The following is a 62,259-nucleotide window of genomic DNA, read 5'->3' as shown; positions in this document are numbered from 1 at the left end:
ATCCCCATTTCACCCTGCTCTTGGTCAGGACCCCCCAGGACCCCCACAGAGCAGGTGTGATGTGGTGGTGGATCATTCTCAGTGCTGCAGTGACACTGACATGGCGGTGGTGGTGTGTTAGAGTGTGTTGTAATGGTACGAGTGGATAAGACACAGCAGTGCTGCTCGAGTTTTTAAACCCATGGACCATGGTGTTATCCACTATGCAACGTAACAAATGTACCAGTGTTTTATCAACACTATTAGTGTTAAATGAACACAGAGAGGGGGACTTGCTTTGTACAGATGGTTCTGAACAGACGTCATATTTCTTGTTGCCTGTTTAATAGTTTTTATTCATACATTCATTCATTCATTCATTCATTATCTGTAAGTGCTTATCCAATTCAGGGTCGCTGTGGGTCCAGAGCCTACCTGGAATCATTGGGCGCAAGGCGGGAATACACCCTGGAGGGGGCGCCAGTCCTTCACAGGGCAACACAGACACACACACTCACACCTACGGACACTTTTGAGTCACCAATCCACCTACCAATGTGTGGTTTTGGACTGTGGGAGGAAACCGGAGCACCCGGAGGAAACCCACGCAGACACAGGGAGAACACACCACACTCCTCACAGACAGTCACCCGGAGGAAACCCACGCAGACACAGGGAGAACACACCACACTCCTCACAGACAGTCACCCGCAGGAAACCCACGCAGACACAGGGAGAACACACCACACTCCTCACAGACAGTCACCCGGAGGAAACCCATGCCGACACAGGGAGAACACACCACACTCCTCACAGACAGTCACCTGGAGGAAACCCATGCCGACACAGGGAGAACACACCACACTCCTCACAGACAGTCACCCGGAGGAAACCCACACAGACACAGGGAGAACACACCAACTCCTCACAGACAGTCACCCAGAGGAAACCCACGCAGACACAGAGAGAACACACCACACTCCTCACAGACAGTCACCCGGAGGAAACCCACGCAGACACAGGGAGAACACACCACACTCCTCACAGACAGTCACCCGGAGGAAACCCATGCCGACATAGGGAGAACACACCACACTCCTCAGGACTCGAACCCACAACCTCCAGGTTCCCTGGAGCTGTGTGACTGCGAGACTACCAGCTGCGCCACCGTGCCGCCCCTAATAGTTTTTAATAATATTTTATTATTCAGTTCAGGTTTCTGTTTGTGATGTGGTTTAGACTTAGCATGCGACAACATCATGTTCTGGGGAGTGTGTGTTAAATGTATCTTCTTCTCCAGGTCCGAGACACTGACAGGAGCCAGGAGAGTGAGTGATGGAAGCTGAGGCAGATGTTCAAGCCTCTGCTCACTCAGGCCTGAGACGGGGGTCCGAAAGCACTTTTTAAACATGAAGCGATGGTCTCAGGTGGTATTTACCATCCCCTCCTGCGCGGCCCCATTCTCCTCCTCACGGGTGGCAGAGAGAGATGGAACACTTCCTATGAGCACATACACACACACACACACTCACACATGGAGGTCTGTAATAACCCATTACTTCCATCTCCAGCAAAAGATACACACACATTTAAACGACAATTACACCCCCTGCTACCCCTTCCACTGCATTCCATCCCATTCCCCATGTAGCTGTCTCTTCTGCAATTCAGTGCTGCCCCATCACACTGCAATGCTCTCTCTCTCTCTCTCTCTCTCTCTCTCTCTCTCTTCTCTCTCTCTATTTCTTCTTTCTGCTTTCTCTATTTCTTTCTCCTTCTCTATGAATCTCTCTCAAATCTTTCTCACTTTAATTCACATTCCTCCTCTATTCTCTCTCTTTCTATCCTCTGTCCTCACTCTGTCTTACTTTCCTCTCTCTTTCTCTATCACTCTGTCTCTTTCCTCCTCTCCTCTTTCAATCTCTCTCTCTTTAAAATTACACTTTTACTCTCTCTCTCTCTCTCTCTCTCTCTCTCTCTCTCTCTGTGTGTGTGCGTGTGTGTAATTTTCTTACAGAGCCTCCACTTTAAAGAATTTAAAATATTTTGTTGCTCTACAATCATCTGCTTCATTCAAATTCACAGACTTGCATTATTTATTTTTGCTGAAATGAATGAACTTAGTGCTACAGCAGATGGTGTGATCAGTACAAATATGAGATCCACACAAAACCTGGAGAAACAGTGAGAGAATTTTAACAACCATTTCCATAAGTCATTTTCTTTAAGTGCGGCCATTTACAGTAACCCAAACTGAGGGAAGCATTTTAAATGGGAAAAGCCACTCATATTCAAACACAACGCAGTCCAGGGGAAAGCCTCCTGCTCCTATATGAGGAAATTGCTTTTCTATATATCTAAAGTGCAGGTTATAGGCAAGAAATATAAAGGAGAAAGGGTATCATGGCCTAGTGGAGGCTGTGGGAAGCCGTTTTTCCTTTCATTTCTGAGCAGCACGGTCCAATTTCACAGCCCGGGGAAGAGAGGGACTGGGGAAAACGCAGGTGAAATCGATTGCGTAGATTGCAGCTGTGTTTTATTGGACTCCTTTTGTGTCATTTTACAGTGTTGGGCAGCGGGAGAATGGATTTGCTGTCGGCGTAGGTCTGATATCAACACCAAGCCTGGGACAGGAGCCATGCTTTTTAAAACGGGAGAGCCCAACCTTGCTGAGGCTGAGAAAGAAAATGTGATACCGGTGAGATTAAAAATACATCTGCATGCAAAAATTGCATGTCCCTGGTCAAATACGATGCTCAGTTTCTAAACGCATTAGTGCACATCCTCTACAGAGATCACACGCTGGCATATTTAAATTTAGCATTATTGTTTTCCGGGGCGGCACAGTGGCGCAGCAGGTAGTGTCGCAGTCACACAGCTCAGGGGGGTGTTCTCCCTGTGTCTGAGTGGCTTTCCTCCGGGTGACTGTCTGTGAGGAGTGTGATGTGTTATCTCTGTGTCTGCGTGGGTTTCCTCTGGGTGACTGTCTGTGAGGAGTTTGGTGTGTTCTCTCTGTGTCTGCGTGGGTTTCCTCTGGGTGACTGTCTGTGAGGAGTTGGTGTGTTCTCCCTGTGTCTGTGTGGGTTTCCTCCGGGTGACTGTCTGTGAGGAGTTGGTGTGTTCTCCCTGTGTCTGTGTGGGTTTCCTCCGGGTGACTGTCTGTGAGGAGTGTGGTGTGTTCTCCCTGTGTCTGTGTGGGTTTCCTCCGGGTGACTGTCTGTGAGGAGTGTGGTGTGTTCTCCCTGTGTCCGTGTGGGTTTCCTCCGGGTGCTCTGGTTTCCTCTCACGGTCCAAAACCACACATTGATAGGTGAATTGGTGACTCAAAAGTGTCAGTAGGTGTGATTGTGTGAGTGTGTGTCGCCCCATGAAGGGCTGGCGCATCTCCAGGGTGTATTCCTGCCTTGCGCCCAATGATTCCAGGTAGGCTCTGGACCCACCGCGACCCTGAATTGGAAAAGCGGTTACAGATAATGAATGAATTAATTATTGTTTTCCTGATGGATGTAGGATATTAGAGAAAAAAGAGGCCTGTAGAAAAGTTACAGCACCTTGTATTGTTACATTTTACCCAACTCACACATACATACTGAACGTATATTTTTTCACTGGTTTGAATGGATCAGACAGAGCAGTTTTTAAACCTTGTTCCCACTTACTTTCCGCCCTATTAGACACACCTACCTTGATGGTCCACCTTAAAGCTGCAAACTCAGTGATAATAGCTTGTTTCTTGCTGGGCCGTTTGTGACTAAAGTCATGCTCTGGTCACAAGATGCTGTTGGCTGGATGTATTTGGTAGGTTGGCTATTCTGAATCCAGCAGTGAGATAATGATGTGTCTAGACCACTGTCTGAGCCACTTGTGCCAGCACAACACACACTAACACACCACCACCACCACGTCAGAATCACTATGGCACTGAGGATGATCAACCACCCAAATAATACCTGCTCTGAGGAGGTCCTTTGGGATTCTGACCAATGAAAAGAGAGAAAAACAGAGTGATCATTGTAACTGATGAAATGGACAGTGAGTGTTAGAAGCAAGGAGGTGGCTTTAATGTTGTGGCTGATTGGTTTATGTCGACATGACAATGTGAATAATACTAATATCAAGTGATTTGAGTGTGAGTGAGAGGTTTTGACGGACTAACGCGAATTAAATTAACACTTCACCCGAAGTGCTGTTAGTATTTCGCATGCTCATGTGCCTGTATTGTTGCTAGGGTTTAATTAAGCTGCATCTGTGAATGCACCATGACAAATTATGCACCCCCGTGTTTCTATTGGTCGCCGGGAGACCGAGGACGACGCTGATTGGCTGCGGCTTGTTTCGGGGGCTCAGATTCGCCCGTGATTCGCTCGTGACGTTTTCTCCCCCAGCAGTGAGACTGACGGGGCGAGAATGGCTGCCGGTGGAGGTTAGAGATTCACGACTGTTTTTCTCTTTAAGATTAAAACATACTTCACCGCGTTTTGGGGCTTATTTTGATGCCACGTTTTAGAGATACTCATCTCCGATAATCCATGGTCTTTTACGGCCCGAGGAGGTTCTGTTTTCTCGCGGAAATGGGCGAGATTTTGACAGTGTCGCCGGAAAAAGTGCGGCTTTAGCTTTAGCTGTGGGGTTAGCTTTGGCTTTAGCTGCTAGGTCAGCATTCCTGTAAACACAGTGGCTCTGTTGGATTACAAAAGTGCTTGCAGGCAGAAAACGTTTATTTGGATATTAAAAACGATATAAGGCGGTAATATGTATGACAACGAATTTGGCTTCTTATTTAAACCGTCATTTCCACCTTAAGTAGCACAACTTAAGGTGGACCGTAAACATTCGAGCAAGAAACTGGTAAACAAGAAGTAATCTTGGATTTCGTGTTAGTTGTTGTGTGTGTGGAAGACTGGAGTTTATGAACTCGTTGGTTTAATTTTATTACACGTTTTGTATGAGCTTTATGTAGAGTTTACTTAGTCAGCAAAATTCAGCTATTAGCGGTTGCTAGCTCTCTAGCATCTCTTGGTTGGCTCGCTTTTGTCTATTTATAAATACAAATTAAAAGTCATTGATTGCTGCAAACTAACATCTTGCGTTTCTTCACTTGGGTCATAGTGGATTTGGAAGTGCTTTGGTTAATTGTCTTAAAAGTTGTACTGTTTCAGATAAATTTTCCTCTGTTACAAATTTTTTTTTATATATTTATTAAAAACAATTATTTCATATAGCTTTAAATGTTCAAGTGTTCCCTGTTTGCAACATGCCTCTACCCCCATGCTTCACAGTTCTCTCTCCAAACATATCTTTGGAGATTGTAGGGAGAGTTCCTTATTATATCAAAATTATTCCTCAGCATTTTTGCAGCCCTCAGTGTTACGACAAAAATAGCACAGCTGACACAGTATGGTTTACTCAGCTTTTCTTCACATATTTAGCTCAAATTTGAATAGGTTACATTTGTGTTTCCCATAAAACAAATTAAGCGCCCTTTTCCAACCTGACTCTGCGAGGTTTACTGTAACATCCTATGGTTGTGTTGACTGGCATGTGTTTTCCTCCGCTGCCAAGCCTTGTGCACAAAGTGGTCTTTTTAAGTAAATTCCTAAAGCTTGATTTGTGTTCTGGCATCACTGGAGACATTTCAGCATACACAGAGAATTGGAAAAATATTGGAAATTAAAAACTGCTGACAATTCCCACGTTTCCAGTGTTTGCATGTGCTAATGAGACTGTTATCATGGACTAAATGACTTGGGTTTCATGTCAGTTTTTTGGTTTGTCTCATAGTTTGCAAATCTGTTGTTTACATCTCACTGCAGACGTTGGAAAGCTGTTACAAGTACAGAATGGGACTCCTGCAAGCACAAGCTTTAATGGAGTAGATGCCCTACACGCCTGCACCATCCTCCAGCAGCTCAAAGCCCTGTATGACGAAGCGCAGCTGACAGACATTGTAGTGGAAGTGGATCATGGCAAGACATTCTCCTGTCACAGAAACGTGTTGGCTGCCATCAGCCCTTATTTCAGGTACAGCTCGTTCACGAAACTATAGGTTGGAGGTGTAAAGGAAAGCATAAACTCTTCTCTTGATTTCAAAAAATAATTCTGGTGATGTATTCACAGTATAGACACACTGTCTTACACCATTCGTATTTTCCAGTGACTTAAGTTGAACAAACAAGACATAGGTCAAATAAGCCCTTTTTAAAATGACCTAGAAACCCCCAAAACCCTATAAGCGACCCCATAATATTGCTAATATGTTTAGTTTGAGATCATGTAAGTTTAAGACATTTTTACTTCCGTTTGGAAAAGGAGGAGCATGCTATGGGTTTTTAATATTTGTCTTACTAGTGTAAATTTGCATGACCTGACATCTTTTAAACATAAAACCCTTAAGTTAAAAGTGATTGAGTCGAAATGACGTGGACATGTATCTATATCAAATATTTGAAAAATATTTCATTTTTTTAATATTTCAAAAGCCTCAGAGCCAATCTGAGCTGTGAAACCCCTCAAAGTTTCAGCTCCTGAATGAACCAGTGAGACTCTCCGTTCTCCTTTCTGGTGAAAGTGTATTGGAGTTCTGTTGTGGGCAAATCCGTAAACTCTGGAAGCAACACAGACACTTCTGTAAAGGTCAAACCTTTACTATGTTCAAGTTGTGTTTGCAGCTTGAAAGTTCTTTGCTTTGGGACTGTAGACCAATAACAGAAAATATGCCACAACCGTTAAAATATTTGCAAAAAAAAATTGTGAATCTTCTCGCAGCAGGTTAGTGTCACAGTCACACAGCTCCAGGGACCTGGAGGTTGTGGGCTCGAGTCCCGCTCCGGGTGACTGTCTGTGAGGAGTGTGGTGTGTTCTCCCTGTGTCTGTGTGGGTTTCCTCCGGGTGACTGTCTGTGAGGAGTGTGGTGTGTTCTCCCTGTGTCTGTGTGGGTTTCCTCCGGGTGCCCCAGTTTCCTCCCACAGTTCAAAAACACACGTTGGTAGGTGGATTGGCGACTCAAGTGTCCGTAGGTGTTAGTGTGTGAGTGAATGTGTGTTGCCCTGTGAAGGACTGGCGCCCCCTCCAGGGTGTATTCTCGCCTTGCGCCCAATGATTCCAGGTAGGCTCTGGACCAACCAGCGACCCTGAACTGGATAAGGGTTACAGATAATGATTGAATGAATGAATGAAATCTTCTATTAGATTTTTAAGTCAAACTATTGTATAATTTAATAGATATTTCCTCTTAGCTCTTTACAGATCAGAAATAATTGGTTAATAATATGGTAGCATATATATTTTATGGTAGCAATCTGAATTTACCTAAATAACCTAAATTAAATTTGTAGTTGAAACTAAGTAATAATTCTGGGATTGCACTTTTAAATCTTTTGCAATAATAGTGGTATTAAATAATGTATTATGTCTTTTAAATAAAGAGTGTAAGATACAGTTGTAGACTGAAACTACGTTACTTAGTTACTGCATCTCAAATCCAGTAATGACATCAGGTTTTCAGTATAATTGTGTCTTTAGTGTGGCGTGTAGTGGGTAAATCTGCAGTCTTCAGAATGATGCTGTTCAAATCCTTGGATAAGCACAGATTAGTAAGAACTGAAGATACACTGCTCTGCTCAAGCACAGTTCAGTTTGAACATAGGAAAGAAATGCTGGTGTGTTGTGCAGTGATGTCAGTTAGAAATATGTCACATTGTACTTGATCATTTATTATTAAAAATAATAAATAAAAAAAGGAGTGAATTTAATTTTTATTAATTTATTTATTTAATTATAATTTAATTACACACAGTTTTAGCAGAGCTGCCTTAGTGTGTTGAGGGTTATCACCCTAATATTAGGAAGTTTGTTACAGGTACAACCACATAATTATTATTTGGTAACATCTAGGAAATTGTAATTTATTTTACAGGTAAATGTTAGTGATTTCTCATTTCATCTTTTTGAGTTTTTCATTTTCTTTTTTTGTTCCCCTTCCTGACCTCCTATGATGTTAGATCCATGTTCACGAGTGGCCTTACGGAGAGCAGCCAGCGCGAGGTGCGAATTGTGGGCGTCGAGTCCGAGTCCATGCGCCTGGTTCTGGACTATGCCTACACCTCCCGTGTCACTCTGTCCGAGTGCAACGTTCAGGCCCTTTTCACAGCGGCCAGCATCTTCCAGATCCCAGCGCTGCAGGACCAGTGCGCACACTTCATGATCAGCCGGCTGGACCCCCAGAACTGCATAGGGGTGTTCATGTTTGCCGATGCTTACGGACACCAGGAGCTGCGCGAGCGCTCACAGGACTACATCCGCAAGAAGTTCCTGTGTGTGATGGGCGAGCAGGAATTCCTGCAGCTGACCAAGGAGCAGCTGGTCAGCATCCTCAACAGCGATGACCTCAACGTGGAGAAGGAGGAACACGTGTACGAAAGCATCGTGCGCTGGCTGGAGCACGACCGGACGAGACGTGAGGCCGATCTGCCAGAGGTGTTCGCAGAGTGCATCCGGCTGCCGTTGCTGGACGAGGCCTTCATGAGCCGCATCCCCCCCGCCTTCGCCGTGGCCCTGTCCAAAGAGCCTTCGGATAAGGGTCGCTTGAACGGCACCAGCGGCTGCCCGCAGCGCCTCGGCATGACCGCATCCGAGATGGTCATCTGCTTCGACGCAGCGCACAAACACTCAGGGAAGAAGCAGACGGTGCTTTGCCTGGACACTGCCACGGGGAAAGTCTACAAACTCTGCAAACCGCCCAATGACCTCCGAGAGGTTGGCATCGTTGTCACGTCAGAGAACGACATCTTCATTGCTGGGGGTTACAGGCCCAGCAACAGCGAGGTGTCTATCGATCATCGGGCAGAGAGCGATTTCTGGCAGTATGAACATGCAGGGAACCGCTGGTTACCACGCTCTCCAATGCTAAGAGCGAGAATTGGCTGCAGACTGGTGCACTGCTGCGGAAAACTGTACGCCCTCGGCGGCCGCGTGTATGAAGGGGATGGACGAAATGCGCTGAAATCGGTCGAGTGCTATGACGCCAGGGACAACTGCTGGACAGCTGTTAGCCCTATGCCTGTTGCCATGGAGTTTCACAGTGCCATAGAGTATAAAGATCGTATCTATGTGCTCCAAGGTTGGTATATATTTTTTAAAGTTTTGTATTTAAAACTTTAGTTCCAGGGGCTTGGAGGTTGTGGGTTTGATTCCCGCTCTGGGTGACTGTCTGTGAGGAGTTGGTGTGTTCTCCCTGTGTCTGCGTGGGTTTCCTCCGGGTGCTCCGGTTTCCTCCCACAGTCCAAAAACGCACGTTGGTAGGTGGATTGGCGACTCAAAAGTGTCTGTAGGTGTGAGTGAGTGTGTGTGAGTGAATGTGTGTTGCCCTGTGAAGGACTGGCGCCCCCTCCAGGGTGTATTCTCGCCTTGCGCCCAATGATTCCAGGTAGGCTCTGGACCCCCTGTGACCCTGAACTGGATAAGCGCTTACAGATAATGAATGAATGAATAAATACATATTTGTGATTAACACAGAAATGGCCGAAAGACTTTTGTATAATGCGGTAACTGTAAGATGCTGACTTGTTTCGGACATGTTGAGAGGTCCTGGATGCCTCCGCATCAACATTGTCTAACTTTCCCCTCTTTCCCCAGGCGAATACTTCTTCTGTTTTGACCCTCGTAAGGACTACTGGGGCCACATGGCCCCCATGAGCGTCCCTCGCAGCCAGGGCCTGGCAGCGCTGCACAGGAACAACATTTACTACATCGCAGGCATCTGCCGCAACCACCAGCGCACCTTTACCGTGGAGGTTTACGACATTGAGCAGAACAGCTGGAGCCGGTGTCGGGACCTTCCCTTCGAGCAGGCCGCAAGCCCATACATTAAGGCCCTGCTACTGGGGGGCCGGCTGCACCTGTTCGTGCGCGCCACGCAGGTGATGGTAGAGGAGCACGTGTTCCGCACCAGCCGCAAGAACTCCCTCTATCAATACGATGAGGAAGCAGACCGCTGGACCAAAGTCTATGAGACCCCAGATCGCCTCTGGGACCTCGGCCGCCATTTTGAGTGTGTGGTGGCCAAGCTGTACCCTCAGTGTCTTCAGAAAGTGCTTTGATTGAGGCGTCAGGGGAGCAGGGAGCTATTATTTTGAATTGTTCTGTTTATTTTATTATTATTATAGTTTTTTTTGCTTTTGTTTTTGTTTAGTTATTGTTTTGTATGAAAAGGGGTAGCTACTTGTGCCCCCCCTTTTGTATATGGTGCTGTCCAAACACGCAAGAACCCACTGGAGGGGGGGGGATAGTCTTAAACAATTGCGGCGATGCTTTCAATTGAGGGCTAGTCAGAAAGGCGGCAGTATTCTAACCTTCGAGAGACGAGCACAAAGTGCCCTCGCCATTGCTTGTTTTACGGGCTAAACAAAAATGAAACATAAGTGCAATTATCATATCGTTCGCGTGTGTTGAGCCATTTATTATTATTATTATTTTTTTTTTTTCCTTACATCTTTAAGGCGCGAGTTAGAGATTTGGTTTGTTGTTGCTGTTCTGTATTTCCTCTTAGTTTTTCTATGGTTTATTGGCATGCAGTGTTGGGACAGTAACTGATGTTGACGTCCTTTTTCGTCAAAGGGACAAGCAGTGTGTCAGCATCAGAAGTATGGAAATAAATATATAAATAGCTATATATTCATACGGGTATGGTGGGCTGTGGTGCTCATCGTTGGGTAGCTAGGTCTGAATAGAGTTTTCATTTCTTAGGTTTAAAATATCCTTCATGCCACAAAATGAGGGATTTTTCTTCTTTGTTTGTCTCTGAATCTTTAGTAGCTAGGTCTTTATTAATTTAGGTTAGATTATTTGCCATGATATTAAGGTGGTTCTTTTTTTGATAGAATATTGATAACATAATTTAGTAGTTTGCTTTATAATGTGTCAACACAAAATGCTTTTTGAGGCCACTGCAGTTTTTGTTTTTAAATTCTGATTTTTTTTTTTTTTATATATATAAATACCTTTTCCTCCTTCTCCCCTCCGCTGCACTCAGCTGTCCACTCGTTAGTCTTTAAGCTGTATTTGTGTTGCAGATGTTTCAGTTTTTTTTCCTCGTTGCATCGACATGCTAAAACAACTCACCAGCTAACCCTTTCTTGAGTTGAATCAGGTGTGTTGAAAAGAACAGTGCTGCTCAGTTCAGCGTTTCTGTTATCCAAGTGTAGGCTTTGAATGGAAACATGGCTATAACTCGCATCTGTATCTTTGCAATTTGTGTCACCAGCTACACCTTCAGTGAGGCCGTGATGTTCTACTCAGTCTCCATATTGGAGAGAAGAACGAGCCGACCAGCGTTGTTTACCACAGAGCCGAGTTCATGGGTTTGGAGCTAAACTTAAGTTTGATTTAAAGGGGGGGTAAAGTGGGGGTTTTCATTTGAGATCCTGGGGCAACACTGGTCTTAAAGCTGTCCAATCTGTAGGAGCAACACTAGGGAGTACTTTTACATTAAAATTGCAGTTTCAAACTCATTTTGATGCTCCACTAACCTGTAATATGGAGAATAGAGTCTGTGACGTTGCTTCTCCAGGCTCAGCACTGCAGGAACTGCACTATGTAACTTTTGGAGGTAGGCAGGAAACCACCCCCTTCCTCTTGATTTCAGAAAAGTGCTGTAAAACTGAAGTACAGGGGAGCCCATGAGCACAATTACAAACTATTACATAGTGGTGCTTTAAAAAATCTTGTCTTTACCGTGAAGTTGACCCACGTCTTTTGCCATGGGTGAAAGCACTGTCAATCAAAACTACACTAGAAGCGCTGTTTGTCTGATCCCACCCTAGATGTACTTTAATACTGCTTGTGTAGCAATACCTTTTTGGAAAGCGTCTTTTAAACACAACAAGTGCGCTTAATGCTGCAAGGAATGCTAATATGAATTGACTACTGTGGTAGGGCCAGTTTAAATTTGGTGCTGAGTGAGAGTCTTGTAAAGTTATTTGAGCGATGTGATATGAAAGTATTCCCCATACTTTAAAACAAACAGAAAGTGAAACTGAAAACCTACAGTTGAAGATGCGTCCACAGACTTGTCAACATTTTTTTTTTAACAGTCATTCAGTGGTCCTCAGCCCAGCTATGGCCATTTTGTTTTTTTATCCTATCACCACAATTGAGAACAGTATTAAATCAGCAGTTACCTTCAGGACAGAACCATTCCAAATGGAATCGCTGACTTGCTGCACGTTTTAACCATTAAATTACGCAGAAATGAGAAAAAAAGTTTGCTGACCCATTAACCTGGCTTTTGTGGTGCACTGTGCTGGCTGCGCCCGTAGTTGAGATTCATGTGAAATGGAACCCATGCAATAGGTCTTTTGAGCTCCAGATGACGTCAGGTTGAGGCAGAGAGATTGCTCAGTGTCTGGTGATGTGTTCTACATCGGGATGGCCCACGTTTGGCTCCCAATAACCCAGACATCCTGTCCAAAACGTGACTCCTCTGTTTGCGTCAAACGGGACGGACGCCAATCTCAGCGGGAGCTTTACGCATTAAAGAAGTCACAGGCTTGCTCCTGTTAGCAATAAACGGATCCGCTTTCATGTCCTTCCTTTTGAAAACAGTTGCATTTAGTAGTTCTTGTGAGGTGTCTGGAGTTTTTACTGTTTTAGGGAGTGTGTTGTTGCTTTTTAATGGGGTCCATCTTTGAAGGTGCCATCACAAAACTTTGCTGGTCATTTTTGAAAGCTCCGGTTTAGATTTTATCGTTTTTTTTGGACTTCAGTGTGCCTCCTCTGAGAGATGAAAGGGCAGGAGCGCGTCCGAGTCTTATCTTCCTCTTCATGTTGCACTGAGATGCTTTAACAAGCCTTGCCACTTCTTCTGAAGAGTCTCGCGAGAAAAGGCAACGCCATCCCAGACTATCGGTTTCCATGCGTCCATCTTCTGATGTCATTAATATGGAGACAAATTTGAATAATCCTTTCTCGGTGCTGCTTTTTCTTTGACAATCTTGTACAGAAAAAACTAGTTTGTGTTTTTTAAAGACAGCCACTGGGTTAAGGTCCTGTTGTAGCTCTATCAGTTTGAGCATTATTGTGTTTGGTTTTGTCATTGGTTCTTGTGACTTTATTTACGTTTATCATATGCAGGTTCCCTGTGGTGTACTGATCTTGCACTACATCCTCCTCCTCCTCTTGCTCTTTCTCATTCTTTTTCTTTCAATCCTTTCACCTTCTCTTTCACTCTCTGTTTCTCTGGCATTTAGAGGCTTGGTGAAGCAATCTCAGAAAGCCAAATTTCTCATTTCCAGTGAGCATTACGCTCATCCTGAGGACTGAATGGACTCTGTTTGAGGAGGAGGCTTAAATACAGCAGACCCTGCCAAAGGAGGAGTCCAGTCAGCGATGACCCATGTCTCTGTGCCGTAAACTCTGACGTCCTCTGCCCTCTCTGACGGTAACAGAGGGCGGACTGAACAGGTGGATGGACTGTGCAGTGACCACAGTGCAATAGGTCGCCTTTGGCAGAGTCGCTCCAAAGCTCAGTAGCACGGGAACCAGGAAAACGGACCATTCTCAGGATTATTTAGTTACCCAGTACTGTATTGACTATGGTTTGATACATGTGTAATATACTGTAACATACATTTGCTGTACTTGCACAGTTTTTTGTTTTTCAGTTTTTTTTTTTTTTTGTTTTTTTTAAACAAGATTTGATTTTCCTTTCTCTTTTTCAACTTGAATAACAATAGATGTGATTATTTTTGGTTCCTGTCATTTTGTTTGTTTTGCAGATGGGTGTTTTCTATTTTAAATAGATGCGTGTAGGTTTCGTTAGGTTTATTTAGTTTAATCACCATGTAATGGAAATCAACACAAAGCTTTTTATTTTATTGAAATTAACACCTTACTCTAAAATAACACGGAGCATTACAGATGATGAATAACTGCAACGAGAGTGCTATGTTGAACGCTCCCAAAAAAACACACGATGTCTCATCTCATCCAAATGTACAGAAGGCTCTAAAAGAGTTTCACGAACTACACTTCTGTTGTTGCCTGCTGCAAGTGCAAAAGCCATTCACCTCATTTCTGCATTTCACTCACCGTTCTGTACCAGAGAATGGCTAGACAGTGTTTGTTTCTCCTTTTTGTTTTAGGTTTTTGTTTATTCTGGGTCTTTCTCTGTTTGCCTGTTTGTATGGTATGAGAGTTTGATAAATATACTTTGAGCTCTACTGTGAAATTCACATTGCACATAATTTGAAAATAAAATGATTAAAAATCTGTCCTTATCGCGGCATCACTGTCCGATTTAAACAGTACGCAGCCTCCCAGTGCCTTTTGCGTTCGCGTTTGTTTTCATGCTGTTGCTTAATTAGCATCATAAAGGTATGTAAAATTCACTGCTTTTATTTCCAAGGCTTTTTCTCCAAGGAGGTTATTTACTTGCGCCTGCAGCTGCTGTGTTAGACATGATGTTACATCAGCTGCGACTTTCAGCAAGTTTAGCATAGATGGAGGTTGAGAGAATTTGGGATTATTCCCTTGGGGAAAACCCAGTTCCATTATTTTACCCTCAGGGGCTTTAAAGGGATGTTTAAATGAAAAGACAGAGAAATCACAGTTCGTATGATTAATTTGTTTGTGTATTTTGACTGTATCTGAATGCGTGTGTAAAACACTCTTTATCATAAGTCCAGAGCGGTGGTTGTTGGTTTTTTTGATGAGGAACACGGTAACTTTAAGACGAAACACCAGCTCTGTAACCTTTCACTGCGTCGTCGGCCTACTTTTGGAGAAGCTCGTGGTCATACGGCCTCTGTGTAGTTTTAAGTAGGCTGTGTACATGTGGGATCTGAATATTTCCATCCCAAGTCAGACGCCTGTAATCTAGAGGGGTGGGGGCATAGCGTGTTACTCGTCTTTTACATTGGTTTAGCGTTGCTTTATTGAGTTTGTAATGCTATGCAACCAGATGCGTTGCAGGCGCATGTTTAAAACAGTTCTAAAATGTGTCAATGAGGTGAAAGCAGGAGAAACTGAGCTCTAGATCATTCAGAATTTAATAGAAACTAATGCATGCTTTGTATCTGAGAGCTGGTCATGTTATGTATTTCAATCTTGAAGGGATTTCAATAGAGAATAATAACTAACAGAGATGAAACTAAGAGAGCGGGGGTTGGTTTTACGAGCATAAAAACTATATTACTTTGTCCAGGCACGTGACTTAATCTAAATCCTTGGATCTCCATACAGAAGTTCCATAATGATCAAAAGAAAATGAAGAAAATATGAAAATGGCTCATTATCTGAGTGAGTAAGCGGTGATCAGATAGAGATGGGCATTATAGAGTTGAATATGAGGTGGTGGGGTCAGCTCTGGACCGTTATCAAGATGTTAATCACGGTCAATACGTGGACGTCACATGCTATTGAGTGGCACTGTCCAGCGCTGATTGACTTAGGGAGGGGGCAAAGTTCAGAATTTCAGGAAAAGGTCCTGTCCTCAAATCTAACCAGTGAGATTTTGTTTTTCCTCCAGGTTTGTTCTCTCTCTCGCTCTCTCTCTCTCCATCTCTCGCTCTCACTGTTTCACGTTCTCTCAGAGGGGTCATGGTTGCGGTGGACGTCTCGGTGTTGGGGTACACTCCTCCTGATGGCGGCTGGGGCTGGGTGGTGGTCTTTGGCGCCTTCATCTCCATTGGTTTCTCCTACGCTTTCCCCAAGGCCCTCACCATTTACTTCAAGGAGATTCAGAGGCACTTCGACGTCTCCTACAGCCAGATCGCGTGGGTGTCCTCCATCATGCTGGCTGTAATGTATGCAGGGGGTAAGGCGCTGTTCAGTCTTTTATAGGGGTTGTGTTTCTTTATGGGAATGGCTGCTATTGGGCTGGGTAGGATAGGTTCCTTTCCCTGTTTGGCTGGGGTCACAGATGAACAGATGACCAGCTACACCGAGAGTAGAGGCTTCTCAGGCTACAACAGGGAAAAGGAAAAGCAGCAACGTGACCAACAGTCGAATCTGTGTACTTGTAATCAACCAGCCAAGACATGCTTGTTGCTTCAGTTTTGTGCTGGAGCTACGAGGCTTACAGTAATGATAGTTCACAGCCACCATTTAGCATCATGTAAACAGCTTGTCTGTATCGTCACGGACTCACGTAGGTCTCAGTGTGAAAAACACAGGCTGTAAGACTAAGCTTTTAAATTCTACAGTGCTATTGAGTTGTCATCTCAAGTCCATCAATTAATCAGTATTTAATTATATAGCACTTTTCACAACAAATGTACCCTACAAAGCAGACTTGATTTAATTTAACTCTTAGTCTTTTGATTAAAAAGTGTATTAGTTTTAGTCAAATGTTATTTAGTTTGTTTTAGTTTAGTTTTATTTGATGAAACTTAATTTTTTAGTCTAGTTTTAGTCAATTGCATATAAATAAAAAACATACACAGGGGGTCCTCGACTTACGACGTTGATCCGTTCCTACGTTGCGTCGTAAACCGATTTTCGGTGTAAGTCAGAACATACGTACATACTGTACGTAAATAACATACTGTAAGCACTTATCCTATCCTAACACCTATCCTCCTCAGTCCCGAGCCGCGTAACCATGTATTCTTCCACCGCGCACACCACACACGAAGTTCACGTTACGACGTTTACGACGCAAAACCACTTAAGTCAAAACAAGGCTTTATACAGTAAATGGGAGTTGTGTCGTAACCACGAAACATCGTAACGTAACCCGAGGACCTCCCGATAGCCTAATATTAGTTGCGTTTTAAAAGGTTTTTCAAGTTCAGTGGTGTTATGTTTTAATAACTTTCATAGAACCATAGTCTGAAAAGTATGTTGAATCCATCTCTATGAATCATTTGCCAGCAGTTGATACCAGTGACTCAAGACACTGTAACGACTGATTCTTTGGGAGTCGACTCGTCTTCACTAAATCCATTTGCTTTACTGTGTTTGGCCTCTCTCGCTGTGATGAGTCGACTTAAGACATATGAGAGTAATCCACTTACATTCATAACCATAATCATGTGACAGAGTAGCAGATACCAGCAGGTGGTGTTTGTGCCGTGTGTAAAATGATTTCAGACTGTGGTTCAGTGTCGTCTGAGCAGCAGCTCTGAACTGAGTGAGCCTTGTTGCCCTGACGACTGTAAACAGCCAGAGCATTTTCCTGTTTTTATGTCCTTGTTATTTGTTTGTTTGTTTATTTATTTATCGATTGTTCTCATCTTAGAATTTGGATAACGGTTAGCGTTTACACGTTGACAGAAATAGTTTATATTTTGTCGTAGTACTTGTCTTTAGATTATTATATTTATCTAGTTCCTTAATTGTTTTTATTGTGAAAAATAGGTCATCAATGGATATTTTTCCTTGTAATTTTTGTTGGCCCGAGCTTCCTGTGAGCAAGCCGAGGGGCGACTGTGGCAAGAGGAAGAAACCCTGACAACAAGCAAGACTTTAGGAAATGTCTTGAGTCATTGTGGTTTTTTTTTTTTTTAAAAATCACATACTCAAGTCTAAGATTATTGACTTGAAATTGAGAAAATTCGTCATTTAATTTTTACTACTTTTTTAAATTAGTATTTTGGATTATTATTGAATTATTTTAAGGATAATACAGAGTTGAAAGAAACTTTTAAAACCCACTGGAGAAGGTTTCCCCTAAAGGCTCTACTTTGATGATGATGATCCCACAGAAATCCTGATGGGATTACCATTCCTTTCTGATCAAGCTAAAGGCTTTACCCCAACACAGCAATCGCAGCAGTAACACAACTCAATCTGAGGCATAAAAGAGCTCAGACCGCTTTTGATCTTCGCTGAATATGGGAAAATAAAACATTTATGGAGTTTCCCAGACCTGGATTTAAGCCTAAGCCTAGACTGAAAACACTTTCCAATGGCGATTCACCACTGACAGTGCAATTTAGTCCAAGGCTTGGCTTAATCCCGTGTCCTAGAAACCAGGCCATGGCGTTATAAAGAGGGATTTGATTGTGTTACCAAACAGAGTCCATTTCCAAACTATTGATTGTCGCTGTTGGTGAGATGTCATCGCTCTTTTAGAGGAAGGGGACAGTCAAAGCAGTAGAGCATGAGAGCTGATGGATTTGCTGTAATACCCAATGAGATCACTGCTGGTTTTTACACAAAAATAGTGCCTAAAAAAAAGAGGGATAAGAGGAATAAGGCTGCAAAGAGCACCAGGGTCTTAAAGCCCTATCATCATTAACACAGAGAGGGAGAGAGAGAGTATTCCCCTGTGTGAGAGTGACGGCACAGGCTTCATCATAACGTCCTTGGCTTCTCTTTTGCCAATGTCACCCCATGTGCTCTGGAAGAACGACAGCAGAAATACATCACCCGCAGGTCCACTGCTTTTTCCCCTTCACCAACGTCCCAACGGAACGCCGCTGCGACCCCCGCCTCAACCGGGACGGCCGAGGGGGCGATCGGAGGGGTCTCCGAAGGGGTCCGAGCACCTCCTGAATGAGACGGAGTCAGATGTGGTCGTGCGCTGATGCTTTCGGCTGAGTCCGCTGAACTGTCAGCAATGTGCTTTCCTTTTAGTCATTAAAACTTCTCCGCCTCTGAATTTCAAGTTGCTTACAACCTTACCCCAAAGAAAATGAGATATATATTGGCTGTAGACAGCTTAAATTCAAATACACCATTTTGTTGCACTCCTGTGCACTGACTACATTCACATTATGTACGCATTATGCCCGTGTTTACATTATGTATTTATTAAAGTTCCAGATCCACCTTGAATTACGCAGCACAATTTTCAGGTGCCTCCGGTCCGTCGTAAATAATACAGCAGGTGCTAGGGGTGTGTAAACCCATGTCCAAACCAAAAAAACGTAAAAGGCTGCATTGTTTTGATGCGCTGTACGTTGTGTATTCGCTGTGTACGTCCACGTGTCGGTGTGTTTTCAGGTGTTCTTCGTGCCCTCACCGTGTTGGGAACCGAAAGCGAACAGTGGAAGCCTCCCTCTTTGTCGCATGTGGCTTCCTCTCGTTTTTTTCTTTGAGCTCTGGCTGTGTTGATTAGCACTTCTGCCCTATTCATGCGAGTGCGCCACGGCCTGCATAATTTATAACCCAAACCGCATAATCATAAAAGTTTCACAAGGTTGTAAGCACCCAAAATGAAGGATAACAACGTACCATTAGGATTTCTGGAGCTGAAATAAATCACGGCTCCTAAACATAATCTTGGAGATGATCCTGGCCTCCAGAAGGTGTAATCAGCTCGTTGATTGTGGGGCTTTTCTGTTACGCAGATGGGCCGAACCCAGAACCTCGCCGTAATGATGGCTGTCTGCGGCCCGTGTGATGGATGTTTTCTTGTTTTTACTTTAGTGAAATAATGTATGTTGTTGCCTGTGAGCGTGGACACGATGATTTATCTGTGATCTCCTCGGCAAACCACCAAAAGCAATGTTTAGATGATTTAAACGCGCTACTGAGAGGACTTTGTCGTTTTTTTTCCAGCAGTAGTTCTTCTAGTGGTGAAACTTTTATGGCGTGTTCTGTTTTAACTGGAAGTGTGTAACCGCGAATGCAGAAGTCGTGTTATTTATAGAGACCCACAAAGTCATGGGTCTTTATGCTTTTTTACAACAGCTCTGCGAAATATAGATAAATAAATAAAACCAAGCATCTTATATAATATAATATTATAAACATGGCCACACCCTGTGAAATGTTTACATCGTACAGAGCTGTGGCTGCCTTAATAATGTATTCCTTTCCACCGTAAGTGGTGCAGTAGTTACGTTGTGGACACGCAATGTAGCCATCACCTTATGTACGGTGGACTGGAGGAACCACATTTTACTGCTTCACCATTTAAAGTGGAAAAGAAAAAAATAATAATAAATAAAAACACGAATAAATATATAAATAAAATTCAATCTCCGTTTATTTTTAGGCGCTCACCTTAAGTCAGGTCCATCTAATTTAGGAAGGTCCTATTTGTAATGAATTGCACATCTCAGCTGTGCCTTTTAACATCATTTTTCTTCAGAAAAAAATGAAAGAGAGAGATGGGATTGATGTGTTTAATTTAGTCGATCATCTTCTCTTTCTGCGGTTGTGTTTTCCTTGAGATGAGAGTCATATGAAACGTGACAGTAATCTAATGGATGTCATCAGAAGAGTTGTGTGTTAACCTCAGAGTGGAGGTGATGTGAATGGTGATACGGTGGCCTGCAGAAGACGCATTCAGTGCAGCTTTTAGGGCATAATGTACTGAAAAAATGTTAAAGTCTAACTCTCTGTCTTTTCTCTCTCTCTCTCTCCCTCCAGGTCCAGTCAGCAGTGTGCTGGTGAATCGTTACGGCAGCCGGCCGGTGGTCATCACCGGGGGGATCATGTGCGGAATGTCTATGGTGGCAGCTTCCTTCGGCAGCACCATCACACACCTGTATATCTGTGTGGGGATCGTAGGAGGTACTCCCTCTTGAGTCTAAGTCTGGGGCTTGCAGCCACTGTGGTCTGAATGGTTTTAAACCTGGTGTTGTGACAGTTTTATGGTTCTACACGGAGCACAAAAGCCTTATTGGATTCTATTACGCTGTAATAATGCAGGACACTACCAAGAGGCAGTTGTGTAAATACAGAAGTAAAAGCTGAAGTTAATGTGTGTATTTACAGATAGGAACAGTGCTAATGTGTAACCACGCAGTAATGAGAGAGACAATGTAAAGGAGGACTGGACTTTGTCCACTCTACTGTTTTGTGTTGTGCAAGAGTGAGTGATCAGGGACGGCCAGGGTTTCTTGTGTTTATGCTTTTCTACTCCTGTGGGTCCCAACACTAAGAGATTCACTCCAGAGTCTGAGAACAGGGAAAAGCATCACCCTCTCTGGACCGTTCACACCTTCACTACACCTCTTTTTCTCTATCCGTCTTTGTGTATCTCCACCAAATACCCTTCAGTTATCCTTCTTTATCCCTCTTTATTTGATTTGTTCTGTCTGTCTTCCTTTTATTTCGTTTTGTTAAATGTTCTTGCCTTCTTTCTAAGTGAGTGTTCTTATTCCCGCTCTCTCTCTCTCTCTCTCTCTCTCTCTCTGGGTGTAATTAAGTCTGTGGTGTGCTGGTTGGTAAAGCCTGGCTTCGGTCGCCCGGAGAGAGAGGCCCACCGAGCCTCATTACCCACCACCGTTCGGCCGTGGAGGATAAACCTGTGGCCGTCTCAGGCACGGAGGTCCGTCTGAGACCTGCGGCGCTCCTCCTGTTTTCTCTTCCACATCACTTAGTGCCAGCGAAGGGGGAATATTTTCAGCAGACGGTCCTGGATCCGCGCATAAAATTTCATCACATTAAAACAGTCTATTAAGGCTGACTGTGATAAGTTAATAAGTCTGGGTGTGTGTTAGCGCAGGGTTTTGGTCTGAAGCAGGTGGAAAGGCGTCTCAGCGCTGCCTGATTTAGACACTTTGGACTCTCTCATTCATCACTTTGACAGCCCCGGCATAAAAACAGAAATGTTCATCTTAACCCACAACCTTCTCTCTTTCTCTCTTTCTTTCCTTCTCTTTCTGCTTAAAACTCCAAGCAGGTAGTGCTGTAAGTTTATAAAAACTGTTATTTTTGTTATAGAACAGTGTTAAAGTGGCACCCTCCCCTTCAAAAAAGAAAAAAGACAGATTGTCTCTTGTAACAAACCTTATCACCTTGAGACTTAATATTTGGGAAAACCACCTTCTGAAGATGTTTCTCGAAGGTGGGAGGGACATTTGTTAAACCTCAGGGTAGATATTTGAGGGCGCTTTCACTTACTGGCTCCAGGCGAGTCAGACATTGAGTTTATTTGGTTTTACGTCTGAATTTCTTTATAATTTTGGGACTGGGAGGTCTCCTACCCTCTCAAAATCCACCCTGAGGATTGTGACTTTTACTATTCCCAACAGTTCCCAGAAGCATCGACACACGCTCCGAACCCAGTCACCTTGTTTTGCACAAACGCAATTAGTCTGAATACATTAAACCATAACTAGTAACCTACATAACGTCTCTACACAGCTCGGTGTGTTTAGCGGCATTTATTTTAAAGTATATAGGCGTTACTCAGTTACTCTGATGGAATTTAGATGGAAAAGTTTAATAGAAATTTATCCTCATCAACGTCTCTGATCCCACAAAAAAAGCTCTTTAGAAATTGGAATGAACTGGCTGTAAGAGCAGAACAGGGAAAGTTGGGGGAGGTTCTGAATGCTGAGAATCCACCAGTTCTTTCCTCCACCTAGAGCTTTACGCAGAGGCCCATTTAATGAATAAGATGCTCGTTTCGGAAATGAGACGGCATTAAATTGGATTTTTCTTTTTTCTCCTGCCAAAGAGGGCGGTGGTGAATGAATTACCCCCTGCTTCTAATTTATTGCCGTTTAAATTGTGGAATCATTTCAGAAATTATTTCAGCTTCCGTTAATGAGTTTTTAGTCAGCAATGTGAAATGAGATGGAACTCTAATGTGAACGGAGTCGGTCTGGTCTTAATTTAATCACGAGGAGAGCCGCGGGCGTAGACTGACAGACTGGCCCCTGGAAATGGAACTCCTTTTTAACGTCCCCTTGTTTTTTTCTTTCCCCCTACAGGCCTCGGACTCTCCTTCAACCTCCAGCCGTCTCTGACGATAATTGGGAAGTACTTTCAGGTCAGGAGACCCATCGCGAATGGCCTGGCCATGGCGGGAAGTCCAGTGTTTCTCTGTACTCTGGCGCCTCTGAACCAGTTCCTGTTTGATCGTTTCGGCTGGAGGGGGGGGTTCTTCATCCTCGGGGCCATGGTGCTGAACTGCTGCGTGGCTGGATCACTGATGAGGCCTTTAAATGCTGGTACGGGGGCTTATCGCCAATTTACTTGACATTAGGAGGAGGGTGGGCCAGCGCTTCTTGACCTGTAACAGTTATTGTGATTCCTGCTGCCAATCATTGAAACCTTTGCATATTTTAACACTGCAGCTTTTCCAATTTTTTTTTATTTCTCTGTAGGCAGAGCTTCAAGAGATAAACCGCAGTCTAACGGAGCAGGGAAGCCCAATGGAGCCCACAGAGGCAATGGAGTCGAAGGTCAAGCCAGTGAACAGGAGCCCCCGGAGCACAGAAGCTGCTGCGTGAAGAGCACTAGCTGCAGCTGTGACGTGTCTCTCTTCCGCCACAGAGGCTTCATCATCTACCTGATAGGAAACATGCTGATGTTCTTCGGCTTCTTCTCGCCTATGATCTTCCTGGCGCCTTACGCCAAGCACCGGGGAGTGGATGAGTACTCAGCCGCCAGCCTGCTCTCGGCGCTAGCGTTGGTGGACATGATCGCCCGGCCTGGGACGGGCCTGCTGGCAAACACTCGCTGGGTCCGGCCCAGAGTCCAGTACCTTTTCAGCTTCGCCATCACCTACAATGGCGTGTGCCACCTGCTGTGCCCTCTAGCGTCGGGGTACTGGGGGCTGATCGTCTACGCCGTGTGCTATGGCCTGGTGTACGGCATGGTGTGCGCCCTGCTTTTCGAGTGCCTGATGGACCTGGTCGGACCCCGAAGCTTCTCCAGCGCTGTGGGGCTGGTCACCATCCTCGAGTGCTGCCCGGTTCTGCTGGGACCGCCCATCGCAGGTGAGACCGGTGTTCTTTGAATCCTTGTAAGTGTGATGTTAGTATTGAAGACTCATAAACAGCGTAGGGGATTCAGTTAAATGCTCATATGACATAAAAGATTATTCTGGTAAATCGCAGTACAGTACAGGAAGCATAGGGGGCGATATTAGCTTTCAAATTATTCAAGCGTTAAAGAAGCAACGTCTCTCTCACACACACTTTCCTTGTCTTTACGCCATCCAGTGTGCAGTCTTTCCACAGATAATAAGCAGAAAGTGAAGCTGAACCGTATTTATTTATTTATTTGTATTCTTTTATAATCTTCATTCTTTTCTAAAGGTCAGTGAATGTAAAGAACAAAGATAGAGCAATAGTAAACAGCCCACCTCTGTCTCTCTCTTTCTCTCTCAGCTGCATGACTAATGCCTGTACACAGAGGCAGGGGTTGGGAATGCTTTCCAGGGTGTCATTATTGTAAGGCATTCCAGCAGAATTGGATTATGGTTGGTGAGGGAGTGGACGTGGGCTCGGTGAAAGTAGTGGGCGAGGCTGTAATTGGTCACGCTTATTTACTGCTGCAAATCGGGCGTAGCCGCTCCGCCTGCCCGGCCGGCCGCGTGAGGATTCGCCTGCAAATTGCCAAGCGTTTTTTTTTTTCCGCAGCTAAGTAGCCGTAAGCGTAATGAAGTCTCCTTGCACTTCTCACACTCCCTCTCTCTCTCTTTTCCTCTCCCTCTCTCTCTCTCAGCTCGCCTGGTCCCTCTCGGCCGCTGCTAATCTGCCGTTTGCGGCCTCCAGCACTGCTGACTGGGCTGCTGCCGTATCAGCAGTCCATAATGTAATCTGCCCACGTTTGCACCTTTAACAGCCTTAACTGACCCTTTGGACGTTGTATACACAGTGGCTTTAGGCGCAGATTCATCTGTTTGACTGGTCTCTGTGATTGGGAGATTAGTTACAGGCACATCCAGGTTTTTCCAGAATGTCCTCCAAATGTAGTCAGTCGACGTGTGTTTGGTGTACAACGTTTAAAATGTTGCTTGTAGTCTCATGTAGCTTGGAGGAAATGGAGGCATATAATTATACCAGTTTTGGAATGAAACCCTAGTCTGCTGCAGAGTGGGCAGCAATGTTATCCAACCTGCTGTACCAACTGCTTCTGATCCTCGTTGTACTGGGTTAGTTGATGTCTAGGTTCCAGACTGTGATTTTAAAATGGCCGACTGGAATTCCCATATACCTGTGCGGTCAGGTGCATTAGCAGTTAAAGCTATGGCGGCCATTTTAAAATCCCTACCTGGGATCTGGATCCTCGGTAGTAGAGTATCAAATGAATGTTGGTAAAAGTGTGTTTTCTGTCACAATCTGGCAACCACTCAGAACAAATAGGCAGTGTCCGAAACATACTAAATGCTGCCTTCTCGTGGTCCGATGGGGTTGTCTCTAAAGCCAAAGTCTGTATGAATGCCTCAGACACCGTTTGTTCACAATGCTCACAGACTCATGAGGCAGCACCAGCAGCAAGACACAGCCGTAGAGAAACTAGCCACATTCGTCAGCATTAACCAGTCAACCAGTGGCAACCTGGCCTCAGACTTTTGATGGGCAGCGTAACAGGACAGAGTTCAGTTCTCTCCTTGGTGTTAGTCGTGCGTAGACTGTGTGTCATATTTACTAATAGCGAATTCAACTTCCTCCTTAGAGAGAACAGCCTCTATGGTATAAAAGTAGAAATGAAAGCTGAGCTGAAGGTGATCCTGCTCCCCTTCGTCTCTCTCACACACACCGCGGGTTTGTTTGTGTGTGTTTCCATCTCCTTTGAGGCTCTGTGTAATTAAACGTGCTTCTTCCATCACTAGAAAAGCGCCTCACCTTCTGAAGAGTCCCATCTTTTTTTCGCCGCACTTTCATTTTGTTTTGATTTTCTGAATGTAAACACGGAGAAGAAAACACACATATATACAGACACACACACACACACACACACATACATATATACACAGAGAGAGCGGGTTTTTGTCAAAGCCATTAAAGAAGCCCTTCACTGAGCAAAACAAACAGGAGCCATTTGCACAGAGGAAGAGAGAGAGGAGAGAGATGTGGTGGCGTGGCTTGTCCAATATTTTTTGCACCACTTACACTTCTGGAAAGGCTTAGGACATTTGCTGTTAGAATTTGATGGCATTCGCCCTCATGAATATTAATTAGGCGAGTTCCTGATTAATGACTATTTCTCTATTTGTGTCATCGCTCCAGAGAAGTGACGCCCTGCTCTACAGACCAAGGGCCTTTCTACTCCTTTAGCATCACTTGGCATTGAGCATGGTGCCCTTGATGACCCAGACGGTCCCAGTTCATTAAAGCTCTGTTCTGTAGAGATTGTACTAGCTGTGCGTGGCTCACTGAACATCTGGGTTTGTATTAAGTGCACATTAAAGCAACACTAGGTAGCGTTTTAAAATTCCTTAAGATTTTCTTGGCACATTGTGACAATTCACTGATGATGCACTGTTTCTATCTGAGCTGAGCAGGTATCCTCTTGAAATTAGGGGTGCGTGATATGGCCCTAAAAATAATATCACGATATTTCAGTCGATATTATTGCTATTAAAACTAATCTTGGACATACGACTGAACCCTGAAAACTACTTTAATTCTTTTCAAAAACAAACTATTGCAAACTAAATAAATGTTGTAATAGTCTTGTAAAATTAAATATATTTTTGTATATTAATAATATTTAATTATTTTCTTTATTAAAATGTTTTATTTAAATTCAAAGGGAACAGTTTCAAAAATTCAGAAGTAGTATCAAAAAAGTTGTATATATGACATTTTCTGTTGTTTACAAAATAAGTAACTTACCAAGATTCTGATTTTCTATTAAAATAAATAAATAAATATATCTACCACACAACGTTAAAGCTTCACAGTAAAAATCAAAACACATACAGAATAGTTGCTGTGCTGAGTCGGTGTAGTTTATCAGCTGGGGTTAGATTAGATGTGTTTCCCCCTTCTGTTGTTACAGGCTTGTTTCATTTCTAAAAAAATACCATGGTTTATTGTACATCTGATATTTTGTAACCAAACCACCTTCAGGCTTCAGGTAACTCACCTTTTTTTGGAGCAGATCCACCTCAGAGCCACTTTCCAACATACTTCACTGCACCTTAACAACTCCTGCACAGAATGTATGCCATGTTATTGTTTAACTGTGTGATGCCATTTACATAAAGTCAGAATTTCACAATTATCACTATATTGTTTTTTCTGTTTTTAAAAAATGGTGGCCATATTATCGCAAACTACCATATTGCACAGCCCTAGTTGAGATAGCTGCATAACTCTTTATCGCACACATCACAAACTGAGAGCAACTGAGAGGCGCGCTGGATAAGAGTTAGACTGCTGTTGGTTTCTACTAAAATCGACCGAGGGAATCCGTGCCCTGCTGGTGGTTTATAACACTGCCACTAACACACCCGATTTTAACCCAGTTGTTCTTACATATTGTTGCTTTAACATAGCAGAATCCATTACGCTGGTCAGCTCTGCTGTTGTTTATATAAGTCCATGCTGGAAGTTACAGGTCAGCTGCTGCTGCAAACCCAATAGAAACCAATCGAACTGCATTTGAAACATAGTTACTCCATCTTCCTTTCCAAAAGTGCTGGAGCCAGACGACCAGATGGATGCTCAGTTGGATGCCACAGAGTGCCGTTTTCTCCTGCATTGACTGGAGAATGTGCTTCCCTCCTTGGCTTGATCCTCCATTCATTTGAAAATGTTGTCGGACTGTCCAAACGCAGAAAACGAGGCCACATTGCAGCACGCCTTTAATGAGCGAGCATTGTTTTGGACACCTGTTCCAGTCTCTGAATTGCTCTTCTCTCTCAGCCAGTTTTTGATTTACTTTTGGCTGGCTTTGTTACGGAGGATCTGGCAACCCTGGTTTTCCTTTAATGAGGTGGAAATGTGTGGGCTTCGCTGGGTCTGCGATGAGACGGTGGTACTGAGGCGTGTGTTTAATAGAGTAAATAAATACCTGCTTATTCACACACTCTTTCACACGCATGTTGGTTTTTATGACTTGGCAGGACCGTGGGGTCATTTTTAGACCCCAAATGAACGTAAGAACAAGTATTTTATTATAATAATGAGACACTAACCTGTAGCCCCTTTTCACCATAGTCTTCAATGGTCAGGACCCTCACAGAGCAGGTGCGACTTGGGTTCTGGATCATTTCTCAGTGATTCATTCACCCCAGCTCTAGACCTTCTCTAGACACTGATTTTGTGGGTTACATCTTCTTCTCCTCTATTGTATGAGCTCTTCACTCACACCCCCAGCCCTCTATATCCCCCCAGAACCGAGTCTCCTTGTTACGTAGGCTTTTGTGCACCCCTCCCAGAGAACCTCTGGGTCAGCCTAATGAGGAAGGAGAGAGGAAATGGCAGTAATTAGCCTTTTGCTTTCCTGGTTTTTAATGAATCTGGGTTCACCCCCCCTCCCTCATTAGAAGCCCTTACCTGTGTGATAATTAAGCAATGAATACACAGTGAGGGGGGGGGGGGACTAGGTGACTTCAACAGATGGAGCGTAATTACTGCATCGCCAATCAAGAGATGTCCATAACGAGAACGCGGAGCATCGGCACACGCCACGGAACAACGCGCCGCCGCCATCAATCAAATCTGCGGCGTTGTTTGGTCTGGCCTGGACCGGAGGGCAGAGCAATACTCCCCCATTATCGTCTTCACAGCAGCAGGGCTCATTAGGAGCAGGGTTTTAATTGGTGTAGTTGCCCTGAAAAGTGCCTGTCGGCCTCACAGCGTCACTTGTTGTTGGTTCAGGACGCTATTTAGCTTCCGTCAGTTGGAGTGAAGAGAGACACACCTGTTATACATTGGCTAGCTGCTATGACACTAATGATGTTGTATTTCAACTGTAAGTGTCCTCCTGAGCCGCTCGCTGTTCACCCAGACCCTGAGCGCACATGAGGAAGAAGCGAGGAGCAGCTTTTCTCCGTTCTCATGTCCTGTGTTTAACCTCATCTTTGCGTTCTCATATAAACATGCGTCCAGTGCTGTGATTGGACTGATTCAGACGAGGGGGCGGGGCAATTCTACTCAACTTTGATGCACTCTACTTAAGACGTAGCATCAAATCAGAACGACTCGTTTTGTTTTCAGTCTTGGGCCATTCGGTCATTCATTCGGTCTTGTTTCACAGTGTGTGGGTTGGTAGGCTCTATATTATTGTTCTAATGCACTGAACAAGTGAGCTTTTTTTGTAATATGCAACCCTGATCAAGATGAAAGGAAGAATGAATAAACGAATATTAATTAAGTGATTATTTTCTCTAGTGGTGCCTTCTTCATGTTGAAGCTGATGAACCTTAACATGGCTGCCTTCATGTGGGGGACCCACTGTATAGAGCACGGGTGTCAAACTAGATCCACGGAGGGCCGTGTGGGTGCAGGTTTTCTTTCCAACCACACAGAAACCACACCTCATTCCACCTGTTTTTAATCATTGGATCTAATCAGTAGATCTTGACTTTCAGTAGTGTGGGGCTTTTGCGAGGTTGGAAAGAAAACCTGCACCCACACGGCCCTCCGTGGATCTAGTTTGACACCCCTGGTATAGGGAACTCAAAAAGCTATTTGTTCCTTCACTCCTTATTAGCTTTACTTTGTAGAAAAATATAAAACTAATAATGAAGCAGATGAATAAGGTTTACCAGTTGATAAAAATGCCTTCTCTTTAAACATAGGTTTACGTCAGTTGCCTCTGACGGTCCCTAGGTGTCGCTTAGTCTTACGAATGTTGATCTGCTGAACAAATTTGACCAAACTCTTAGCCATTTGTGTTTTCCCCCTGTGTAGGTGCTCTAGTGGACATGTTTGGAGACTACAGCTACTTGTTCTATATGTGTGGAGCCGTGATGCTGGCCGCCGGCCTCTTCCTCTTCACCATGAACTACTTTAACTACAGACGACTGGACAGGGCTAAGGCCAAGCGCCGCCAGGAGAAGAGCACTGAGCTCCAGGAGAGAACCGGGCTGTGTGACGTCCAGCAGAGTGACAGAGTAGAGGAGGATCAGATCCAGGTGGAGGACGGCGGGGGCCTTCACTGCAAAACAGAGACAGATCCCAGCCCAGTGTAAATAGTTACTGTAATAATGATAATGGAAGTTACTTGAAACTCCAGTAGTATTGTTTATTTTATTTTATTTTATTAGTTATAGCTTCCTATGGCATTAAATGTATGGGGCAGTATTTTGGTGGTTGCCCTTTTTCACCTGATTGTTTAAGTTTATAACAGTGCCCCCTAGTGTTTTGGAGCTCCTGGTAAAGCGGTTCAACAGCTAAAGACTGGCCAACATCATTTATCATTTCATCAATAAGTCAGTGGATCATCTTTAACCATCCGAGTTGTATTTATTAACCACTGAAACCTCAAATAATACTGTACTGTCACAGGGATTTGGAAAGGGTTAAACCGACATTCTCGCACAATGCCACTCACTGGAATAATGTTGTTTTTTATGTTAATGTTAGTGTTATTGTTTGTTTGTTTGTTTGTTTAGAGAAAATACACTTCTCAGATAAATAAAATATATATAAATAAAGAGGTGTCACGTCTGTGTTGTTTACAGAGTCCCATCTGCTCTACGTCTTTTTCAGGACGTTATTTTGTTTAGTTTTAAAAGCCGATTATCATTTCCTGTGATGTTTCCTGTGAAAATAAAAACAACCCCAGGTAAGGTTAGGCTTTTACAGCACTGTCCTGCAGTCAACGGGGAGGGAATGTGTTCTTGTACCCTCTGCCAAAAGGTGGTACATAGTGCAGTTTCTGTAGTGCTGAGCCCGGAGTAGCGACGACAGGCTCTGTTCTCCCTATTAGCGGAGCACCACAGTGGTTGTGAAGCTGTAATTTGAAGTTAAAAATACGTGGCCCTGACCAGCACGAAGGGCTTGCGTCAGATGAATGAATGAATGAATGAATGAATGAACATATAACTCTAGTCAAGAGCTTTCTTTGTGCTGAAAGATATACGAGAGTTGAAGCGTCCAGTAAACGCCAGTAAACAAACAAATAGCTGGAAACTGTGTGTGTGTGTGTCCTGTTTTTTATTTAAGTGTCATGATGACAGTTAGAAAAGGGAAACAAGGTCTGGCCGTGCGGAAAAACTGGTGTTAAATCAGGGTTGAACGTGCAGCCGTGACTATTCGGGGCACTAGTCAATTTTTCACAGCGATTAAAAAAAGTCGGGGGGAACAAGTCTGGAAATGTCACAGCTGCAGACGTGACTCGATAATGAAGCAGAAGCACAGCTCCGAGCGCCCACCCCTCTCTCTCTCTCCTGTCCTCTTCTCCTTCTGTCTGCCTCCACTTTCTTCTTTTTCCTGCCAGTTGCCATTGTTCCTCATTCCTCTATTATTTCTTTCTGTTCTTTCATCTGTTTTATCCGTCTACATTGTCCCTTCTTTTGTCTTTTTGTACTTCTTGTTGACTCTCCCCTCTCTCTCTCTCTCTCTCTCTCTCCCTCCCGTCATCTCCTTCTCTCTGCCTCCAATTTCTTTTTCCTACCAGTTGTCATTGTTCCTCATTCCTCTATCGTTTCTTTCTGCTCTTTCACCTGTTTTCCCTTTTCGTTGTCTACATTGTCCCTTCTTTTGTCTTTTTGTACTTCTTGTTGACTCCTATTCTCTCTCTCTCTTTCTTGCACTACTCTGATGACCATGACCATGACCCAGTGTTTGTAAAAAGGTCTGCTGTTGATTTTCGTTCTCCTTGTTTGCTGTTTTCCCCTTGGTCCTCTTCTTCTGGCCTCTGCCCTGGTGCTGCACCTGTCCTTTGGGGTTTTGTGTGTGTGTGTGTGTGAGAGAGAGAGAGAGAGAGAGAGAGAGGGGTACAAAATTAGTTCTCCACATTGAGGGGTTTCCAATAAAGTGGCCAGCAATTCTCTGAAAAGCTTTATGAAATGTGTTAAGTGGGATATGCCTCTGAGTGCATTTTTAAGAGAGAAGGGAGAAAGAGGTGCGGAAGGAGTATGTGTGTGTGTGTGTGTGTGTGCGCACTTGCTGAGGGAAGTTCCTGAAATACTGCTCCATCAGTCACTTCTTTGTGTGTGTCCCATCTGGGGTAGCGCGAGAGGTAATGAAAGTAATTTAATGTACATCTATAATTAATTCCTCTCTCTCTCTCTCACACACACACACACACACACACTCACTCACTCTGAGCTGGTGGGCCTCGCCCGGGGCCTGTGATGATGGAGTGTATTTATTATGTGCTCTTGAAGGGAGTGCTGTGGAAGGGCGTGGCCCAGTGACACGCTAACGCCTGCCTCATCAGTCCTGCACCGTCCAGCCCCTGGAATATAGAGCACAACTCAACCACAGAGGTTCTCTCTCTCTCTCTCTCTCTCATATACCTCCAGTAGAGAACCATGAGCAAAAGAATGTGATGCTGCTACATAGTCCACCATGGTCACTGTGCTAGAGGTTAATGAAGTCCCGCATAGTGGTGCTCGCTGTTTGGTTCTCGGTACCTGCTTGGCTTATTGTGATGTCACAAAACCCTGTCTCTAACGGAAACAGCAGGCTTTGGAAACCACGACAACGGCAGCGGTAACGTTAAGTGTTGTCTACTCATCGTATATTGGTGTGTTGTTGTTTGGGACTGAACACAGCTCCGTCATCAGTTCGACAGATCAGTAGAGTTTGTTCCTTCCTTGTTGCAGCGTCCAGCTCTCGGTGGATTCTTTCATCGGCCACCGACCCAAGGAGCGTTTGAACCTCTTCAAAAGACGGTGCCGTAGTCGGATACAAACAAATGTGACCTCTGCTGTAGCTGGAAAGTTAGTGCTGGATGTCTGCAGAGTGCCGACTCTCTCTGGCCAATCAGTGCTCTGCAAGGTTTACCCAGTAGAATCACAGGAGAGCTCCAGAGACATTGCGTCGGTGGCCATTTTAAAAGATGTAGTGAGGCAAAATTAAAGAAGCAGACTTTCTGATCTCTCACACTCTCTCTCTCTCTATCTCTCTCACCTCCAGCTGCTGTAATTAATGCCCGGTAAACAGATGTTGAGTGGGGTCGGCAGGTAGCAGACATTTTTTTTAGCGGGCAGCCGATTCTAATGGGCTGCATATGGCCGAGAGATGAATGGCCGCCTCTACAGCCGTGGCATCTGCTGACCGCTCAGCCTCTGTGACCCGCAGTTCCCCCAACGCTGGGCCAGTGTGAGGCTGGAGTGGACCACCTCTCCACCTCACTCCCCTGCGTCAGGCCATTTAAACACTCCTTCATTACTACACCACTCATCCCTAGCACTCATCCCTCGCTCATTCTCTCCATAGTTAGCGGCTGCAGGTTTTCAGACACCTGCTCGTCCAGCATTTCTGAAATGAAGGCTATACCTAATGAGTGTGTCCCTTTTTTTGTGGCATAACTACTCCTCTGGGAAGGCCTTAGATGGCATTCAGCTGTGAGAGTGAAGTGGTTGGGGTAGTTCTGGATCTTAAACACCACCACTACATGCTAAAGCTGCTGGACGGCGCTCCATCGCTCCTGAGAATGCAGGTCCACACTGGTTTTACACTGGGAACGGTGACCGAAGCCTTTACATGTTCTTCTGTGGAGATATGTGTGTGTTCGAGTGTCTACAAACTTTGGGGCATGACTTAAGACCAAGCTGAAGTGGGCCAATGAGCAGCTGTTTCAGCTCCTCCTTATTGGCTTCTGTTCTTTTATTTATTTATAAACACCAAATATCGATTACGCAGGTTATTAATTACCGCCTGTGGTCGTTAATCATGTAATACACATTCTGTAAACAGAGATTAGGTGAAAGGAAGAGTATCCCTTTCCTCCCACTTGGAGCTAATGGCTCCGTTGCTAATACAGGGGTCAAATATTTAATATTCCTTTTTACATTAGCTTAATATTCCTCGTATAAATATAGAATATGTATATTATATTTTCCACTGTGTCACCAGGCTGACGCCACTTCTCCAATTACCGCCTTCTCTGTGGGTATATTTACATCAGTGGGTGACGGCAGCTTCCCTGGATGGCCCACCACTGTCTCCGGCTTTGGCCTGACCACACACCTGTGACTCAACACACACACACACACACACACACACACATACACACACAACTCCCATGCCGCTGTAGCTATCCTGTGTCAGTGGCCTGCCGCTCAATAGAGCTCATTTTTACAGCGGAGATTATTTCGTGTAATTGGGCCTTGTGCGGTAATGACCTTGCAACTTCTTTTTCTCTCTCCCTCCCTCCCTCTCTCCCTCCATCCTCTCTGCAAATTGGAGAAGGGAAATCTGCTTTGACACGGGGGCCCAGAAGATGTATTAGTGCGCTATGGTAACTGCTTGCCGCAATAAGGTCGCAGTGGAAGTGTGTAATTAGTGCGTGGTGGCCGTCCCCCAGGAACGGCTTTTTATTACCCCAATATGTCATAGGGAGGGATCAGAGAGAGAGAAAGAGAGGGAAAGGGTAAGAGACTACTGTATAACCATATATAAAAAAAAATAATTATTTTTTTTATTTTTTTTGGGGGAAAAGATATTGTCGTAATTACACATACTTTAACCTGGATGCTTATTAGGATTTACCTGGGTATTAGTGCAGAATAAAAGCCCATCTTGATGAATATCTCACAGCCACTGTGACCACAGAGGAGGCCTGATGAATAGATCCCCATTTGAATCCAGAAAAAAAGAAAATTCAAGGTTTGCCGAGTACAATCGTGTAATATCACATTAACGACAATGTTATTACAGACAATGTGTAAAATTTTAATGCAAGGCTTGTCACTCCTAACATCAAGCATCATATTAATGTTGTATTTATATATTACCTACTAATATGTATGTTGTAAGACTTATAATCGTATGCAGACACAGTTAATAACAATGTAATAGCTGAAACTGATACACCCTTGCTTACAAACTTGTTATAAACATCTGGTTTGTTTGTTTTTGAGTTCCAATCGAAACTGTATTACTATGATATTGTCCTGGTTACAAATAAACAAACTAAACAACCAAATTATTAACTATTTTTATAACTGAGTGAATGGGATTTTTGAGCTTCTCTGTTGCGTGAATATAGCCTCGGCTAGGTTCAGTGGAAAAACCTAATATGACCATTGACTTGGACACTAGAGGTCAGTCTTGCTCCACTGTAGAAAGCCTTTTTAAAAGGTCCTTGATGCAAACTCCAGTGCTTGACCCTGACCACAATTGCCCCTTAAAGTCGGAATGATGAACAGATCCAGCTTCTCTATCTATAACTGTGGACAAATGTAGAACAGAAAGTTATTACACTATAGCTGCCTCTGAAAAGCAAGGCTAGAATCATGGGATCTTCAGCCTCCTGGGGTATATTCACAGAAATATCAGCTCAGTCTCCGTTCAAAACTCAGCATCTGTTTATATGACCGGACCACGTACAGCATTAATGTGGCAATGCAATTAAACAGTATTATATGATAATAACATAGTAATAATACCGCAACAGTGTAGTAACCTTATTAAGTAAATGGCTAGTAATGAGCTGGTTGCTTATTAATACATTATTAAATAACACCTACAGCTACAGAACTAAGCGTTTGTAGAATGTGTGTATTTATAGATCATAACCATTTATTATTATAAGCATATTAACATTTATCAAACCAGTAATTAATCAAATTAACTGCTAATTCAATGACTGCTTTTTTAAGTAGTAACTACACTAAAATAAATTAACTAAAGTGATTTCTGTGTAATAAACATCATAATCTATAAACCTCTGACTTTAAAACTGTTATTAATGTGACTATGCCTTTTGATTTCTGCCAAAACAACTATCATTATCTATTAATCACCTATTCAATGGTATTTTCATACAAGAAAATGATTTAGATATCATTTGTGATGGAATATACACCCAGAAATACTTATAAATGCTTAAATAATGCTAAATAACATAGTAACAGACAGCAGACAATAGAAATAATATATATAAATAAAGCAGCCATGTTTGTAATTTTACAGGACAGATGCAAAACTGTTCTTAATGCTTAATGTAAGTCAATGTGCAGTGTTTTTAAAGCTGTTTTGGAGCATTTCTAATGGTCCTTTGATCCTGAAATGTCCACCTCATTTGAAGTAGTTTAAAACCAGAAAGTGCTCCTGTCCCTCGTGACTCAAAGCAATGTTTTGTTTTGTTTTTGTGCGACAATGAAGCGGATGTAGGAGTAGAGCAGTGTTAAACCCTAGTGCCCTTAAAAACATTCAGAGAATTGATCTGAAGACGCACCGAAGCTGTTTGTATCTTGTTAAACACTGGAAAGAAACTAAGAAGAAAGATAAAGCAGCTACCGCTGCAGAAATGACCTCAAACTCTCACACGATGCTGGAAAAAAGCCACGAATAACCCATGAATATTTGAAAGGTTCTAATAGCGATGAGTCCGTTCCTTCACACTGTCTCACACACACACACACACACACACACACACACACACACACAGCCACTAAGAGAGACAAAACACACTCACTGTTCACTGTTGCTCTGTGGCAGTGTAAACACAAACAAGTGGAATGCGTTGTTGTAGGTTGTGTTTAAAGTATTAAGTCGGCACTGAACATGTTAAATAGGTAACAACAACAACAGGAATGTATTTACATGGAGTCTTAGGAGATTCTCTGTTTACAGGTGTGACTTCTATCTGAATAGGTCCTTTACGCACATGAATCAGCCACAAAATTAAAACCACCCCATCACATTTAATGTAATCCAGTTAATAAACTGCTTTCATAAGTTCTGACTAATCTCCATCAGAGCCACCGTAGTTGCCCTTCTAAAACATTATGACCATCACAATCTGACTCACTCCATTAGCTGCCTGATCCGGCTCCGCCCCTCCACAGGGGTCGCTGTAGAGAGAGAGACTGTTATACACTTCTCCTGGTGGTGGCTTTAATCTTGTGGCTCATCAGTGTACATCAGTTTTAATGGATTTCAATGAGATGAATGGGATTACTGTGGTTTTCTCGTGGGTCTTAGACTTCTGCAGAGGGCCGCAGCCGCGTGTGATCTGCTGTAGCCACCGCGCAGCGAGCACTTGTTTCTATCTTCTGCTGCGAGATGGAATGCGAGCGTGAAGCGAGGCTGAGATTTCTTGGAAATAGAAAAGCGCTCCCTCGTCCATCTTTGTAGCAAGGCGTATGTGTTGTTTCTCTCTCTCTCTCTCTCTCTCTCTCTCTCTCTCACTGAGGGAAAGGGCGAGCGACTCTGTGGTATATGGGCTCTTTTCTCACTTTGTGTCATTTTCAGGCCAGCAGTCCCCTGGGACCCCTGGAGCCGCCTGTAACACATGGGCTCTGTCACGGCGCCTTATTTTAGAGCAGGCCGCTCGGCTGCAGGAGCATTCGCTTTATGTAAATCATATTAATAAATTTGCTCCAAAGTTGCTCTAAGGATTTCCACTCGTGCTACCGGAGGGTGACAGCGAGAGGCAGCGTAATCCCTTTTGTTCAGCCACGGCTCACTGAGAATCCTCAGCTCCTCTGTGTCTGTGTGTGTGTGTGTGTTTCATAGCCTGCCTTTACCCACAGCATATGCGTCCACATAAATCTCCTTATTCAATAATCCACTAATCGTAGTATCAACATATTCCAAGGAGAACATTATTAATTCATTCATTAATTATTTGATCAATTGTTAATGGCACTTATTTTCACTCTAATAACCATGCCCCACCCCCATCTTAGATATGCTTTAAGGGCCGGTGATGATTTAAACACGTGGTGGACAAGGGCTGGTGTTTCCAAAAGGGATCAGGAATCTCTTTTTAAATGTTCGCAACATTAACAACAAGGGCGGTGGTGCAGCAGGTAGTGTCGCAGTCACACAGCTCCATGGACCTGGAGGTTGTGGGTTCGATTCCTGCTCCGGGTGACTGTCTGTGAGGAGTGTGGTGTGTTCTCCCTGTGTCTGCGTGGGTTTCCTCCGGGTGACTGTCTGTGAGGAGTGCGGTGTGTTCTCCCTGTGTCTGCGTGGGTTTCCTCCGGGTGACTGTCTGTGAGGAGTGTGGTGTGTTCTCCCTGTGTTTGCATGGGATTCCTCCGGGTGACTGTCTGTGAGGAGTGTGGTGTGTTCTCCCTGTGTCTGCATGGGATTCCTCCGGGTGACTGTCTGTGAGGAGTGTGGTGTGTTCTCCCTGTGTCTGTGTGGGTTTCCTCCGGGTGCTCCGGTTTCCTCTCACAGTCCAAAAACACACATTGGTAGGTGGATTGGTGACTCAAAAGTGTCCGTAGGTGTGAGTGTGTGAGTGAATGTGTGTGTGTGTGTTGCCTTGTGAACGACTGGCGCCCCCTCCAGGGTGTATTCCTGCCTTGTGCCCAATGATTTCAGGTAGGCTCTGGACCCACCACGACCCTGAACTGGATTTGTGCTTACAGATAATGAATGAATGAATGAATGAATGAACATTAACAACACATTCTCAAAGCTGTACACACTATTTTAAGGAGGTAGCACTGGGGTTAGGAAAGTTGTGCGTGTTGTAAACACCAAGTGTGTGCCATTGTCCACAGGTGTGTGTGATGTCCTTTGATGGACTGGTGCTAGTTAACACTATTTTTACTGCAATAGAAAAGACACATTACAGTGTGATGAAGCCGTTTCCTCCACAGATTTTAACGCATTGTTAGCTGCTGTGTCTCCCTCCAGATCAAACCATGTTCCAGAGATGATAACACTAATATACTGTACCTGTTTGCCATCTTTAAAACAATAACGAAGCCTGGACAGACGTGGTGCAGTACAAATTGGCGGCAGGGGATGGATGGTGTGGGTTTTAAAAAGTAAGTGACATTGAGTGTCACACTGAAGCAGCTGCCAGAGTCTTTTCAGACTATTAGCCCAAAGTAGGACAGCGTCCCAATCCGCAGTGGACCTCGGGACGTCCAGAGCAGCTCGTTTAGAGTCCACACAGCCAGCGGAGATGCTGCCCTATTTATGAGAATGTTCTTGATAAATCCATGCAAGGCATAGGGAACTGTGTGTGTGTGTCTATGCCACTGTACAACTTACATTTAATCATTTCAGCTTAAAAACATAAGCGAACTACTCCCTCATTCTTTTAGTTTCCAGTCACAACAGCCACAAGCATTTAACAAACCTGACCCAGCGCTCTCCACACAACACACACTTCCTCCTGTTGTGTTTCCCTTCCCTCAGGAGGTACACCTTCACTCTCCAAACACACCAGAAAAGACTTTAGGGCTTGGGTGAACTTCCACACACATCAAATATTGTATGAAGAGCAACAGGTGGCACTCGTCTTTGACGTTTACAGGCAGCGCGTTCTCCTGAGCTTTTACTGGACACTGGGGCTCAGACGATAGGATCATTTATGTTCCTTTGAGCATGTGGTAAAGAGCAGTTGCTATTGTCAAAACATGCGAGAAAGCAAGGCACTGACAATATGTGCATAAAAACACACACACAATTTGTCTTGGAGTGTGTGAGTGTGTGGGCTGTGGTATCAGGTCCAGTTAGTCTCTCTCTCTCTCTCTGTGTGTGTGTGTGTGTGTGTGTGTGAGAGAGAGAGAGAGAGAGATGAAGTCTGGAGGGAACAGAGCAGACAAAGATTCTATTTGTTCCATTTAACTTCAGGCATTTTCCCTTTAATAGCCTCCATTCTCTTCACAAATCCACATCTGAGTCACTGCAGTCTTAAGTGTGTGTGTTTGAGAGAGAGAGAGAGAGATTTAAACCATGCCTGTGTGTGTGTGTGTGTGGGGGGGGGGGGGGGGTATTGATTTGGCAGTGTGTGAGATCAATGCATTTGATGGGGAAATGAAGAGCGAGAAAGAGGGAGGAAGTGAAGAGAGAGAGAGAGAGAGAGAGAGAGAGGTGTTACAGTTAAAGGTAAAATGATGTGTCCTTCATGGGTTGTGGTTTTAATGGACATAAATGTATAAATGTTCCAACCCTCTGCCCCATGCTGTGGTGCCAGTGTTGAAAGGTCCCCCAGTCGTGTGTGTGTGTGTGTGTGTGTGTGTGTGTGTCAGTCAGGGTCATGTATGCAGAGTGGATGCTCTGTTGGTCAGGAACTCTACCTCTCCACTGCCCCAGAGTGCATACTTTTTGCTCAGGCTGCATAATTCATGACAAGAGATGTGTACTCTGTTTCTGTCTCTGTGTGTGTGTGTATGTGTGTGTGTCTATGTGTGTGTTAATGATGTGTAAAGGGATTCCTCATAGGTGTGGGGGTGTGTGTATGACACACATACACCATCCATGTCACTGGCCCGCTGTCATGTATAATACACACCTCAGAGTTTACACAAATATCGCCATGGCAACCAGCTAAATTCATCCAAGAAAAGCGGAACATTCAAAATGCATTCATGGGGCACGACACCTGGTATTTCTTCTGTGGAAACTTTACAAGATTTTCATTATACCCTCCCAGCCAACACATGGCACTGGGCAGTGTGACTCACGCCTACACACAGCCACCACTCCTAACCCCACCTGAGCATTCATATACTGTGTGTCGTATGGTGTTTCATATGTCAAACACATAGGCAGTCTGGACACACACACACACACACACACACACACACACACACACACACACACAGCCTCCCTGACATCTTGCCTAAACAATCAGACACACAGCGAGGCACACACATACACACACACACATCTCCACATAGTATTGTCTGGCAGACATGTGCGATGATTAATTCACACCGTGACACACTCATTTCGTGGCGTGGAAAAGGCCGCGGCTGCAGAGCCACACATTTATCACACTGTTAGCATCTTCTGACAGCCGCGGAAATCTCCGGCATCCAGGCTTTTAGTGACCAAGACCTGGACAGGACACATGATGGGCTTATCAAACCTGAGAGAGAGAGAGAGAGAGAGAGAGAGAGAGAGAGAGGAAAGAGGGGACAGAGTGAGAGAGGAAGGGAGACAGACAGACAGAAAATGAGAGAGAAAGGAGGAGGAGGATCAAAGGGGAGGAACGAGGGTTTTACAAAGCTTGTCCAACCTAGCAACAGTATCCAAAGCAGAAAGCGCAGGTGGGCGGAGCTTGGATCGATCAGTTTTGTTGTGGACAACGCTGACCATCAGTGTAAGAGGGAACAGCAGCCAAAAACATGGCCACACTGGCCATGGCTCTGTACCCTGTTCCCTGCCCAGCGGAGGCTGATCAGATATTCTGTTAGACTGCCCTCCAGTTTCTGCCCCGAGCTCGGTCAAGGAAATGTTTGCTCTGCCACCATCTGTCCTAGCGCTCGGACATATTGGAAATCAAAGCAGGGGTCAGAGGAGAGCCAGCCCGCGGGTCCTGACGGCTTTGCTCGAGCCGGACGCCAAAAACACGGCGGAGACAGAGCCACGGATAATACTCAGAGGCCCACCTGCCTCTAACACACAGCCATATGGCGGGTGTGAGAGAAAGAGAGAGAGAGAGAGAGAGAGAGAGAGAGAGAGAGAGAGAGAGAGAGAGAGAGACAGAGAGAGAGAGAGACAGAGACAGAGAGAGACAGAAAGAGAGAGATAGAAGATGAGGTGAGACATTACTGACCCTCCCTCTCCCCCATCATTAACACTCATGACCCTACACCTATTGGGTCCATTTCATAAACGTCCTCATGCTTTCAGGACTGGTGTATATTAATTAACCCTTTGCTGCTGTGTGTTGATGTTTGATGATGATGATGATGATGATGAAGATGGTGTGTTGGTGGGTGGTCTCTCAGTGTTAGAATAGATGACATTAGATGATTGTTCTTAAGTATGGATCATATTTATGAATTAATCTTTTACTGGTGTAAGGAACTGTGAGTGTGATGATGATGATAATGATGATGGTGTTGATGATGTGATGGTCAGGATGTTGATGATGATGATGATGATGTGATGTGATATAATGATGATGGTGATGGTGATGGTGGTGATGGTCAGGATGTTGATGATGATGATGATGATGATTATGTGATGTGATATAATGATGATGGTGATGGTGATGGTGGTGATGGTCAGGGTGTTGATGATGTGATGACAATATAATGATCTGATAATGTGATGGTGATGATGATGATGATGGTGATGTTGATGATGTGATGGTCAGGATGTTGATGATGATGATGGTGATGTGATGATGATGATGATGGTGGTGATGATGGTGATGTTGATGATGTGATGGTCAGGATGTTGATGATGATGATGATGATGATGATGTGATGTGATGATGATGATGATGGTGGTGATGATGTTGATGTTGATGATGTGATGGTCAGGATGTTGATGATGATGATGATGATGATGTGATGTGATATAATGATGATGGTGATGGTGATGGTGGTGATGGTCAGGATGTTGATGATGATGGTGATGGTGATGATGATATGATGGAGATGATGATGGTGATGAAGATGATGTAATGGGAATATGATGATTATGATGATTATGGTCAGGATGTTGATGATGGTGTTGATGATGTGATGACAATATAATGATCTGATAATGTGATGGTGATGATGATGATGATGGTGGTGATGATGGTGATGATGATGTGATGGTCAGGATGTTGATGATGATGATGGTGATGATGATGTGATATAATGATGATGATGATGGTGATGGTGGTGATGGTCAGGATGTTGATGATGATGATGGTGATGATGATGTGATATAATGATGATGATGATGGTGATGATGATGTGATATAATGATGATGATGATGGTGATGGTGGTGATGGTCAGGATGTTGATGATGGTCAGGATGTTGATGATGGTGTTGATGATGTGATGACAATATAATGATCTGATGTTGATGGTGGTGATGTTGATGATGTTGAGGATGATGATGATGGTGTTGATGGTGATGGTGGTGATGTTGATGATGTTGAGGATGATGATGATGGTGTTGATGGTGATGATGATGTGATGATGATGGAGATGGTGATGGTGATGATGATGATGTGATGGTGATATGATGATGATGATGAGGATGATGGTGGTGATGTGATGGTTATATGGTGATGGTTATATGATGATGGTGATGCTGCTGCTGATGATGATGATGGTGGTGATGTGATGGTTATATGGTGATGGTGATGGTGAGGATGTGGATGATGGTGAAGATGATTAAGAAGATGATTTTGATGATGTTGATGATGATGATGGTGATAATGAAGGTGACTGTAAGGTTGATGATGACGATGATGATGGTGATAATTATGATGACGGTGAGGTTGATGGTGATGGTGTAGGAAGCCCCTTCCACATGTAGCTAATTAACCAAGACATGTTTGATATTGGAAGATTGTTGTTTTGCCTTTTCAACAAATGGAGTAGCCCTTACATTGGTCATCAAACAGAACCGAGGCAGTATCCTACATCTTAAGATATAACAGATAATGGGTTGGGATTTGAGTGTTATGTGTCTGTGTTTGTTCCAGTACATTCAGTCAGACGACCTGGCCAATCCCCTCCCAGACAATATAGAGTTTATTATCACAGGATCTCAGAGAGTGCTCAGGAAAAACGAGTGAAAAACAGCCCTCAACTCTTTCCAATTGAAAAAAAAAAAGAAAGGGTAAAAAAAAAAAACTGGGCAGAGAACTCCAAAGTAAACCCATTTTCCCATTTTCCCATCACCTGCTCCCCGTGCCTTGTCCAGACAGGTGTCCGAGCCTTCATCCATCAGAGTGCACCATCCCAGCCAATCAGAACCCGCGAAGCAATTCAGGACCTGGTAGAGCTCCGAGCCTGGAGAGACTAGAGAGAGAGAGAGTAAATGAGTAACACTGCTCCAAATCCATCAGACAGATGGAGAGAGAGAGAGAGAGAGAGAGAGAGAGAGAAAGAGAGAGAGAGAGAGAGAGAGAGAGAGAGAGAACAGCAAAAAAGATAGGGAGAGACAAAGAGACAAAAGGTAAAGATGATAGAGAGAGGGCTCGCTCACTCATCTAATGCTCGCTCGACCACAATCAAACCTGATGACTCTTCAAGATGTGAAGTTTCTGCTTTCTTAATTAAACCTCATTTCCCTCCACACTACGGAAAACCCCCTCCCCTTGCCGGCCACCCCCCCTTTCACCACCCACCCCAGTGCTCTGCCAATGGGGCTTGTGGGTAATTAGCAGCTCCTGGCTCTGATGAGGCCGACTCACACTGCTATGTAGACTGGCATATGCTGTGGGCTGCCCAGGAGTGTGTGTGTGTGTGTGTATGTATATGTGTGTGAGAGAGAGTGAGTGCCCTCGGCTGAGCTCCTGGAGCTCACACACTGCGGCTGGACACCAGGGCCAGGATATAATTGGAGATATATTTTGCCAAAGGCACTGTGCACGTCACTTTCGAAAGACCCTCCGAACGGACCTGCAAAGTGGCCACAAATAACACCAGACTTCCCTCATTTACGGCGCTGAAGGGGCCCCACGCAGAGACGGGCCCCTGAGCAAATATCGTAACGAGCCTTAACTGACAGTGCGCTCCCAAAATGGGGGTCTATTATTCTTTCACATCAGTGTGAAATAGAATGTAATTATATCTTAAAGGGGACTGGGAGGGTTGCTCTTAATGCCCGTAATTACAGCCAAGTCCATTACTCTCACGAGCCCATCACTCAGTCACGTCTCCTGTCACTCGGGTTCTCACACATGGCCATTTTATTGGAAACCCCTTCATTCTAGCTCCATTCTGCTTGTGTACGATAAAGGAACTGTATTATACACTCTTAAAAATAAAGGTGCTACAAGGGGTTCTTTGAGTGATGCCATAGTAGAACCACTTTTGGTTCCATTAAGAAAAACGTTTAAATGGGTAAAGAACCTGAAGATCGAGTGAAGGACTTTTAAACCTTTAACACAAACATGGTTCTTTATGGAACCAGAAATGATGCACCTTATAGAGTCCTTACACTGACTATATTACCCTTTCTGCCTGTTGTTTCCTCAGTAGAAAATCTGTGTGTGTGTGTGTGTGTGAGACAAGCCTCCATCTCTGCGCTTGTTGACAGAATGTTAATTACCTCTGTACCATCTGAATAATTCATGCATCTTAATTAGCCCGATCTCCTCCGTCATGATCCCGTAATGACAGCAGATCTCTCCTCCTTTCCTCCTTTTTTCCCCCCTCCCTGAACATGTCCTCCCATCCCACACTCGGCTGGTGGAGCGTTTCCAGGAGCTCGCTGAAAAATGAAGCCAACACCATCGCTGCAACAAATCACGGTGAAAAACTTTCCGCACACGATGCTGTTCACTCAGCAGACGCCCTGCTGTCAGGGGCTTTCGCTTCCTCACACAGGATAATTAACAAAACAAGGGCCATTTCTCTACCGGACTGCTTTAATGTGGTGCTGGAATGTAATTTGCATGGATTTAATTGGGCAATTGGTATAAAGTATTTCAGTAACTGGCTCCAAAATGGCTCCATTTAAAGGTCTTAGACTGCACGTTCATGTCAACTTCGTACCACGGCCCTCAACAACAACAACACGGCATGACTGTGCAGCAGGTAAAAGGGATGTAATGGCTACACACAACAAATTCATACTGGATTACATTTATTCTGCACATATTATTGTTAGAAACAATGCAGATTCATTCATTCATTCATTGTCTATACCCGGAATCACTGAGTGCAAGGCAGGAACACATCCATGAGAGGGCGCCAGTCCTTCACAGGGCGACACACACTCGCACATTCACATCTATGGATGTTTTTGGACCATGGGAGGAAATTGGAGCACCTGGAGGACACCCATGTGGACACATGGAGAACACTAATGCAGATTTATGCTGAGAAATTATGCCAGAAACATCACTCACTCTCAGGCTGTAAAACCTAAGCACAGCACAGATTCACACTGGATTAAATTCACTCTTCGATTTACTGTCAAACCATGAAATATAGTCACACGACCAGTTCATAAAGGGTTAAAAAGCATTTCTAAAATGATTACCTTCAACATTAAAAACAACACCCACTACAGATGTCACTCACCATTCATTCATTATCTGTAACCCTTATCCAGTTCAGGGTCGCGGTGGGTCCAGAGCCTACCTGGAATCATTGGGTGCAAGGCGGGAATACACCCTGGAGGGGGCACCAGTCCTTCACAGGGCAACACAGACACACACTCACACCTACGGACACATTTGAGTCGCCAATCCACCTACCAACGTGTGTTTTTGGGCTGTGAAAGGTAACCGGGGCACCCAGACGGACCCCCACGCCGACACAGGGAGAACACACCACACTCCTCACAGACAGTCACCCGGAGGAAACCCACGCAGACACAGGGAGAACACACCACACTCTTCACAGACAGTCACCCGGAGCAGGACTCGAACCCACAACCTCCAGGCCCCTGGAGCTGTGTGACTGCGACACCTACCTGCTGCACCACCCTGCCGCAATAATTATTATTATTGTTAATTTAACATATCCTCTAAAAATAATTTCTGTTCATGGCAGATTTTAATATTTGCTGTCCAAACATTTGTATGATACACACACACACACACACACACTCTTTTGGATTAGCCTGTCTTCCTTCTCACACTGAGAGTCAACAGTATCTCCTCTTATTAATTATTTCCCAATTACTAAAACAAACATGCTACATTAAGCGGCTAATTTAGCTGCTAATGCTGAAGCAGATGGACGCCGTGGAGTGGGCGTGGACGTGGAAAGGCCGAGGCTAAACCCAGCCAAGCGCTACATGCTAACGTTGTGTTAGTCAGAGCACTGCTGGGCTGAGCACATGGCGGCGCTCATTAGGGACGTCCCTGAACCGAAGCACTCTCCTGCTACTCTGGCTACTTCTGTGGGTAACACATGTTTCTCAGATAAATAATTAAAAAAAAAAAGTTTTTCAAGTTTTTAAAATCATTTTGGAGTGATGTTAGCACGCACCGTGTCAAGTGTTACCCTGGAACTGCTCTGTGGTCTAGCACTGGGCCTTGAGTTAAAAACTAAATCTGGGCAGATTTTTAATTATAAAATACATTTTTATTCGTATTGTAACTCATCTCCTACACTGTGCTGCTGACACTGGCTTGACTGGCCATTCTTTATGAACAGATGTCCGTGACTGTGGGAGAGCTTGGCCAGAAAAGGCCACATCTGTGCAGCATTTAAAACTTAGCCAAAAGTGGGAATGTTAACTATCAGGGTTTTATTAAAATTATTAAATATTTGACAGGAAAATAAAGTAATGTCATAATGCCAGACAAATCAGTTTACTGTGAAACACGATTATCCCCAGATGTGTATGTGACAGTGTATAGAGTGAAGCCCTATTGGAGCTCAATTTGTTTAATTAGGCTTTATTTATTTACGCATTCATGGTGAGTGACATGTTCTCCCTGTGTCCGCGTGGGTTTCCTCCGAGTGCTCCAGTTTTCTCCCACAGTCCAAAAACACACGTTGGTAGGTGGATTGGTGACTCAAAAGTGTCCGTAGGTGTGAGAGTGTGTGTGAATGTGTGTGTGTGTCTGTGTTACTCTGTGAAGGACTGGCGCCCCCTCCAGGGTGTATTCTCGCCTTGCGCCCAATGATTCCAGGTAGGCTCTGGACCCACCGTGACCCTGAACTGGATAAGGGTTACAGATAATGAATGAATGAATGAATACTAATTTTTTAAAATGGCATTAATAATTCTTATGAAAATTAAGAAGATACAAGAAAGATTTTATAATATGTAGATAAACATACACTAATATGCATTTAATTTACTAAATGGATTCTCCATTAACCCATCCCAAAATTAATGGGAACAATGTGTGATTCCTATTTGGATTTATGTAAATATTAAATATATCTCCAAATATATTTACCTTGGCTCAGACAATGAATGAATGAATGAATAAATATGGTACATACTCCTGACATTACTCATGTAAATCCCAGCCTCCACCGGGGGGGAGGGGGTGTTGCAGTGTCGTCCCATGGGCTCAACTGGAGAACGTGGAATGGGTTGTTACTATCGGAACGTCCTTTCTTAAGTGTGTGTTGTTGGTGTTTTACAGTCGGGATCCGTGTGGTAGATCAATAACTCTGAAGTGATCAGAGGTGGTGGGCTGCTGAAGGGGATGGAGCTGTTGGTTTAAACAGCAGGATTTGGAGTGGGTTTTTGTCTCGTTTCTGAAAGGAGCACTGAGGGAGGCGCACGGAATTAGTGCAACATTAAACTCTGCCTCTAATCACCCTCTTCAGACGACTCGGGTTTCATTAATATTTGATGCGGTGTTATCAGCAGTGCACAAGGGTGGACGAGAAAGAGAGAGAGAATCTGACACAGCTAAACAGAAAATGTCCTGTTAGTAATTTAATTTAAACAGATAAAAATATAGTCGTAATTATAAAATTCTTATGTTGTTTCTACTGTAATCTTTGTTTTTTTACACTCTTTAAAAATAACAGCTGTTTTTAATGTGGTGTAAGAACAATAACCGTATACAGCCACGCTTGTAAAGTTAATTAAACTGATTTCATGTCTCCGTGACTTTTACCCTGTAAAACCCAGGGGATTCTGGGTAATTCCCAGAGATTCCAGGTAGGCTCTGAACCCACTGCAATTAAAGCCCTGATCAGGATAAAGCTGTTAAAGCAGAATGAATGAATGAATAAAACGATCTGTTCATGCACAGCTCTACAGCCCTCTAGCTCACAGTTAGCATTGGGCATTGTGACATTGTGGTGTATAATGGAAGCCCATTCAGCATTCTTCTGGGATTGCTTCACGCTGTGTATTGGATACAAAGCCCTGAGTCTCACCCCTTATGAAGCAGTTCTTAAACATGAGTGAGTATGTTAAAGAGTGTGAGTGAGTGAGTTACAAAACAGTTCCATGACATCTCCTGGTGGTTAGGGAACAGGGCGTTTAACTGGATGGTTGCCAGTTTGATCCCAGAGCCATCAGGTCATGACTTAAGCAGCCCTATCCAGGGTGCCGTAGCTAGGGCTGCCCACCGCTCCAGGCATGTGTGCTCACTGCCCTCTAGTGTTCACTAGCGTGTGTGTAAAATGTGTGTTTCACTGCACAGATTGGCTTAAATGCTGAGAACAAATTCCTCTATGTCCAAGGAAAGTGATTCTAATTCTAAGACACTTCCTATCTGCTTCTTTCCTTTATAAATGTGTACGCAACAGTGTTATTGACTAATACATGTCCCTGGCTTTCCAACATCACCGTCTGTGCACGACGGCCACACAGGCCTTCATTTGGAGATGTTTAACCTGCAGCTCAGACCCACAGCAGGCTGAGAGTGGAAGTGAATATTCCCTCTGAATATCTCAGTGAGGTGGTGCCCTTGTAAAGCAGAGCGGGATTGGAGGTGAAACACTAATCCGCATCGATCCGATCAGCTCCGCGACAGCGCAGATAAACAAACCGCCTTATTAAAGGAGAAGCCTCAGGCGTTTACTAACGTGATGACCCCAGAGCTAATTGGAGTCCGGTTTCCAGCCCTGAGTGAGAGAGAGGGAGACAGAGACAGAGGTGGGGGGGAGTTATATTATCATTGACATGACCTTGTGGAAGTTGCCGACCTGTGTACAACTGTGTACATTCCCAACACTGTATATTGTGCTTCTGTGTTTATGGGAGGGATATTAAAGTCATTGAAAGTGTGAGCATGTGTTAAGCAGATGTGACCAACCCTCAACACCCCCACCCCACCCCGAGAATGGCCAAAAGATTTTTGGACACCTGCTCTTCCGCCGGGTCTTTGTAAACATGTATTCATAGGTTGCAGTAGCACAATCGCCAACGCGTATCATTCAAGCAGGGGTACGGACAATTTTTCCACGCAACTGTCAGACTGTGAGGGTCAGCAGACTCATTAGAAAGCGAGCACATGAAAAGCAGACGTGACCCCACCAGCTCCCACCACCCCTCCAAGAAAAACGTCCAGATAAACCTCGACGATGCCTCAGCCCAACGTACAGTTTGAACTGCATTAGCTTGCATAATTTAAGGTTAATGAGAAAACAAGCTGAGAGGAATATCAAGATCGGATCTGGTCCCGGCCTGAGCCTGGCTGCTGGAGCTCATTAAACATGCTGCTTCTGCTGCGTGCTAATGAATCCTCAAGTTGGTCACATTTTTGGGGAATTTTTGCTCCTATTCTACACTGCAATTTATTTCAGTTAAAAAATAAATAAATAAATAAATAAACACATGCTTTTTTATGCCATCTTTATATCTCCAAGACGTCTTGGCTCTGGTTAACACTGGGCGGACGGTTGTGGGACACGTGCTTAAATTACACCAATAACTCGCCCCAAAACACTCATCATAATTCTGGAAGTGTGACATGAATATGGATGAGCGAAGAAGCTGTTTGGCAGTGGGAACGTTGCCGATCTGCTAATATCCCGTCATTAAATCCAGCATTTAAGAAACTGGTTCATGATGGAGCTGCAGTCATTATCTCAGCTCCAGCTGGACCGAGGGGTAAGTCCAGTTATGCATAACACTATAACATTAAAAAAGGCTCAGCAGTCCTTACATTTATGGCATTTGGCCCACGCTCTTATCCAGAATGATGGATAATTATAATCATGTTACAGAACTAGCTGAACAGGGGATAAGGCGTCTTGTCCAACGGTTTTATTAGTGTAGCCTGGGAATAAAACTCCAATCTGTTGTGAATGGTTCCGTATATATCCACGGTTAAATACGTAATTACTAGTTAAATGCACTTGAATGTGACACTCCACATGAGTCTGTTGGGGGTATGTAATCTCCTTTGTGGGTGTGTGTAGTGTGGGGACCTCAAACAGTGTGTCCTGATTGGCCAGGGAATTGTTGAGGGTTAATCTATACGCTCGCCACCTGTCAAAAAATCCTTGCGACAAATTTCCTAATTTCAAGGTAAGAGACTAGATTCCTGACACACTGTGTGAGGGTTAGAAGTCACAGTTTCTCTCGTGACAAACAAAATCATATTTTTTATATTAATTATGTCTCTATTGAAGCTCATTGTCACAGTCACACAGCTCCAGGGACCTGGAGGTTGTGGGTTCGAGTCCCGCTCCGGGTGACTGTCTGTGAGGAGTGTGGTGTGTTCTCCCTGTGTCTGCGTGGGTTTCCTCCGGGTGACTGTCTGTGAGGAGTGTGGTGTGTTCTCCCTGTGTCTGTGTGGGTTTCCTCCAGGGGACTGTCTGTGAGGAGTGTGGTGTGTTCTCTCTGTGTCTGCGTGTGTTTCCTCCGGGTGACTGTCTGTGAGGAGTGTGGTGTGTTCCCTCTGTGTCTGTGTGGGTTTCCTCCGGGTGACAGTCTGTGAGGAGTGTGGTGTGTTCTCTCTGTGTCTGCGTGGGTTTCCTCCGGGTGACTGTGTGTGAGGAGTTGGTGTGTTCCCTCTGTTTCTAAGTGGGTTTCCTCCGGGTGACTGTCTGTGAGGAGTTGGTGTGTTCTCTCTGTTTCTGTGTGGGTTTCCTCCGGGTGACTGTGAGGAGTGTGGTGTGTTCTCCCTGTGTCTGTGTGGGTTTCTTCTGGGTGCTCCGGTTTCTTCCCACAGTCCAAAAACACACGTTGGTAGGTGGATTGGCGACTCAAAAGTGTCCGTAGGTGTGAGTGAATGTGTGTCATCCTGTGAAGGCCTGGCGCCCCCTCCAGGGTGTGTTTCTGCCTTGCACCCAGTGATTCTGGGTAGGCTCCGGACCCACCGTGACTCTGAATTGAAGAAACAGTGACAGACAATGAATGAATGCAGCTCATTGCACCTCTATCTGTTTGCCATGAAAAGCAGAAGATACAACCAACTTCTAAGACTGAACTTTGGAGCTATGTTAAATTAATCCTATGTATCTCTGGTAAAATTACATGCAAATCCCACGCTGTTATAAAAGCAAAGGTGAACCATGAATAACTAGCACTTAAGGCCTACATTAGATAGAAGTTAAGTAAATAAATAAAGAGAGAACTCTAATATAAAAGGTGTTCTCAAGTATTAGATGTTCTTTGTTTCTACCAAAGACTGTTGCAGCTGTTGCTGATATTTTTTCTTCCTGTATTCTCTGACCAGTGTGACACTTCCTGACCATGGGGAAGAAGCTAATGAGGGAGTTCTTACTGCATGATTGCAGAAACATTCGTCTCTTCCCTTTAGGGCGGACCTACACTATGTGTGTGTGTGTGTGTGTGTGTGTGTGTGTGTGTAATAGCCTGAAATATATTAGCAGCATGTTAGAAGAAGGAGTTGATTACAGATAACTAGTGTTTCTGGTATCTCTCAGTACTTACTCACTACAGTTATTAAGCCACGGTTGGTGGGGTGGGGGGGGGCAAGGGGTCAGGGATCTGTGAGCTGATGTGTGAGGTTGGGCATTTATTGTTGTTCTCCATGTGTGCCGGGGTAGGATCATCTCGATTCGGCACGGCACGGCTCGACTCACTTTTAACTGGTCACGAAATGGAGCCGATGATGTCACAATACCCTGTGTCTAATCAGAACCACAGGCTTTGGAAACCACAGAGGTATCGTTAGGCCCTGTTTACTTGTTGTGTATCCGTGTGTTGCTTTTGTTATTTTGGACCGAACACTGCTCTGCCTCCCAGTTCTCACAGATGAGTTTTCCTCGTTGCATACTTGGCTTTTGCTGGAGATTTTTACCAGCCACTGACCCAAGGACCATTTAAACCTCTTTGAAACACCTCGAGGTAAAGTTGCAAACTACTGTTGTGAGTGGGTGGCTGTAATTTCAGAGATTTTACAAGCAGCTAATTTAATCTGGAGCTCTGCATTTTGTAGTGATTGACAGGTCTCTCTGGCCATGTCATGGCCCTACACTTCTTGAGTTATTACCTACTCGACTCGGTTGGAACCGTAAGCGAGTAGAGATTAAAAAACGATTAGGACCAGATTTTGCCAGTGGACCCTAAATTTACCTCTAAACTTATTCAAAAGCCTAACTGTAAACTCCTAAATATTTTTGTGCTTGTGGAATGTGATCTGTAACAGAAAATGACACTGTTTCTGAAGCTCTTCTTCTGGAACATAACAGAGACTTGAATGTATTCAGTAAAACAGCGCCATCAGTGGACAGGAGCTCATTAAATTAATGTAAAAATACCTACAAATTAAAATGAATCAAAATCTATGAATGTTATGAATTTCTGGGTTGATTTTTTTATTACGCACAAACATCTCAAGACCTTACCCACGTGGGTAGAACAAGCTGGTGGGTAAAACTATTAATGATGAAAAATCTGGATTAGATAACTATAGCATAATTACCTTTATATGTTATCCTTTAGCCCTGTGAAGGACTAGCGCCCCCTACAGGGTGTATTCCTGCCTTGCGCCCAATGATTCCAGGTAGGCTCTGGACCCACCGGGACCCTGAACTGGATAAGGGTTACAGATAATGAATAAATTAATGAATGTTATCCTTTACTGTATATGATTGGGTGAGTTATGCAGAGTCCTAGCAACCACCCGGGATGCTTTCTAAATTCTCAACTTTAATGTTTTGTGTTGCTTGTGTGTTTTGGTTTTGCTCTGTGGCATGAAATGTAAACATGGTGCTACTAGAGTGAAATAAGACCCAGGCAGAAGCATAAAAGGCGATGCCTCCACACACCCTCCACTGTCCCCTAATGACATGGGCATGTAGTCGGAGACTCCCGGCTGTAATACAGGCGGAAGTAATTGGACAGCAGGACGGAGTGTCCTCACCTCGGCCGGCCGACAGCGCAACTAATCACGGCACAATTTGCATGGATCGTCCGCTCAAATCAGCCGCAATAACACGGCGCGGCGCTGAGAGATGAGTTTTTAATCTCGCCCGAGAGATGAGACACTGACTCTGCCATTCTCTCCAATTTCTCCACTCCTTTTTTTTTTCTTCTCGTGTTTTCATTTCCCTCCCTCCCTCTCTTCTTGTCCCTTTCTGGCCATCCCCCCCTCCTCCTCTTGTGCGGCGATGGAGCGGTGGGTAAATTTGAGAGGGCAGGACACCCATCTCAGTCGAGAAGCACTGTCACTGTGCATTCATTATTATACCAATAACACACACAGAGAGAGAGAGAGAGAGAACAAAAAAATAGAAGGACAGAGAAAGAAACAGTAAGACGTAGAGAGAAAGAAAAGAGAAGAAAAAAGAGTGAGGAAAAAGAGGAAGAGGAAGAGAGAATGTGGGAGAGAAAGAATAAGAAGAGAAAACACAAGGGAAGAGAGAAAGGTAGGAGAGAGAGAGAGAGAGAGAGAGAGAGGGGGCTGTCTGTGTGAATCAGACTCCTCCACTGCGTAATCAAAGCGCTGACAGATATTGGAGGGGGAGGAAATGATTTCTTGAGCTGAGTCCTGGGACTTATTTGGGCCTCATTACCCCGGAGTGACCCTCGTAATGGAGAAGAACACAACGGGAAGAGTTTGAAATATCTGCCCAGGGTGGACTAATGAGAGCGTTTAGAGGAGACGGACGCTCCCCGGAGCCGGAGCGGACACATGAACCGACTACAGACGGCGGGGTTATGACAAGCTAAATACCTGGACTCAGCTAAGGCCAGGAAGTCTATGAGAAACGTTAAACACAATGATGTCTCATCCCTGGGATGCTTCCTTGCGTTGCTTGTGTACTGCTTTGTGTCCTTGGGGACCATCAGAGGAGCCATCACAGTGACTTGTTGAAGTTAGTATGAAAACACTGAACCCCACCCAGTGTGGTTGCTATAGGTGATACTGTAGTAGACAACCAGCCCTCGGCAGCAGGCTAGGGTTCGATTCCCTGCTCGAGCATGAACACTACGGCATGGACAAATCCCCTACCGCTTTATTCAGAAAAGCAGCCCAATGTGTGGCCCTTTAATGCCACTCACCAATAAGATACCCCTTCTTCAAACAGACATCTGATTGGCTCTGTAGTCAGCCTCATGCCCATATAAGGAGTTCCTGTTCTAAGCTGGTTTTCTCGATGGGAACAGTGGAGGTCATTTCAGGTCTATTCCAAAGCTATAATCTTTACCTGTTTGAATATAAGGCAGGCCCCAGGTGGAGGCTTCTGGGGGATTCATCGTCATCAGGCCTCTGCTTCCCTTCACCCTTCACTCGCTCAGAAAAGAGAGACAAAGAGAGCAGAACCTGCTCGATCCCAGTGGTAACCACACACACACACACACACACAGTCTCCTTCAGCACCAGGGCACAAGGGGGCACAGATTACACACACTCAAGCAAGGACACCTTCACCTGCTCACCAGTGACTAAACATGACTGTGTGTGTGTGTGTGTGTGTGTTGTTGCTATTCAGACAAAATGCATTAGTAAAGATCAGAAAAAACTAAGAAATAAGAAAATGCAGATGAGAGTCAAGAAATGAAGAGGAGGAGGAATAAAAAAGGAAAAAAAAACAACTAGAAATTAAGAAGAAAAAAGGAAGAAAAAAAAACACCAAATAAAAAAAATTAACCAAAATTTAAAATATATGTATTTTGTAACAAGACGATGATGAAATTGTTTGATTTTATCTGTATTTTCATTTATTACATTTATTTTTTTATATTAATAACACTACTACTACTAATTACTATTATTATTAATAATAAAGTTTTACAAGAAGCGTTTACAAACAACAATGTTCATGTGTGTGTGTGTGTGTGTCTCACCACACCTGCTGTTGAATCTCATTACTGGTCCATTTTAAAGGGAATGGCAGTGCTCCGTTCCCTGCTTTAATTAGAGGTCATGCGCAATGAGCGTTTAATTAGTGTCAGCCATCAGATGATCTCCTCCGTACAGCAGCCTCTCTCCGGAAAACTCCCGGATAATTGGATCAGAGCCGTTCCCAAACACATCACTGACACAAAGTTCACCAGGAGAGAAAGTTCCGCAAACAAACAGAGAACAAACAAATATTTGAACAGACCACAGACCGGGGCAGGGGGGCACTCTCCTTCGTTATGCATGCTTTTAATTAATAAAGGATCATTAACACTCACTGACAATGGAGGACGAATACAATACTAGAGAGAGAGAGAGAGAGGTAGATAGAGAGATAGAGAGTGAGAGAGAGAGAGAGAGATAGAGAGAGAGAGTGAGTGAGTGAGAGAGGGAGGATGGTAAATGTAAACATAAGAAGGATAACTAGTTGGAATAGGCCCCTACATTCACACAGAAAGAGGACTGGAGGGAAAAACCAACATAAAGGATGTGTCTCAGTTTCTAGTGTCCTACCTTGCTCCCTAATCCCTACTCCCTAAAGAGACAGCTGTGATCGTTCCCACCTCCTGCTGCTATCATTTCTCATTTATAATGTGAGTTAAAAAAAACTTGCTATGTTCATCAACAATGATAATAATTATACTAATTTATACAAGGCTGTAAACACCTTAAAGGTCGTTAATAATCATTTGTAACCGACGTAAAAAAGGGATACAGTGACCTCCTTCTTGTCTCAGTGTCAGAGAACGTACTGAAAATGTCAAGGTAAAGAATAAGCTGAGACTTTAGAATGTGAATTTAGTCATTTCACATGTTGAGGTGCACCACGTTATCATCAGTGTATAAAAAGACATTTTATTGGAGGTTAAATGGTTAAATGTATTAACTAACGTGCTGAAGATGGCAGGGTTAACGTCAACTGATAGATTTTGACAAACAGCAGGTCACTGATGCACTTTCAATGCGTTATAAACTATTATTAATGCCTTTTAATGCATTTACAACCTAATTAATAGCAATTAATAAACAGACGGTAAACCATTAATAAACCGTTTTAAGTGTAGTCATAAGGGCAGCATGGTAGCCAGGGACCTGGAGTTCAAGTCCCACTCTGGGTGATTGACTTTGTTGTGTGTTTGGTGTGTTCTCCCTGTGTCCACTTGGGTTTCCTCCCACGAGCCAAAAAACACACCACAGGACTGGCGCCCCCTCCAGGGTGTGTTCCTGCCTTGCAGGGTACACTCCGGACCCACCACGATCCTGAGTTGGATAAGGGTTTACAGATAATGAATGAATGAATTTAGTGTAGTCTTTTTTTACTCTATTAAAACTATACATAATTCAATAACAGTTATACAACAATAACATTTGATGCTGTTGAATGCAGCCTGTGGAGTCAGGACATGGTACTTACCATACGTTATGTCACTACTTGTTTTCCACGTCTCTGTAGATCAGGGCTTGAAGGTGCATTAGTCTTTGTAATGAGGACATGTATAAACCAGATTTTCTTTGGTAAGAACAGTGTAACTATCCCATTGTTTCAGTGGCGATTACTCGAAGACTGCAAGGGAAGCTCAGCTTCCCCTAAAATGTAAAAAAATAAGTGATCAAATATATACTGTTGTGTGTACATGTCGTTGAATAAATATGCACAACGCGCTCAACTTTTGTTCAGAATCAGCTTCTTATCACTGGTAAAGACGCGGCTTTCCTCTCAATCATTCCTGCAGCTTCACAGTGCTTTAAACAGTGAGGACACTGAGCGTCCACAGCTTTATCCCGCCCATCGGACGCTCAGCGTCTCTGGGGGTCTGTGGGGCAGTGGGTTGGCCTCGGCTGGCCCGGACGCTCAGCTTCTGCATGATGATTGGATGGATGATCTGTCTGAGGCTGAATCCCTTTTTGATTGACAGCGAAGTGAGCGAATCAGCTATCCTTTGGTGTAAAGATCCATGGGAGCACAGGCGGACACACTTCACATGGGCCAAGGCCGTTTAAGCAGCCTAGCTCTGCTGGCCACTGAGAGGACACTAGTCAAGTCCCTGGAAAAGACGCCTTGCTGGTACGACAGGGTCACAGATCATTTTCTTAAAAAGGAACGGAGGGTAGAATTTACATGTAAATAAACCGACACATTTTATGATGTAGGCCGAAATTGAGCTTCCCCTGCTTGAAAGACCAGCATCCGCCACTGCATTGTTTACACATTACTGTACTGTATGTGAAACTCAACGTCTTACGTCCTGTTTCTATTTTTCCTGTTGAAAAGTTCGCTGTAGGAACTGAGGTTTATTTTAAACTCCTTCACCCAGAGCTGTAAGTGTCCATTCTGCCCGAGGGGAATAGATTTCTCTGTCCGTCTATGATCCAAGGCCACATCAGTCCAACAATCTGCTGCCAACAGATCTGCTTTATAGGGCCCATCAGAAAACATTCTCTAAAGGCATTGCATCTCATGGCTCTTTTTGCGCACTTCCCTGCCACAAAAGGACACAAATTTGTTGATTACTGTGCGTCCTAAAAGGCAAGGACACAGCGTGTTCGCAGGGACAAAAAATAAATAAATAATAATAAAAAAAAAGGCTTGTTTGACCCTGAAAAATAGAGAGCAATAACCCACTTCCAGCTTCCAGCACGAAAAACCTTACGACCTCTGCTGCAGACGAGCCACTTTCACGATTTACCGGCGTCTTGGCTTGTTACCAACTAATACATTAGTCATTGTTACCTCAAAATGACACAATAAATGTCCAGTATTGGCAAAAAAAGTGAAGATCTGACCTCATTGTCTCCTCATTCAGAAAGAAGAGAGCGTTTTCCTCCGAAGCCTGATGGCCCATTTTACGCTAAATGCTAAAGGCAGCTCATAGAGTGGCAATTACTGCCCTGAGAGTCCTTACACTGGGACATAAATGAGTACAGGACACTGTAGAACCACTAGCGCACTACACAAGTGCAAACCTAGGTTCTGAAGTTCTTGACCGGAGCCTATTTGTGGTTTAGTTTCCAGTCTGTGCAGCAATGGAAAGGGACCACCATAAGACCGTCACTGACCACATCTTCAGCTTCAGTAGAGCCACTGCAGCATCGTTGTAGAGTGCATTTCTCTGATCAAATGTTTGGTTCTCTCAGCGGATCCGACCTAGCATCTGTTAATGGTTATGGCCTTGATCTGACACTGGGAATGAGATTTTCCCACTTCTGGTTTCTCTGATAATTCCCCCTGTATTTCAAAGCATTCATTAAGAAAGAATCACTTGTTCAGCGTATGTGTACATTACTGTGTGAATCTGGAGCCCACCAGTGTGAAACAAGACCACCTATGGGCTGCCTAAGTCCTAAGGATTAAATTAGTCGTTCTAATTCTGTTCCACTTTTGCCCCGCCTCCTTGTCAGAGACTGTCCAATCACAGCGCTGGGCCCGCGTTTATGTGAGAGCTCAAAGACAAAGTTTAAAGCAGCAAAACAACGAGCATGGCGAAATAAGAGAACTGAGTTAAAACGGAGAAAACGAGAACCGAGCGAAGACGGCTAAAAAAAGACGGCTTTTTTTCTTCTCGCTCCTCACTGCTGTGCGCTCGGGGTCGGGGTGAACAGCGAGCGGATCTTTATCATTTAAAGGAACAGATGCTGAAACAGGCCGCTGTGAATGCTGCTGTGGTAACAGAAGTGGGAGTTGAAGGAGCGCTGATAAAACTGTTTGAATTTTATCCCCCAAGTCCTTTGGCATTTTTGCCTCTTGCACTGGTCCGAGTTCATCCAGAGCAGCAGCACTTCTCGGGCGGGGGGTTAGACACTGCACACTACACGTCTGGACACAACTTATCCCATTTAACACAGTACTTAAGATAGGAAATTATCAGATTAAAAATAAGCAATCAGACTCCTGTATCTCAGTCTTTTCCTGAGAGAGAGAGAGAGAGATCATGATGATTTAATCCTCACTATGACTCTCAGCCACTCGGATCATCTTTATTTAGATCAGATAACACTAATTCCGGACGCTGTGTACACACATTCTAATCTCTCTCTCTCACACACACATACACTTATATTCTGTCACAGTTACACAATGTCAGGACAAGAGCATATTTTAACGAGGCTCTAATCCACCCACACACTCCTCTCTGACACAGCGAGGAAGAGCATGAAATAAGCAATTATTGACCATCTCCTCCATTTACACTGCAGACTGCTGACCAGTGTGCAGCCCAGCACACACACACACACACAATCACCTCCACAAGTATACAGTGAGACGGTAATGAGAGGAGAGAGAAAGAGAGAGAGAGAGAGAGAGGGGGTAATGGAATAGATTGAAACAAACAACAAATAAATAAACAAGCAGCCTTGTAGAACAGACAGTTATAGAGAAAGAACAATAGAGACAGATATAGACAGAACTAAGCGAAAGGGCAGAAGGAAAAGGTCAAGAAAAAAAAGAACATTGAAAGGGAAACAGAACAAACAGAATGTGTGTGTGTGTGTGAGAGAGAGAGAGAGAGGGAGGAAAGGGTCAGTAGCTCAGGGCGTTTGATCCGGTCTCAGTGTCCTCACAGATCTCCGGACAGATAATCCATCACACACTCCGGACAATGACATGGATGGATTTCAGCATACACACATCCTCATAAGCCATGAAGGACACACACACACATCCCAGTGTGATCATTAACATGGCACCCAGCACGAAAACACACTTCTCCTCTGTTTGGTCGGAGATATAAACCCCCCCCCGGCTTCTTGGTTTGATTCTTCTTTTGTCGATTTCCTTTTCTCAGGAAGAGCTTCTCTCCTGCTCCACGTCCTTTCAGACCCATGGTGTTGGCTTGCTCTTCTCACAGTGGAAGGATGTTCAGATCTGAAGCAAGGGTGGAGCATGATTTTCTCCAAAGATGAGAACGTAAGAAAGCTTTATGAGCCGTTTATCTGATGCTTTTACTTTTGAACAAAGAACAACAGAACAAAGCTTTTATCTTTTTTATTTATTGTAATACTCTCTTTAAAAGTTGGACAGATATCTCCAAAAGATCCCTTTAAATACATTCATGATTACAAAAAGGCTGATCACACACCGCTGCGCGCTTCATTAGGATAAAGAAAAGCAAATCAAACAAATGGATGGAAGAGTTGGCGTCCTGGGATTTAAAACGTGAGATAGACACAGTGAAGACAAACTTGGAAGTCATGTGGCACAATATACTTCACTGTAGTTGACTCGGAAAGATGTATCAGAAGGCATAAATAACCCAGGCTTCATATGATCTGACGTAAGACGAGGCAAACAAACCCCTCACTGAGGCCAATCTGGATTCACTCAGAAGCCAAGTACTCCTATTTAAGGTGGACTTGAGCTAAATCTGTTAGTGCTACCTTAAAATATATGCACATACATCTTCTGAGACTTCTGTGGTATTCCACTGGAGGAAGGAGGATAACAAATTTAAATCATAGTGGAAGATACACAGAAGCTATAGGTGTGTGTTCTTGCCTAGCGACCGTTGCTAGGTTGGACAAGCTTTGAAGTTCATTGGCTTCATCTCAAACACGTTCAGTGATGATAAGCTCTGTGTTCATTTCCTTTTTCTCAGATAGGTTGGACGAGAGGGAAATGTAGCCTATGGGAAATGGTAGCCCACCCCCCCCCCCCCCCCCACACACACACTAAGTCAGATTTGATGTAGGTATAGATTTTACATTTATATTAATGTTACCCAGCTTTATATTTTTCTTACAAGGTTCAATGCAGTATTTTCCCAACGTTCCCAACAGTGGCTACAAAAAAAGACATTTGTGGGCGGAGCATAGAAGGATCAAATGGACATCTCACTCCCGAAAACCAAGATCTAACCCAGGCTACAGACCCAAAAGGCACCGCTGGCCACAGGACCTCGGATACAGCATTTGTCATTGATATAAGCTAGAATCCCACTCTTTCCTTCACAGTGAGCCGCAGAGTCCACACAGAGCTTAATATATCGATAATAGCTTTGCAGTTCATTTCATAGTCAGAATGATAGCCATCAGAGACCCCCCCCTTCCCTGAGGTCACTGCGTGTGATTAACAATAAGAAATGTTATTCAGTGTGTACTGAGGTGCATATTTTGCCAACTTCTATCTCACTTACCACTGAGGTTTCCTATCTCTCACCAACAAGGAATGCAAACATCATCATAAATAAAGTGAAGATTGGACGATTGGACAAAAAAAAGAGAGAAGAGGTTGGTTAATTAAAAAGAGAGAAAAATGAGAAGAACAAAGATTCAAATGGTCTTGAGAAATAAAGTTAATTAAAAAGCAGGAAAACAAGGAGAAAAAGACCCCAAACAGACTCCAGAAATAATGGCAGAGGTAAATTAAAGGACTTGTGGTGACGAATGGCACTTGAAGAAACTGAATGAATGGATTTTATGCTCAAAAGCTCTCATTCTAACGATTTATTCTTCAGGATTAGCTCTATTTTCCTTGTTATTTACAAGAATATTCCAGCATTTTTTTAAACCTAATCTCCATCTGCCACATCTGTAGCACCTGGTTTATCACCCCCTGGCAATAATAACGTCAATGGACTCGTCTGTACTTAGTAAATGAACACACTTTGAAGCCAATGGGAAGATATTGAAACAACCGCCCATTCCAATGGGAACATGTCTGGAACGGATCAAGACGTCCGTGGTAATCAGTGGTAATCAGGAATACCCTACAGATGCAGTTGATAGATATTAAATTGAGAAAAATGTCGGAGTGCCCCTTTAACATCTCCCCCTAAAGATACCTGAATAGAAATCGATTATTTTGAGGCAGGTTTGAACCCTTTCGTCTGTCCACGCCTCTGTGGGAGGGGCCTAAGATTGACCAGACTGACCGGACGGCATCCGAAGTGCATTGCGAGTGTTTGATTATCTTCTACTTGTGTGGATGAGTGTGAGTGCATAACGCG

General features: G+C 44.1%; 3 protein-coding genes across 3 annotated transcripts in view; 2 read left to right on the top strand and 1 right to left on the bottom strand.

The window, feature by feature from the left end:
* The first annotated feature begins 4,347 nt into the window (after positions 1–4,347).
* kbtbd8 (kelch repeat and BTB (POZ) domain containing 8) lies at positions 4,348–10,083 on the top strand. The gene is made up of 4 exons (XM_066670517.1): positions 4,348–4,402; positions 5,793–6,000; positions 7,980–9,097; positions 9,613–10,083. The coding sequence occupies exons 1-4, from the start codon at positions 4,387–4,389 to the stop codon at positions 10,074–10,076; spliced, it is 1,806 nt and encodes a 601-aa protein (XP_066526614.1). The 5' UTR covers positions 4,348–4,386; the 3' UTR covers positions 10,077–10,083.
* A 5,490-nt stretch (positions 10,084–15,573) lies between these two features.
* On the top strand, positions 15,574–30,146 carry LOC136696272 (monocarboxylate transporter 2-like). The gene is made up of 5 exons (XM_066670516.1): positions 15,574–15,790; positions 20,299–20,442; positions 22,593–22,832; positions 22,989–23,603; positions 29,478–30,146. The coding sequence occupies exons 1-5, from the start codon at positions 15,574–15,576 to the stop codon at positions 29,756–29,758; spliced, it is 1,497 nt and encodes a 498-aa protein (XP_066526613.1). The 3' UTR covers positions 29,759–30,146.
* Positions 30,147–60,962: 30,816 nt separating this feature from the next.
* Positions 60,963–62,259, bottom strand: part of suclg2 (succinate-CoA ligase GDP-forming subunit beta) — a 63,216-nt gene continuing 61,919 nt past the window's right edge. The window contains exon 7 of the mRNA XM_066672344.1: positions 60,963–62,259. This exon is cut by the window's right edge and continues 122 nt beyond it. The gene's annotated coding sequence lies outside the window, so the exon portion shown is untranslated.

Source organism: Hoplias malabaricus, chromosome 5 (assembly GCF_029633855.1).
Source record: "Hoplias malabaricus isolate fHopMal1 chromosome 5, fHopMal1.hap1, whole genome shotgun sequence".
Taxonomy (NCBI): domain Eukaryota; kingdom Metazoa; phylum Chordata; class Actinopteri; order Characiformes; family Erythrinidae; genus Hoplias; species Hoplias malabaricus.
This window is presented reverse-complemented; position numbering and strand designations above follow the sequence as displayed.

Coding starts and splice junctions, on each gene's coding strand:
- kbtbd8 (XM_066670517.1), top strand. Junction 6,001..7,979: donor GCCATCAGCCCTTATTTCAG/GTACAGCTCGTT, acceptor CTATGATGTTAG/ATCCATGTTCACGAGTGGCC. Junction 9,098..9,612: donor TCGTATCTATGTGCTCCAAG/GTTGGTATATAT, acceptor CTCTTTCCCCAG/GCGAATACTTCTTCTGTTTT.
- LOC136696272 (XM_066670516.1), top strand. CDS start 15,574: ATGGTTGCGGTGGACGTCTCGGTGTTGGGGTACACTCCTCCTGATGGC. Junction 22,833..22,988: donor GATGAGGCCTTTAAATGCTG/GTACGGGGGCTT, acceptor ATTTCTCTGTAG/GCAGAGCTTCAAGAGATAAA. Junction 23,604..29,477: donor GCTGGGACCGCCCATCGCAG/GTGAGACCGGTG, acceptor CCCCCTGTGTAG/GTGCTCTAGTGGACATGTTT.